This window comes from Lathamus discolor, chromosome 23 (genome assembly GCF_037157495.1).
Source record: "Lathamus discolor isolate bLatDis1 chromosome 23, bLatDis1.hap1, whole genome shotgun sequence".
Lineage (NCBI taxonomy): Eukaryota > Metazoa > Chordata > Aves > Psittaciformes > Psittacidae > Lathamus > Lathamus discolor.
In genome coordinates, this window is record NC_088906.1 from 1,694,320 (window position 1) to 1,763,216 (window position 68,897).

At 51.0% G+C, this 68,897-nt stretch overlaps 4 protein-coding genes across 9 annotated transcripts in view; 2 read left to right on the forward strand and 2 right to left on the reverse strand.

Moving 5' to 3' along the window:
* Positions 1–5,443: 5,443 nt before the first annotated feature.
* Positions 5,444–9,828, forward strand: TMT1A (thiol methyltransferase 1A). Its single transcript, XM_065659658.1, has 2 exons — positions 5,444–6,148; positions 9,426–9,828. Exons 1-2 carry the CDS (start codon positions 5,537–5,539, stop codon positions 9,660–9,662), a joined length of 849 nt encoding a protein of 282 aa, XP_065515730.1. The 5' UTR covers positions 5,444–5,536; the 3' UTR covers positions 9,663–9,828.
* A 353-nt stretch (positions 9,829–10,181) lies between these two features.
* TMPRSS12 (transmembrane serine protease 12) lies at positions 10,182–16,666 on the forward strand. Its single transcript, XM_065659455.1, has 5 exons — positions 10,182–10,368; positions 11,588–11,807; positions 14,212–14,483; positions 15,710–15,852; positions 16,421–16,666. The coding sequence occupies exons 1-5, from the start codon at positions 10,182–10,184 to the stop codon at positions 16,664–16,666; spliced, it is 1,068 nt and encodes a 355-aa protein (XP_065515527.1).
* A 614-nt stretch (positions 16,667–17,280) lies between these two features.
* ATF1 (activating transcription factor 1) lies at positions 17,281–32,993 on the reverse strand. Of its 4 annotated transcripts, none has more exons than XM_065659597.1 (8): positions 32,780–32,993; positions 27,325–27,441; positions 25,463–25,591; positions 23,550–23,650; positions 22,470–22,600; positions 21,456–21,635; positions 21,205–21,364; positions 17,281–20,207 (listed from the first exon to the last, which is right to left on the reverse strand). In XM_065659597.1, exons 2-8 carry the CDS (start codon positions 27,433–27,435, stop codon positions 20,063–20,065), a joined length of 957 nt encoding a protein of 318 aa, XP_065515669.1. In that variant the 5' UTR covers positions 27,436–27,441; positions 32,780–32,993; the 3' UTR covers positions 17,281–20,062. The 4 variants fall into 4 exon arrangements, with proteins under 4 accessions (XP_065515669.1, XP_065515666.1, XP_065515668.1 ...); XM_065659594.1 differs by lacking the exon at positions 32,780–32,993 and having other exon boundaries at positions 17,281–19,949; positions 20,054–20,207; XM_065659596.1 differs by lacking the exon at positions 27,325–27,441 and having other exon boundaries at positions 32,780–32,826.
* Positions 32,994–35,046: 2,053 nt separating this feature from the next.
* Positions 35,047–68,897, reverse strand: part of DIP2B (disco interacting protein 2 homolog B) — a 66,884-nt gene continuing 33,033 nt past the window's right edge. Inside the window, exons 3-38 of one of the 3 annotated variants that reach the window (XM_065659592.1) lie at positions 68,215–68,358; positions 66,318–66,443; positions 64,533–64,745; positions 62,208–62,351; positions 60,489–60,608; positions 59,759–59,956; positions 59,430–59,521; positions 58,841–58,933; positions 56,883–57,006; positions 56,265–56,374; positions 55,734–55,836; positions 54,743–54,807; positions 54,390–54,483; positions 53,749–53,868; positions 53,197–53,311; positions 52,495–52,634; positions 52,202–52,338; positions 51,385–51,465; positions 50,980–51,107; positions 50,098–50,212; positions 48,999–49,200; positions 48,505–48,614; positions 48,317–48,397; positions 47,700–47,823; positions 46,682–46,803; positions 46,004–46,115; positions 45,452–45,561; positions 44,695–44,825; positions 44,429–44,597; positions 42,097–42,267; positions 41,539–41,600; positions 41,365–41,422; positions 40,332–40,406; positions 39,579–39,756; positions 39,184–39,307; positions 35,047–38,709 (exon numbers count right to left, since the gene is read on the reverse strand). In XM_065659592.1, coding sequence (XP_065515664.1) covers positions 38,457–38,709; positions 39,184–39,307; positions 39,579–39,756; positions 40,332–40,406; positions 41,365–41,422; positions 41,539–41,600; positions 42,097–42,267; positions 44,429–44,597; positions 44,695–44,825; positions 45,452–45,561; positions 46,004–46,115; positions 46,682–46,803; positions 47,700–47,823; positions 48,317–48,397; positions 48,505–48,614; positions 48,999–49,200; positions 50,098–50,212; positions 50,980–51,107; positions 51,385–51,465; positions 52,202–52,338; positions 52,495–52,634; positions 53,197–53,311; positions 53,749–53,868; positions 54,390–54,483; positions 54,743–54,807; positions 55,734–55,836; positions 56,265–56,374; positions 56,883–57,006; positions 58,841–58,933; positions 59,430–59,521; positions 59,759–59,956; positions 60,489–60,608; positions 62,208–62,351; positions 64,533–64,745; positions 66,318–66,443; positions 68,215–68,358 — 4,544 coding nt within the window. In that variant the 3' untranslated portion in view covers positions 35,047–38,456. Of the gene's footprint in view, positions 38,710–39,183; positions 39,308–39,578; positions 39,757–40,331; positions 40,407–41,364; positions 41,423–41,538; positions 41,601–42,096; positions 42,268–44,428; positions 44,598–44,694; positions 44,826–45,451; positions 45,562–46,003; positions 46,116–46,681; positions 46,804–47,699; positions 47,824–48,316; positions 48,398–48,504; positions 48,615–48,998; positions 49,201–50,097; positions 50,213–50,979; positions 51,108–51,384; positions 51,466–52,201; positions 52,339–52,494; positions 52,635–53,196; positions 53,312–53,748; positions 53,869–54,389; positions 54,484–54,742; positions 54,808–55,733; positions 55,837–56,264; positions 56,375–56,882; positions 57,007–58,822; positions 58,934–59,429; positions 59,522–59,758; positions 59,957–60,488; positions 60,609–62,207; positions 62,352–64,532; positions 64,746–66,317; positions 66,444–68,214; positions 68,359–68,897 lie in introns of all 3 variants that reach the window. The other 2 variants (XM_065659591.1, XM_065659593.1) reach the window with 2 other exon arrangements.

Consider the following 68,897-nt stretch of genomic DNA (forward strand, 5'->3'; position numbering starts at 1 on the left):
AGACCCCAGTGGGCACCAATAGACCCCATGGGCACCAACAGACCCCAATGGGCACCAACAGACCCAATGGGCACCAACAGACCCCATGGGCACCAACAGACCCCAATGGGCACCAACAGACCCCAGTGGGCACCAACAGACCCCAATGGGCACCAATAGACCCCAATGGGCACCAACAGACCCCAGGGGCACCAACAGAACCAATAGACCCCAATGGGCACCAATAGACCCCAATGGGCACCAACAGACCCCAGGGGCACCAACAGACCCCAGGGGCACCAACAGAACCAATAGACCCCAATGGGCACCAATAGACCCCAATGGGCACCAATAGACCCCAGGGGCACCAACAGAACCAATAGACCCCATGGGCACCAACAGACCCCAATGGGCACCAATAGACCCCAATGGGCACCAATAGACCCCATGGGCACCAACAGACCCCAATGGGCACCAATAGACCCCAATGGGCACCAACAGACCCCATGGGCACCAATAGACCCCATGGACACACACAGGGACCCCCAATGGGCACCAATAGACCCCAATGGGTACAGAGACCCCATGGGCACACACAGACCCCCATGGGCACCAATAAATCCCAATGGGTACCAATTGACCCCACGGGCACCAATAGACCCCAATGGGCACAGACCCCCCCTTGGCACAGGGATCCCCCCCCCATGGGCACCCGCACCCCCCACAGCACCCATTCCACCAGTGCTGAACCCGCCCCCCCACAACCGCCATCAGGGACCCCCATAACCCCCCCTCCCCCCAACCCCCCCGCCCCACAACCGCCCCCCCCCCCCCGTGCCCCCCGGTCCCAGCCCCTCACCGGCCCCGCTGTCGCCATGGGGCTCCCCGCTCCGCCCTGCCCTGCTCACATCCGGGTCCCCTCGCTTCCGCCTCCGCTTCCTCCCGCCCCTCTTTTGCGCCTCTCGACCAATCGCCGCCAGGCAAGCTCTGACTGACGGCTCGCTGAGCCAATCGAAAGCCGAAAGGGGAGGGGAGCAGAGGAGAGCGCCGGAGCGTGCGCTCGCCCCCTAGGGCACGGGCGGGGAACAGCGCCAGCCACGCCCTTCCCCAGCCACGCCCCCCCCCGTCGCTGAAGCCACGCCCCCTCCGCCCGGCCACGCCGCTCAGTGGCGGGAGAGCGCGCGCAGCGCGGGAACAGGAAGCGGTACCGGGGGGGGATGGGTCTGATGGGGGCACGGGGGGGGGGGGGGGCAATGGGGGAGGGGGGGGGGACCGGGGGGGGAGGGTCCGGGAAGGGGGAGCAGCGTGGGGGGGGGGGGGATCCGGGCTGAGGGACAATGGGGGCAGCACCAGGCACGACGGTGGCCGGGGGGTGACCGGGACATCATGGGGGGGGGACACCACAGCGAGACCCCTATGGTGGGGGGTGATGCCCCCCCCAGCCCCAGGTCTCCATTGGGTGCTGATGCCCCCCCCCTCCAGGTCCCCATTGGGTGCTGATGCCCCCCCCCATCCCCAGATCTCCATTGGGTGCTGATGCCCCCGCCTTTCAGGTCCCCATTGGGTGCTGATGACCCCCCCCATCCCCAGGTCTCCATTGGGTGCTGATGCCCCCCCCCCCATTCCCAGGTCCCCATTGGTTGCTGATGACCCCCCCATTCCCAGGTCACCCTTAGGTGCCGATGCCCCCCCCTCCCCAGATCTCCATTGGGTGCCGATGCCCCCCCCCTCCAGGTCCCCATTGGGTGCTGATGACCCCCCCCATCCCCAGGTCACCCTTAGGTGCCGATGCCCCCCCCGATCCCCAGATCTCCATTGGGTACCGATGCCCCCCCCCTCCAGGTCCCCATTGGTTGCCGATGACCCCCCCCATTCCTAGGTCACCCTTAGGTGCTGATGCCCCCCCCACCCCCAGGTCCCCATTGGGTGCCGATGACCCCCCCCATCCCCAGGTCACCCTTAGGTGCTGATGCCCCCCCCCAAATCCCCAGATCTCCATTGGGTGCTGATGACCCCCCCCATTCCCAGGTCACCCTTAGGTGCTGGTGCCCCCCCCATCCCCAGGTCACCCTTAGGTGCCGATGCCCCCCCCATCCCCAGGTCCCCATTGGGTGCCGATGCCCCCCCCCCCCATTCCCAGGTCCCCATTGGTTGCTGATGACCCCCCCCCCATCCCCAGGTCACCCTTAGGTGCCGATGACCCCCCCCCCATCCCCAGGTCACCCTTAGGTGCCGATGCCCCCCCCCAAATCCCCAGATCTCCATTGGGTGCCGATGACACCCCCCATCCCCAGGTCACCCTTAGGTGCTGATGCCCCCCCCACCCCAGGTCCCCATTGGGTGCCGATGACCCCCCCCCATCCCCAGGTCACCCTTAGGTGCCGATGACCCCCCCGATCCCCAGATCTCCATTGGGTACCGATGCCCCCCCCTCCAGGTCCCCATTGGTTGCCGATGACCCCCCCCCCCATCCCCAGGTCACTCTTAGGTGCCGATGCCCCCCCCCCATCCCCAGATCTCTATTGGGTGCCGATGCCCCCCCCCCCAGGTCCCCATTGGGTGCTGATGACCCCCCCCATCCCCAGGTCCCCATTGGGTGCCGATGACCCCCCCCATCCCCAGGTCACCCTTAGGTGCCGATGCCCCCCCCCCCCCAGGTCCCCATTGGGTGCCGATGCCCCCCCCCCCCAGGTCCCCATTGGGTGCCGATGCCCCCCCCCCCCCGCAATGTCCGGATGCGAGCGCTCGGTGCTGCTGGCGCTGCAGGAGGAGCTGAGCGAGGAGGAGCTGCAGAGCTTCAAGTTCCTGCTGGGGGGGCACATTCCCAGCGGGGCGCTGGCGGCCCGCCTCCCGCCCCGAGCTCTGCTCCATCCTGCTCCAACGCTTCCCATCCCGAGCCTTGGGCATCTCCGCCGCGCTCCTGCGCCGCATGGGCCGCCACGACCTGCTCCTGCGCTTCCGGCTCCCTCCGGACGACGACGGCGACGACGGCTCCGTTGGGATGGAGCCCGAGGATGCTGGGGTCCCATCCCGGGGCCCTCCTCGGCGCCTGTCCGAGCGGGATCTGATGCGGGTAGCGCAGCGCCTGGGCCGGGAATGGCAGGAGGTGGGCATCGCCTGCCTGGGGCTGGAGAAAAGCCGCCTGGAGCAGATCCGTGAGGATCATCCCCACAGCCTCGTGCTCCAGAGCTTCGAGATGCTCCGCGAATGGAGCCGGCGCCACAAAAGCCGAGGCCACGGCGCCGCGGCTCCGCGCCAGCCTGCGCTGCGCCAGCGTGGATCCCGACGTGTTCGACCTGCTCCAGGACTGAGGAATGACCCCCCCCCATCACCACCCCCCCATTGCTTTGGTGGGGAGGGGGGGGGCACCTCCGAAAGGGAGCAGTAAATGGGTTTTATTCCACCCTTCCCAGTGTCCTTCACGTGGATCGCAGCGGGGATGAAGGGGAAAGGGGGGGATGCGGAGCGCCCGGCGCCGCAGGGATGCGGGGATCACAGATCCCATCCCAGGAATGGGGCCCTGCAGGCGGGGGGGGGGGGGGGGGGCACGAAGCAGAAGCAGAGATTGAAGAACCCCACTTGGGGGGGGGGGGAGAGGAAGAGGAGAAGGGAAGAGATCACACAGCGGGGGGGGACGGACATTTCCCAGCCCCATTTGGGGACCCCCATGCTTGCCCCCTTCACACTGGAAGCTGCTCTGAGCCATGGCAGTGACTTTGCTGCCCCTTCCCGTGCCCAGGGGACTGCTCCGGCCCCTGCCCTGCCTCGTGGAGAGAGCCGGGGCGGGCAATGTGCTGCAGGCAGGGCTCCGGACGGGGCCGTTCCACAGGGAGGGACAAAGGGATGCGGCTGGGAATGAAAGCCGAGGCCTCGGCCTGGCTTGGTCGGGGGCTGGAGCAGCTCCTGTATGGAGCCAGGCTGAGGAAGCAGGGGCTGTTCAGCCTGGAGCAGAGAAGCTGCGTGGAGACCTCAGAGCAGCTTCCAGTGTCTGAAGGGGCCTATAGGGATGCTGGGGAGGGGCTCTGCATCAGGGACTGCAGTGACAGGACAAGGGGTAACGGGTTCAAACTGAAACAGGGGAAGTTCAGATTGGATCTAAGGAGGAAATTCTTTCCTGTTAGGGTGGTGAGGCACTGGAATGGGTTGCCCAGGGAGGTTGTGAGTGCTCCATCCCTGGCAGTGTTCAAGGCCAGGTTGGATGAAGCCTTGGGTGCCCTGGTTTAGTGTGAGGTGTCCCTGCCCATGGCAGGGGTTGGCACTGGGTGAGCCTCAGGCCCCTTCCAACCCAACCCATTCCCTGGGTCTATCGGGGAGCGCTGCCCCCTCCCCGGCTGCCCTGGCTCATCCCTCCTTGTGTCCATCACCGCTGCCCCAGCCCCACAGGGCCCCTCACTCACCCGCTCGCTCCAGCAGGGCCGTGGGCCCCCCATGGGCTCGGTGCTGGGGCCCCCATCCTCCTGCCAGGGCTGCTGGGGGGGGGTCTCTGCCATCCTATGGCCAGGGCACAAGGGGGGAGAGCGGCGAAGGGCGAAGGCACCGCGGGTCCCTGCTCCTGCCCCGTCCCAGCGCTGCTGTGCCGGGCATTGAGCATTGAGGAGGGGGGGGGGGTCACAAAGGGCTGGAAAAGCCCCCCCCGTGGCCGAGCGCCTTCCCCTGGTTGAGCAGGAGCCGCTTCCATAAGGAAATTCGGGGCTTTCCAAGAGGAAAACGGTGCGGCTGCCTCGGGATCCGCTTCCTTGCCACCAGAGGGGGAGGCAGCGCGTCGGGCAGCAGCGCATCCTCCCCGTGCCCGGACAACGGGCGCAGCGGAGCAGCCTTTAGGGGGGACTTCAAGGCCTCCTTTCCCTATATGAGGGTGGGACAGAGCAATTCACCGCTATTAAACGCAATCCACCGCTATTAAACGCTATTAAACGCAATTAAACGCTGTTATTGAGCGCTAGTGGCCGATCTCCGCTGCAGCCGAGCCCCCTGACGAAGCTGCCCGAGCTTCCTGCAGTGCCTTTAGCACCGTTGGCGGCTCCATCCCATGGAGCTGGTCCCTGCATCCTCGGTTCCCGAGTTACCAACCGCTCTCTCCCTGTTCCATGACGCCCATCGAGGGTCTGGGAGAGAACTGAGGGAAGCGACTTCCTGCCCCGCAAAGGAGCCCATAGGAAAGCGAGGCTGAAAACTGCCTTTGGGAGAGCAAGGAGCTCACGGGGCCCACGCGGCTGCTTGCAAGGGGGCCGTAAATTCACTCTCCCCCCCCGTTTAAGAGATTGAACCATTTAAAGGGCTCAGTCACCCGCAGCGGGACACGCAAAGGCGCAGGTTTCCGCTCCCCCTGCACCTCCTGCAGCAAACCCGGTTTCCATGCGGTTGCTTTAAGAGCGAGGACTTGAAACCTGAAACAGCTCCGCACCCAGCCGGGGCTCCTGAACCCGGTCCGGCCCCGGCTGTGGGCAAACATCCCCGGCCTTGCGCAAGAGCCTGGCCGCTCCTCCTCCGGCCGTGGGCTCGGGACGCAATCCCTGCCTTTCCCTTCCGCCCGGGCCTTCAGACCGGCAGCGCATGGATGCACGGAGCTGAAGGCGCCCCGAGAGGAGCCCATCGGGTGCAGGAGCGCGGCTTTGGTGGTTCTAAACCCCGCAAGAGTGAGGGTTGCTCCGTGCGGATGCTGGTGATGAGGAAGGCCTCCATCCTCTTCCTCCGCGCCTGCCTCTCGCTGCTGGTCTTGCCCATCCACATCCTGGCCTTGGTGGGCCTATGGCAGCCGTTCTGCAGGGGGGTTTTCTTCCCCTTCTTCTTCACCAGGTTCAGCGCAACGTACGAGAGGAAGGCAAAGGGGCAGAAGCAGGAGCTGTTCCGCAGCCTCCCCGACTTCAGGAGCCCCTCCGGAGACCTGAGGCTGCTGGAGCTCGGCACCGGCCCCGGCGTCAACTTCCAGTTCTATCCCCCGGGATGCAAGGTCACCTGCAGCGATGCCAGCCCCAGCTTCCAGCAGAGCCTCCGGAGGAGCATGGGCAGGAACCAGCACGTCTGCTTCGAGCGCTTCCTCGTGGCTGCCGGGGAGGACCTGCGCCAGGTACCCAGCGGCTCCCTGGACGCCGTCGTCTGCACCCTGGTCCTGTGCTCCGTGCGCGATGAGAGCCGCATCCTGAAGGAAGCGCTGCGGGTGCTGCGGCCGGTGCGTAGCTGCGTGCGGAGCGGGGCTGTTGCCTTCAGCATCCACCTCGCAGAGGCACCGAGCTGGGAAACGGGGGAATCGGGGGGAAAAAGGGGGGAAATCAGGGGGAAAAGGGGGGGAATGAGGGGAAAAGGGGGGAAATCAGGGGGAAAAGGGGGGGGAATCAGGGGAAAAGGGGGGAAATCGGGGGGAAAAGGGGGGGAATGAGGGGAAAAGGGGGGAAATCAGGGGGAAAAGGGGGGGAATCAGGGGAAAAGGGGGGAAATCAGGGGGAAAAGGGGGGAATCAGGGGAAAAAAATGGGGGAAATCAGGGGGAAAAGGGGGGAAATCAGGGGAAAAAAGGGGGGAAATCAGGGGAAAAAAAGGGGAAATCAGGGGGAAAAGGTGGAAAATCAGGGAAAAGGTGGAAAATCAGGGAAAAGGGGGAAAATCAGGAGAAAAGGGGGAAAATTAGGGAAGAAGGGGGAAAAGCAGGGAAAAAGGCTGGAAATCAGGGGAAAAGGGGGAAATCAGCGAAAATCAGGGAGAAAGGGGGAAAATCAGGGGAAAAGGGGGAAAATCAGGGAAGAAGGGAGAAAATCAAGGAAGAAGGGAGAAAATCAGGGAAAAGGGGGGAAAATCAGGGAAAAAGGGGGGAAATGAAGGAAAAAGGGGGAAAATCAGGGAAAAAAGGGGGGAAATGAAGGGAAAAGGTGTGAAATCAGGGAAAAAGGGGGAAAATCAGGGAAAAAGGGAAATCAGGGAAAGGGGGAAAATCAGGGAAAATGGTGGAAAATCAGGGAAAAGGGGAAAATCAGGGAAAGGGGGAAAATCAGGGGGAAAAGGGGGAAAATTAGGGAAGAAGGGGAAAATCAGGGAAAAAAGGGGGGGAATCAAGGAAAAAAGGGGGGAAATCAGGGAAAAGGAGGGAAAATCAGGGGAAAAATGGGGGAAATCAGGGAAAAAAGGGGGGAAATCAGGGAAAAAGGGGGGAATTCAGGGAAAAAGGTGGAAAATCAGGGAAAAGGGGGGAAAATCAGGGAAAATGGTGGAAAATCAGGGAAAAGGGGGAAAATCAGGGGAAAAGGGGGAAAATTAGGGAAGAAGGGGTTAAAGCAGGGAAAAAGGGGGGAATCAGGGAAAAAGGGGGAAAATCAGCAAAAATCAGGGAAAAAGGGGGAAAATCAGGCGAAAAGGGGGAAAAACAGGGAAAAAGGTGGAAAATCCAGGAAAAAAATGAGGGTTTGAGGTGGTCGGCCTGTGCTTGGAAATAGAACCCGGAAAAGCATGGGGCAGCGCAGAGAACCGCTGCCGGTTTTGCCCAGCATGACCGCGGTTGCAAGCAGAACCGGTCCCTGCGGTGCGCCCCATCCACACCACGTATGGGGTCGGGAAGCTCCCGAGCAGGACCGAGGCCTGCGTTGCGAATAAGCTGCTTCAGCCAGTGTGGAGCAGTACTTAGGGTGGGATGGTTCAGTGTGAGGTGTCCCTGCCCATGGCAGGGGTTGGAACTGGATGAGCTTCAGGTCCTTTCCAACCCGAACTGTTCTATGGCTCGATGAATAAGTGCAGTATTTATTTAGTGTATTATTCACTTATTTAGTTTATTTTATTTATTTCATTTTGTATTTATTTCATGTATTATTTCTTTATTATTCATTTATTTAGTGAATACGTGCGCTACCTGGTGAATACGTGTGCTATTTGGTGAATAAATGTGCTATTTGGTGAATAAGTGTGCTATTTGGTGAATAAATGTGCTATTTGGTGAATACGTGTGCTATTTGGTGAATACGTGTGCTATTTGGTGAATACGTGTGCTATTTGGTGAATACGTGTGCTATTTGGTGAATAAATGTGCTATTTGGTGAATATGTGTGCTATTTGGTGAATATGTGTGCTATTTGGTGAATATGTGTGCTATTTGGTGAATAAATGTGCTATTTAGTGAATACGTGTGCTATTTGGTGAATAAATGTGCTATTTGGTGAATATGTGTGCTATTTGGTGAATAAATGTGCTATTTGGTGAATACATGTGCTATTTGGTGAATAAATGTGCTATTTGGTGAATATGTGTGCTATTTGGTGAATATGTGTGCTATTTGGTGAATAAATGTGCTATTTGGTGAATATGTGTGCTATTTGGTGAATATGTGTGCTATTTGGTGAAAAAATGTGCTATTTAGTGAATACGTGTGCTATTTGGTGAATAAATGTGCTATTTGGTGAATATGTGTGCTATTTGGTGAATAAATGTGCTATTTGGTGAATATGTGTGCTATTTGGTGAATAAATGTGCTATTTGGTGAATATGTGTGCTATTTGGTGAATAAATGTGCTATTTGGTGAATATGTGTGCTATTTGGTGAATATGTGTGCTATTTGGTGAATACGTGTGCTATTTGGTGAATACGTGTGCTATTTGGTGAATAAGTGTGCTATTTGGTGAATACGTGTGCTATTTGGTGAATACGTGTGCTATTTGGTGAATATGTGTGCTATTTGGTGAATATGTGTGCTATTTGGTGAATATGTGTGCTATTTGGTGAATACGTGTGCTATTTGGTGAATACGTGTGCTATTCGGTGAATAAATGTGCTATTTGGTGAACAAGTGTGCTATTTGGTGAATAAGTGTGCTATTTGCTGAATACGTGTGCTATTTGCTGAATACGTGTGCTACCTGGTGAATAAGTGTGCTATTTGGTAAATAAATGTGCTATTTGGTGAATATGTGTGCTATTTGGTGAATACGTGTGCTATTTGGTGAATACGTGTGCTATTTGGTAAATAAATGTGCTATTTGGTGAATAAGTGTGCTATTTGGTGAATGAATGTGCTATTTGGTGAATACATGTGCTATTTGCTGAATCAGCTGCTTTAGAAGTGGGCTGAGCCACCCGCCCGTCCCCTGAACCACCTTTGTTCCCCCGCAGCATAACCCAGGTGAAGCCCCTGAACACGCTGGGGTTTGGGGTTCAGCCTTTAAAGGGGCGTTTTCAAGGCAATCTTTGCGTTATCAAACCCTGGATCTCTGAGCGGGATCCCCGCGCTTCCCGTTGGGTTTCCCTGTGAAAAGCAGACGTCCCCTCCGCCGGGACTGGAGCAGAGGGACCAGAAACCCCCGCGATGGCAGGGATCGAACGGGCGCGTTTTGAACCCCCGCGGGGTTCCTGCTTACACGAACCCCAGCGAACACGGCGCAGGCACAAAGTGGCAGGGAAGGGGTGGGAGAAGAGGGGATGCGGTGCGGAGGAGGTGACCCTTTCCTCTTAAGGTGACTTCGTTTTCCCTAGGGAGGTGCTTTCTACTTCCTGGAGCACGTGGCCGCCGACCCTTCCAGCTGGAAGCACTTCTGGCAGCAGGTCTGGTACCCCACTTGGAAACTCCTCTTCGATGGATGCTGCCTAACGAAGGAGACATGGAAGGCTCTGGAAGAGGCCAACTTCTCGGAGCTGCACCTCCAGCACACCACCATCGCGCTGCCCTGGACTCCCACTCAGCCTCACATCATCGGCTACGCGGTGAAGTAGCTCGGCGCCCTGCCAGGCCTCCTCTGCATCCCCATAATCAACACAGCACCGGCTAACGCCAGCATCCCACGTAGGTAACGCAGTGAAAGCCCTGCTTTCGATAACTGAGGAGCTCGTCAGGTTTAAAGCTTTATTCCAATAAAGGGAGATCCTCACCGTGTTCAGAGCTCGTGCTTTGCCTCGAGTATCCACCTATTTTATACTTTCCCCTTCCCAAATCCCTCCTCCTTCCTCCTTTGGCTCGGATACCCCGAGGATCCCAGCAGCAGCATAAACCGGTGTTAACTGCACGCCAGGGCTGCCCAGCTCCGGGTAACTGATTCCTTCCGTTGGGAAGCATCCAAGCACCACCGGGATCAGCCGCTTCCCGTCTCCCCCTGCTCCCAATCCAGACCCAAGCACTGGCTGAGGCGCTGGGAGGGGATGCGAGCCGCGGCAGCGCCCGCTGCCAGCCCAAGGTACCGGCACCGTTTGGGTGCGCGCCCCGGGACCGGCTGCCAGCATCAAACGCGCTCCGTGATGCGCGTTTGGATTGAGCGGCACCGTCGCCATAGCGACCGTTGTTGGTACCCGCGCCTCCAGGGGTGCACCCCCGGGGAGAGGATGCGGTGGGAGCTCCGTGCGGCCGCGCTTGTCCTGGTGCTGGTGCCGCCGGTGATGGTCGGTGCCGTGCCCGTCGTGATGGCGCCTGGGGATGCACCGGATGGTACCGTGGAACAGCGGGTGCAGGGAGCGGCATGGCAGGGGCTGAGGAGGTGGGGAGAGGGAGGGGGTGTGGTGGCTCCCTATGGACACACCGGGAAAACCTCGTTTGTGCCTAAATAGGTGAATCCATGGAGCAGCGGCGGCTGGAAGCTGCTCACCCTCAGTGCGCACAATGCGTGCACACACAGGAAATCGCAGTCATAGGAGGGGCTGGGTGGGAAGGGACCTTCAGAGCTCATCCAGTTCCAACCCCCTGCAATGGGCAGGGACATCTTCATCCAGACCAGGTTGCCATGAGCAGGGACACCTTCATCTAGACCAGGTTACCATGAGCAGGCACATCATCTGGACCAGGCTGCCATGAGCAGGCACATCTTCATCTAGACCAGGCTGCCATGAGCAGGCACATCTTCCATCTAGACCAGGTTGCCATGAGCAGGCACATCTTCATCTAGACCAGGTTACCATGAGCAGGCACATCATCTGGACCAGGCTGCCATGAGCAGGGACACCTTCATCTAGACCAGGTTGCCATGAGCAGGCGCATCATCTGGACCAGGCTGCCATGAGCAGGGACACCTTCATCTAGACCAGGTTGCCATGAGCAGGCACATCATCTAGACCAGGTTGCCATGAGCAGGGACACCTTCATCTAGACCAGGTTGCCATGAGCAGGGACACCTTCATCTAGACCAGGTTGCCATGAGCAGGGACACCTTCATCTAGACCAGGTTGCCATGAGCAGGCGCATCATCTGGACCAGGCTGCCATGAGCAGGGGCACCTTCATCTAGACCAGGCTGCCATGAGCAGGCGCATCTTCATCTAGACCAGGTTGCCATGAGCAGGCGCATCTTCATCTAGAGCAGGTTGCCATGAGCAGGGACACCTTCATCTAGACCAGGTTGCCATGAACAGGGACACCTTCATCTAGACCAGGTTGCCATGAGCAGGAGCATCTTCATCTAGGCCAGGCTGCCCGTACATGAATAACCATGGAAATACAAGCGTTAAATACAACCTAAGGAAACAGCCCCAGCATCTCCAGCAGCTGGGCTCCAGCTGCAAGCACCTGCACTCCTGCAGCAGTAACTGGAGATTAAACACCAGCCACAACCAACCACATAACCCCACAGACACCAGCCCAAAGCAGCACCGAACCCAAGCCCTGAGGACGCTGGCAGTGCGCTGAAGGCTGCTTTTCAGCCTGAACCATGTAACTGCCTCCATTCTGCTTTGCAGCGTGCGGACACCGGCCGCTCCTGGAAGGCAGCTCGGGATCCCGCATCGTAGGTGGACACGATGCTCCGGTCGGAGCGTGGCCGTGGCTCGTGAGCCTCCAGCTTTACCGCGGTGGCGGCCGATACTCGCACGTCTGTGGAGGAGTTTTAGTCAATAGGAACTCGGTGCTTACCGCCGGCCACTGCGTTACAGGGAGGAGGTAGGAGAGCCGTGGGCACCTCTTCTTAGTGACTGGGAGGAGGGCACAGTAGGAGAGCAGCAAAGCATCACCTGGACAAAAGGCAAACTGAAGGTGTTCTGAGGTCTCATAGTGCAGAGCCAATGCGAAAAGCCCAGTCTGAAGGGGGCTTATAGGGATGCTGGGGATGGACCCTTCATTGGGGACTGCAGTGACAGGACAAGGGGTAACGGGTTCAAACTGGGGAAGTTTAGACTGGATCTAAGGAGGAAATTCTTTCCTGTGAGGGTGCTGAGGCACTGGAATGGGTTGCCCAGGGAGGCTGTGAGTGCTCCATCCCTGGCAGTGTTCAAGGCCAGGATGGATGAAGCCTTGGGTGCCCTGGTTTAGTGTGAGGTGTCCCTGCCCATGGCAGGGGGGCTGGCACTGGATGAGCCTCAGGTCCTTTCCAACCCAACCCATTCCATGAGTCTATGAGTCCAAGAAGTCTCGGATACGCACCTCTGGCTGGGTCCCAGCCAACCTTTGGTGTCCCAGTGAAGGGCTCTTTGCTTTTGATGTGACGCTTTCGTTAGGCTGGGGGGTGGTTTTGTCACGGAGCTCTCATTTTTCTGCTTGGTAGATTTTGATAAACTAGCAAAACAAACAGAAAATTATTAAAGAGCCATTTAATTCCTTAATTATTTAATTAAATAGTCACTCATTTAATTAGTTAATCATTAAATTAATAGTTAAATTAGTTAATTATTTAACGAAATAGTCAATAATTAGTTATTTAATTAAATAGTTAATTATGTAATGAAATAGTCACTAATTTAATTACTATGATTAAAATGCACATGAAAACTTAGAGAAAAGGACGCAATATTTCGATTGGAAACGCCACAATTCCTTGGGTTTTGAGCTCTTTCCCCATTCCCTGCTTAACCAACAGCTTGGCACCCTCAGAACAGGCCTTTCAACTGTACCTGGAGCAGCTCTGCTGCACTTCAGCCCTCACCCCGTGGTTGCCGTAGCCCTTAACACAGTTGCACAACCCCACTCGTTCAGGCAGGTCCGTCCCGTGTTGACTTAACCATGACCTGAAGGAAGCTGAACTGCACCGGAATGCCTGAACTTTGGAAACGGCGCCATTCCTCGGGACCTGGCCGGATCGGGTCCTTGGTTCTTCTGTTAAGGCGCTTCCACAGGCATTAATCTAGAGAGGGGCTGTAACTCCATCCACTCTCTTGCACCCTGGAGCCTGCTGGAGGTGAAGCTGAGTTTCGGAGCCTGCACTGTGCTCGTCCCAGATTCAATTCCCACTTGATAGCAGTAGCTTCTTTCCAACGTACGTCAATAGGAACCGGGCGTGAATGACTCTGGCCCTGTGCCTAAGTTTAATAGTCATGTGTTCATATGAATAATATATTCATATATTGTATATTCATGTATTCATATATTTAGTATATTAATGTATTAATATATTTAATCTATATTAAAGATTCATGCGTTCATATAGATTCGTGTTATATATTTATATATTTATATATATATTACATATATATTTATATATAAAAATATATCTATTTCTGTTATATATATAACATATATAACATATATATTATATATGTGTTATATGTTTATATATATTATATATGTGTTATATGTTTATATATAACATATATAACATATATATACTATATATGTTATCTATATTTATGTTATATATTTCATATATGCGTTCATATATATGTTCATATATATTTAATACAAATATTATTTGTAACTTCTAGTGAATGTTTCATCCACTAGAATGAAACTTCATTCGATTTCTAGTCATTCACATTCTATTCATACGAATAATATATTAATATATTTAACATATGAATATATTAATCTATTTAATCTATACTATTCATATGTTCTTATATATTTATGCTTATATATATTTATGCTCCTATGTCCATATATATTTATGTTCACATATACATTTATGTTCATATAGATATATTTAATACAAATATTCAGTATTTGTAACTTCGAGTGGATGAGTTTCGCCAGTGCAGGTACGAGCAGGGTCTTTGTCAGCATCGTGGCTACAAACCTGCTCCCTTTCTGCCACGTAAAGCCCTGGTTTTACCTTTCCCAAAGGCAAATCTCAAAGGTGGCCCCTGCTGAGCGGGGGTGGGAAGCAAAATCTGAGCATCTGCTGAAACCACTGAGCTGAATCCGCATTAAGAGCCGTGACCGGCAATAGGAAAGTGAGTGCTCGAACCACATAGAAGGGTGCTCAGCCAAATTCATTCCAGGTCATCGTTACTGCAGGGTTTTCAGTGTGCGCTCCTAAAGGTGCATGAACCAACAGGAAATTAACCAGTTAAAGGACACCAAGGAACGCATTTCCTCGACCTTAACTGCCAAACCTACATTAACTCCCCATTAGGGCCCCATACACCTGGCGGGCTGCTTTGGGGGTGCACAACCTTGGGCAGCCCGGTGCCCACACCACCAGGAGACACATCAGGAGCATCGTGGTGCACCCAGGCTTCAAGAGAGACACGTTCGAGAACGACATCGCCGTGCTGGAGCTCAGCTCCGCGGCGCGCTACGGCAGCGCCGTTCAGCCCATCTGCCTGCCGCCCGCCCACCTGTACCCACTCACCCACGGCGGGACGCAGTGCTTCATCAGCGGCTGGGGACGCAAGACAGAGCAAGGTAACGACGGGCTTCGCGGGGCTGAGAGGGTTCTGAGCTCAGAGCAGAGGCTGGGCCATCGAGCGTGACCTCAGGTTTGGTCCGGTTCTGGGCTTATCGCGCATCACCAAGCGTTGGTTTCTGTTTCGGGCAGATCACATCTAGCAAAGGCACAAATTCCTTCACCTTTCTTCCAAGTGTAACAGAGACTCATGGAACGGGTTGGGTTGGAAAGGACCTCAAGATCATCCAGTTCCAACCCCCTGCCATTGGCAGGGACACCCCACACTAAACCAGGGCACCCAAGGCTCTGTCCAACCTGGCCTTGAACACTGCCAGGGATGGAGCACTCACAGCCTCCCTGGGCAACCCATTCCAGTGCCTCAGCACCCTCACAGGAAAGAATTTCCTCCTTAGATCCAATCTAAACTTCCCCTGTTTCAGTTTGAACCCGTTACCCCTTGTCCTGTCACTGCAGTCCCTGATGAAGAGTCCCTCCCCAGCATCCCTATAGCCCCCTTCAGACACTGGAAGATGCTCTGAGGTCTCCACGCAGCTTCTCTGCTCCAGGCTGAACAGCCCCAACTTCCTCAGCCTGGCTCCATACAGGAGGTGCTCCAGTCCCTGCCCATCCTCGTGGCCTCCTCTGGACTTGTTCCAACAGTTCCATGTCCTTTTTATGCTGAGGACACCAGAGCTGCACACAATGCTCCAGGTGAGGTCTCACAGGAGCAGAGCAGAGGGGCAGGATCACCTCCTTGGGCCTGCTGAAACACACCTGAACACAGGAAAGGGAACTCGCCTGACTTCAGATTCAGATCCAGATTCTCAGTGCTGTCTGCAGGAAGAGCTTTCTTATTAGAACCACAGACCCATGGAATAGTTTGGGTCAGAAAGGACCTGAAGCTCATCCAGTTCCAGCCCCCTGCCACAGGCAGGGACACCTCCCACTAAACCAAGCCACCCAAGGCTTCGCCCATGGTTTAGTGTTACTGCAAACCAGCAACCCTGAAGCCTCTGAGCAAGGCGAGGGAGCAGAGGGGTCAGCACAAACAGTGCATCACCTCTGCAGCCTGCACATCTTTAACCCACTGAAGTCTGTCTCTGTTAGAAGCAGGCACAATCTCTGTGTTGCCCGTCTAAGCACATGCAGAAATGAGCTAAAGCCTGAACGGGGCAGGGGAAGCACAGTAGGAATCGCTACAGCACGAATATTTCACCTTTTTCTATGCTGTCTTCCACTGCAGGTAAAATTTCAGCTGTGTTACAAGAAGCACAAGTGGAAATCATTCCTTCCAGTGTCTGTAACAGTTCTGATGCCTACGGAGGGCTGGTTAACGACAACATGATCTGCGCTGGCTCTCCATGGGGAGGCACCGATAGCTGTCAGGTAAGAAGGCACATTACACCCAACCTGCTACTATGGAAACCCCCAAGCCAGAGCGTCAGGGGCACGGTGATGACCAGCATTTGTAGCATGATTCCTTAAATGGCACAAATACGAGGCAGAAAACATGTCACAGTGCAAAAGAAGCATCAGGAATAAAAGTGTGAGACGGTGATTCCCAAGCTGACGCACGTCTCAGACCTACATTCAGTGATGGATAACGAAGTAAAAAGATAAAGAACACCAGCAGATTTATACAACGTGTTCAGGGAGAAAAGCCTTAGAAGGAAAAGGTGCAGCAAGAAAACCAACCTAACTTTAGTTAAGGACACTGAAACTAATGCAGGTGTGGTGTTCCGGTCACGGTGGTGTCACCCAGCGTCACCAAATCTGGTCTGCATTGTGCTGTCCATGTATTACTTCCATGTAATGTAATGTAATAACGATGTAATAACGGTGTTGTCCATCGTTATTACTCTCCAGGTAACTTGGCTGATGCATTACTGACCTTATTCTGCATCGTTTCCTGGAAGGGAGTATCTTTACTAGTGGGGTTTCCATTTATCCATAGGGAGACAGTGGAGGACCTTTGGCGTGCTATCACCCCCCTACCGACAGATACTACCTCATGGGGATCGCCAGCTTTGGAGTTGGCTGTGGCCGACCACGATTCCCTGGGATCTACGTCCGTTTGTCTCAATACAGGAGATGGATACAAGCTGAACTGGAGCTGAATAACAAGGCTGTGCGCCCCACGAGCGTTCCACTCGCCGTCCTTCTCAGCCTGACACCCGCAGTACTCGTGTGGAGTCTCTGAAGGGACAAAGCACCGGGTCAGCGCTGTAGAGGTTCGGTCTGCCTGGGAAACCCTTGGCAAGAGACCTAGCCCCTGCTTCAGAATAAACCTGAGAGCCAAGGGACATTGAGCTTTTCAAGCCATGTTGGCACTTGCAGTAGTGCTTTCCTTTCTGCTTTTGACGTCTACATTACCAGTAGAGGGATCAGTAACAGCCTTAACCCTGATAACGAAACTGAATACAGAAACGTTACCAACTCATACTTTTTGCTTACCCTTTTTCTATGCTTTTCCAGCCATCAAAACTGAAGTGTTAGTGATGACTACCACGCTTTTTGTAGATGGCAGCTGCCCCCTCTGCTGGGTGAACGCTGGCAGAGCAGAACCGTGCCTAACAGTGGCTCAGCTGAAACGCAAAGAGGGGAAAAAGAACCTGCAGGAAGAGAAAACGTTTCTCCCCTCATTATTTTTACTGATCACTACCATTTGCGCACGAGTAACTTCGTTCTCCGAGCGCCGAGTGCCGCAGCTCTGGGAGCTGGTGCTGCTTGGGCACTGCAGGACCCGATGGCACCCAACGCCCGCGGGCTCGCTCAGTGCTACGCTCATGAAGAATCAATCGGGACCATCAGGGATTAGGTTTTGGCGACTTTATTTACCAAGGTCAAAATCTGCAACCATCTAATTGCTTCAACAAATATGTACAATTCATAGAAAGCATGTAATGGACTTCTGCTTGGAAACAGCCAGCACGGTAGTAGGTACTGTAGCTCTTCCTCTCAGGATACAGATTTGACTCTCTTACAATCTAGACTGTGAAGCAAATCCAAAGTAAGTACTTCGTAAGCGATGACTCGAAGAGCAAACTCACGTCACTGTTTAATACTTCCATGATGAAAAACAAGGTGCTCTTTCCAAAACCCACTTACTTTAAGAGGATATAAAGGTACTAACGCGATGTCTGGCAGCACAATAGGTTTTACTCGCTGGATACAGAAAGAACGGGCCACCATTTTGTTACAGTCTTAACACTTGATAGCTTTAATTATTCTTGTTATCCTGTATTACAAAAGGTCAAGGAACAACAGCACACGGTGAGGATCACAAACCATACACAGGAGTTCCCAAATTGGTTGCAGTACTGTAGGTCAAACCCTCTTCACCATACACACAGACCTGATGGGGGACAGAGCAAGAGGGTCCCAGAGGTGCCAAGCATGTCCCATGGCTTCCTTCTTCCTGAAATCCCACTAACAGAAGCAGGAGGCACCCAACACCTCCTTTTGGAGCAGTTCCCTACAAACACCTCCACCCTGCTCACTCTTTCTGATGTGCAATGAAAGCACCCCCTTTTTTGACATGATCGTGAACAGAAATGGGTTCTCCAGTCTGGACTAAAGGCGACGTCCGTAACAATCCCCCGGTGACAAACTGTAGAGGAAAAGGCGGGTCTATAGCTCACTAACACCATGATTGTGGAATGCTGTCTTCCTCATCCCGCTTGCAAAGAGCTCTGCTTGCCAAGAAGTCCATGAATTCCAAGACGAGGCAAAGAAAACATACTGACTGACCGTATGAGAAGCAGTACACGGCTGGGGAGCGAGCAGGCCTCTGGACCGCGTTCAGCTCGGAGCTAGCACAACACACACACACGGAGCTCTAACACCTTTTGAATAGCATAGTCCATAGTGCAATTCCCGCTGACATAACTGGAAGCAGGATTCGATCCTAACTATGGAAAACAGTGTAGTTATTATTCATGCAATAAGCACTGCATACACATCTCACAGGATCACAGGAGAGGGGAGGTGGGACGGCACCTCGGGAGGTCACTGCCTCCCACCCCCTGCTCGAGCCGGCGGCCCAGGGCCTCGGCCAGGCAGCTTTTGGGTATCTCCACGAATGGAGATTCCACCCCCAAAAGAGTCCCGATCATGTCAAGCATTTCATTGCCACCTGGAACCGATGAAAATCCAACTGGAATCTCTGACAGCGACCAGATCGAATGTGCAGATATCAGCAACTGTGGGGAATCAAAAGCCCTGATCTCTTGGGTTTTTTTTTTTTTGTCCTCTTTTTGTTTCCCAATATTCCCTAGGATCCCTTTTTTTAGGTTTTTTTTGCGAGTTGCCTACAGACATACAAAATTAATTCAAATATCTCCTACACCAAAGAGGATCTCCTTTGACTTTGTACTATCCATAAAAATATATGCTCGAAAATCTGCTTCTTCACAAAATATTTCATTTGCTTACTAAAATGAAATATAGAAACTGTCAAAATACGTATATAAACTCAATTTCAGCATCTGGAAAGATCACAATTTAGCTACAAAATATACCACCCATCTACCTGTTTGCAATAGAGTATTTGCTTACAAAGATACCATTACTCTGCAAAATATCACCTACCTTACAAAATCAGCCCGGCAATGTTGCACTGCTTTCAGCATAGAAACCCTATATTAGAACCTCAGTAACCCTTTGGTATATATCTTCCACTCGTGTGTTTTAGCATTTGGTTTCAATGTTCCGAAGCACAGTAGAGCCTCCAGACAACGCGTGTTTCATTGTGTTCATCGGCAGCACACGGTTGTTTCTCAATTCTAGGTGTTTCCCATGCCCAGCAACTAAGAACAACCTACTGTGAAATCATTCTTCAGCAGCTCTTCTTCACCAGTACTTGCTCTCCCACGCTGCGCTAGGGAATAACTGGACGTGTTGAGGTCTCTTAGGGAAAGCCAACACCATTCACGTGCCTCGGACATCATCAGGACTCGGCCTCCGGCTGCTTTCTGCAGCTCCTTCCCAAATTCGAACACAGCAAACGTTGAAAAGAAAAAACGCCAACTTTTGTAACTCAGCTGAGGAAGAGGAAACGTGATTTATACCTCGAGCAAAGGAGGAGCTCCTGGTTAGCACCTGCGCCTGTAACGAACAACTGCCAGGTTAAACCAAACCTATTTACATACAAAGAACCGAAAGCAAAAGAACTGGGAAAGAATAAAAGAGTAAGAACTCAAAACATAAACTGGTTATAAATGTTCCTACTAATGTCCACTACGGCAAGGATTCCACGCCATCCACGTTTTAACTGTAACCAACTCTTGCCTCCGTTACAAGAGGTATGGGAAGAAACTCTAACCACCTGCCCTGTAAAACGGGACCGTCCTTTACTGTCGGTGCAATCGTGACTTTAGAACGTTTCCAGTTGTGCCAGCAGGAATTCTGGGTGAGGTTTTCCTGTTTCCTTTCTTGTACTTTTGTCACCAAATAAAATCTCGAGAGTCTTTAAGTTGTGAAATCTAGGTAGAAAAGTTTCAATTTTTGACCTTTTGTCTAGAGGTTAAAAAATCCCGTATAAAAAAAAGAATTTCTCCTCTGAAATGTAAAGAGTCCAAAGTTTTACCTCCTTTTCTTACACGCTTTTATGACAGTAAAGATCTTTCAAAGTTTTTAACTCTTCAATGAGAGTTTTGTTCTGGTTTTCCAGGACCGCGACTCGATTTTCCAGGCATTTCACATACTCCTTCTTCTTTCTGCGGCATTCTCGAGCAGCTTCTCTGGAACACAAAAGCAGAAGCAATTGCTGAGTTTAGAGCTGAGCTGTTTCTGCTTCCTGCATGTGATGATTCTGACCACTATGAGAGGAGGGAGCTGGCAGTGCCATCGTGAACAGCATGGGCTGGAAAGTCCATGATGTATCCTGGGCTGTGTCCAAAGGAGCGTGACCAGGTCGAAGGAGGTGATCCTGCCCCTCTGCTCTGCTCTTGTGAGACCTCACCTGGAGCATTGGGTGCAGTTCTGGTGTCCTCAACATAAAAAGGACATGGAACTGTTGGAACAAGTCCAGAGGAGGCCACGAGGATGAGCAGGGACTGGAGCACCTCCTGTATAGAGCCAGACTGAGGAAGTTGGGGCTGTTCAGCCTGGAGCAGAGAAGCTGCGTGGAGACCTCAGAGCAGCTTCCAGTGTCTGAAGGGGGCTATAGGGATGCTGGGGAGGGACTCTTCATCAGGGACTGCAGTGACAGGACAAGGGGTAACGGGTTCAAACTGAAACAGGGGAAGTTTAGATTGGATCTAAGGAGGAAATTCTTTCCTGTGAGGGTGCTGAGGCACTGGAATGGGTTGCCCAGGGAGGTTGGGAGTGCTCCATCCCTGGCAGTGTTCAAGGCCAGGTTGGACAGAGCCTTGGGTGCCCTGGTTTAGTGTGAGGAGTCCCTGCCCATGGCAGGGGGGTTGGAACTGGATGATCTTACGGTCCTTTCCAACCCTAACTATTCCATGATTCTATGATTCTATTCTATAGGTAGACAGTATGAATTCAGTACCATGTGTGGCAGCCAATCTGCAGGGAAATCCAATTTGTTTTCTCCAAGCTGTGTGGGACAGAACATGGGGCATGTTTTGGTCTGAATTCCCTACTTTTCAGTGGGCAATTCACTCTTCAGCGATGGCACAATCAGTAACTTCAGTTCGCAAGGCGCAGTTTGTCCTTTGAGGATGCACTTCAGCACACGAAACACCAAACCACAGCAGCCCACGTGCAGTTCCCTACCTGTTCTTCATCAGCCGTATCTCTCGTTTCAACTGTGGATCATCCGTCTTACTCGTCTGCGACGTCAGGGTGACAGGAGATGTCATCACCACGGTCTGGGGCAGGGAGGTGGTGGTCGGGGTGGTGCGGATCTGGTAGGTCTGCATGTCCCCCGAGGCAGCTGTTGGGAGAACAGCACAAGACATGAGAACGTGGCAGGGTCAGACTCGCGTTAGGGCTAACGTCCCGCTGCTTCCAGAAGCTGTACTCACTCTGCACTACCACCTGGTTGCTGGGGACAAGGATCTGTTGACCATCCGATGTCTGTGCGTACTGCAGTATCGTCGTCCCAGGCTGAGCACCACCAGCATTGGCCATGGTCAGTGTCTGCAGACCCTGCACGCCATCAGCGCCCGGGCTGGCCAGCTGCAAGCCATTGGCAGCAATGGCAACTTAAAGGAAAAGGAACACGCTCAACAATCTTTGTACGGTGTGAAATACAACGGCAGGTCAGCCTGGAGAAGAGAAGGCTCCTGAAGGGGAGACCTCAGAGCAGCTCCAGTGCCTAAAGCGGCTCCAGGAAACCTGGAGAGGGGCTTGGGACAAGGGCCTGCAGGGACAGGCCAAGGGGAATGGCTTGAACCTGCCCGAGGGGAGGCTGAGCTGATCTCTTAGGCAGAAGCTCTTCCCTGTGAGGGTGCTGAGGCGCTGGCACAGGGTGCCCAGAGAAGCTGTGGCTGCCCCATCCCTGGCAGTGCTCAAGGCCAGGTTGGACACAGGGGCTTGGAGCAAGCTGCTCCAGTGGAAGGGGTCCATGCCCGTGGCAGGGGTTGGAGCTGGAGGAGCTTTAAGCTCAGAGAAGAGGGATGGACAGGACGTGCTCCAGTTGCCAGAGCAGGCTGCTGCTTGGGGATTAAATCAAAGGAACAAATTGCTACCTTACGGATAGCACAGGAGCAGCGTTTGCTGTGGCCTTGTGATATATATAACGGTATCTTCACTTATCTTAGGTTTGGGACTAGCTCTAACTCTAGAACACTGCCATGTCTTTCATAACAACATCCTCTGAACGTCTTAATGTGCAAACACGAAGATAAAGCCCCGAGTTTATCTGGAGCCTTGAGATACCAGTCCGTTTCCATTCACAGGGCTGTTACCAACTGTTAAACACATAACCAAACCTTTTGAGTTTCATCGTGCTCGAATACATACCAAAAAGAGAATCTGTATTTTGAAGCAAGCTGAATAAAATGTGTCCAGTTAGGCACGTATTTCGTGTAACTTACTGTACTGTCCAGTGCTTGTCTGGTAGATGGGTGTGGGAACGGACATAGATGTAACAGTAGAGACACCAGGACTCTCCTCATCTCCTTTTCTGTCACGTGTATCTTCAGAAGAAAGATCCTTCAGGATTTTCCTATGAAAGAGAAGTTTCTCAGTTCTAAACCTAAGGAAAAAAAAATCACTGCACGCTTACAAATCTGCCCCGTTCACAGCACATTTCAGCCACCTCCCGAAAGCTGGGGGCTGCAAACCATCATGGCACTGGAGGGAAAGCGGCATCAGAGTTTCCACCATAAACCTTTTCCAGGGATATATAAATGGGCTGTTGAGAGGTATCTTCTGATTTACAACTTGGGCTTTATTTCTCTCAAGAATAGGCTTTCTGTATCCAGTTAAACCCAGTTTGCTCTCTCTGGTGTCAGAATAAGCTAAAAAGGGTAGATTACTATAGAGAAGTTTGATCTTCTGCTCTTTCAGTACACAGTAACTTTACTTTTCCCTGCATTTAATGCAGCTCTTGCACAGCTCCTCACACAACCCGTGTCCTGTGTAACAAGACCCTATGAAAACAGACGCATCTCTCTTTAGAGCCACCAAGGGAAGTGTGAATTTTATGTGTTTTACCCCAGGCCAAATCATGATTTAGTGGCAGTTCCATGAAGAGAAAAGCAGAACTGAGAACTCCTGATCCCAAACCTGCAGGGCTAAACAGCTCTCCTTCAGAAGCTCTGCTTACAGCTCCCGTTTTCCTATCCTGAGGAGTCAGAATTGCTCTTTTCCTCTTTGACTGCAGGCAAAACAATCAAATCCCTCTGAAATCATTTGTCTCGATGCAGAGCTCAGCAGGAGACCAAACCATCACAAAGTACTAAGAAGAGCAAATAAAACATTCAAGAACTGAAAAGCAGGGGCAGAAACAGGATTGGGAATCACAGACAGGAGCATCCCCCAAACGTTTACTGCATGCAACGGGTCCAGGGCATGTCTTAAGAGAAAGAAAACGGAATATAGGAAGCTATTGAAAGAAGTTGCTATTTGGGTCTCAAATAAAAGGTACAAAAGCTACTCCCTGTTGTACTTACCGGTACGAAGGACGACGAGCTAAGATGCCTCGAGCTTTCTGTGAGGAGCCTATGCTATCTGATGAATCCTGAGAATCTTCACTCTCAGACAAAGAAGAGACCTTAAAAATACATGCAATGGGGTTATCTGGCACGCTGCAACTGAAACCCCCGCATGAGGTTACACACTGTACTTGTGTACGAGCTAAAGCTGCTTGAAAACTACACAACTGCGGCTGATTACAAAAAGAGAAACCAAAAAAGGGGATTTCTAGTTTCAGTGTTTTTGACTATTTCTAGCAATTATCACAGACTGTTAGTGCGGTCCTAATGAAACAAATCCCCTCTCCTCCCCCCAGAGAGAAAGCTCCCAAACTCTTGTATCCCATTAAAAGCTGGTAAACGCCCACTATTTGAAGGCAGCTGTTTTAGCTGGATCAAACTGTGGGATTAATGAAGCCACAGCGTTGCAAACAGCAGAGTGAAGAAACAGGAATGGTTTCTTTCCATACACATCATACGAGCCAAACTATCTTATCAGCTGATGAATAGGTGAGCCGCTCCCACACATCAATTTGTCTGAGGCGCTGGTGGGAAAGGAAAGAAGAGCGTTTATGTACAGAGACAAACACATAAAGTACCTGGAACCTTTGTGCAGACGGAAGAGCAGTGTATTTTGCTGCTCGGAATGGAAGAGCCAACTGAAAAGACTATTTAAGGCAGCAGGGAGTAAAAGTGCAAAGTGTTATCTAGGGTTTTCTCTTTACTCCACCATGTCCCCAGCCAGCTGGCAAGAGCTCTCTTTTCTCTGATGCTCCTTATTAAATACAAGCCAACAAAACATTTACTTGTACTTATGTGTGTGTCAGCAACAACAAGTCGGGAAGAATGCAAACAGCTCTGGGGAAAGCAACCCTCAGCTGCTGCCACAGAGACAAGAGCAAGCTCCCATCGGCGACTCAAGAAAGCTCCTCCTGTGCTATTTTTCCTCCCCACCTTTGAGCAACAAGGTCAAAGGGTTCATAAATGACAGGGAAAGAAAGGAAAGAGCTCGGTCAGTGGGGACCCTGCCACTGGAACACGATGACAGGAGAGGGGTGAATGGAGACTCAAGGAACCACAACCTACTACAGTGGACATTTGGCTGTTCTCAGCAACGTGGAAGGTGTTTTCCATGCTCTGATGTTACGGGAACAATGAGGGCTGGAAATGCATTACAGGTTTCCTTTCCATGGGTTATCACTTTAATGTTGTATGAAGAGATAAGCACAGTACAAAAGGCTCAGGGACGAACTAATGCCTTTTAGCCCAGTTCTTGCAGGCATTTGGCTGAGCAGTGCAGTTACTGCACAGTTTAACTCCAATGCTGGGCTGTCCTGAGGGCTCTCTGCAGCCAAGAACTGAATGAAGCAGTAACAGACTCGACTCTGAACTCCCCAAGGCACACAAGCAAGAGAAACAAGCAGAATCTTCAGTACCACAGAAAGGGAGTTCAAGTGCACAGGAGGTGAGCAAGCACCAGCTCAGGCACCACCATTCAGGTCCCCCTTTCCCTACCACACAGTTTAATTCACTTGGTCATTCCACACTCTCCTCGCTTGGGTATTACAACACACTGGTTGCATGTCTGTGAAGAGCACCAAGTACAGCATTGTGGGTTTGTTTGGGGTTTTTTTTATGAAGGGAGGCAATGTCAAATAGTTTCATTTCCACTCCAAAGGCAATTTTAGCATCACGAATCATTGCAGGCCTAAAGAAATCATTGAGAACAACATATCCCCTAAATTCTGTCACTTGCCTACTCACTGTCTCTTACAAGTAAAGCCAGCCAGGCTGCACCGTGGCAGAGCCAGCCAAGGCAGACATGCCTTTACAAGTCCTCTCACCTACAGAAAACAGGATTCTTGGTTATTTAACAGACATTCTGTACCTACCTGCACTGTTTGCACCTGAGGTGAGTGGATTACAGAAGAGGACTGAGCTGTCTGAATGACTCCCTGGACCTGGACTTGTTCTCCAGGAAGCTGAACGACTGTCAGGGGTGCAGGACCTCTTAGAGACATCTACAACAAAGGAAAGAATCATTAACACGAGGATTAACCCAAGGATTCACAAAGTGCATCTACACGTAGGAAAACCAGGGGAGAACATGCATTAGCAGAAGCTTCTTTCAAGCCTAATTAAGTCATAAAGATATCCTTTAAAGATGCACATTTCTGAGATAGGTATCTGCATACAAAAAAGGCTGTTTCATCAGTTACACGTTTGCCTTAGGGGGGAAATCAAACAGGCAGCATTATGTGCAGATGATTCAAATGCTGCAGCTTTTAATACGTGCAGTTGTAAATGACCCACAACTCAGACAAGCAGGAACAAAAGTGCCTAATAAGTAGCCTTCATTCTCACGAAAGTTAATGGGAATTCAGGGCACTAAAACCTAAATGGAGGTGAAATGACCCACAAGACTGAGGGCTTAGGACAGGTCAGACTTACACCACTCCAGTGATGCAGAAGGCAGCCTGAATCATGCACAGATTTGGTGTTCTTGGAGTTACTGCTTTTAAAGCAAGCAGTACGAGGCCACGGTTCAAGGATTTCACACCGAAGGAATCACAAGAGTGAGGCATAGCAAAAGCTGACCCAGCTACTTAGAAAGTTCAAGGCACAAGGGCTGTAACTAAAGGAAGATAAAAGGCAACTGGAGGAGATAAGGTGTGCAGGCTCTGGACGAGGAAGAACAAAGAGCAGGGGGTTGCAAATCACACCAACAGCATCTGCTCTTTCATGGTTTAAAACTATCCATTTCAATAAATGCTGCGGCTGAGATCGAGGTTTAACTGGCAAAAAAGCTGAACGTTACTGCTACCCCTATAGAAAAATGCTTCTTCCATTCCAGATTTGCATTTCTGATGTTGAACTTTGCACTTAAAAACTGATTCAAGTTCATACACGTAGATGCATGAATGAACAACCCTTTTCCTCACCAACTGTCTTCACTACTGTTATTAATCTGAAATAGAGGACAAGATGAAGGGATCGTTACAACTCACACTGCTAACTAACTGTCCATTTAATATTACTTTTTGTACCATACATTAAGTTACATATTGGCACCTTTATATAAAAGCAGAGCAGAAAACCAGCCTTGGAGCAAACAACAGGATGCTTGCTGGTATTCCACCCTGTCTTTGCCTCAGGAAGTACCTAAATTCTGCATCAAAAACCAAGCTGCCTCCGCGGGGTGACCAGGGGATGAGCTGAAAAGTGTTCTTCAGGGCTGGGAGCAGAGCGCCTGGACAGAGATGCTCTTTCCAGTGCAGAAAGTGGAATCAGGAGGAATTCAGGTTAAAGCTTTGAAAGTGAAGTTACTTTTATGTCACATTTCCGACTTCGTAAGATTTATTGCATGAAATGTATTCATGTTAGGCTAAAATCCAAGTGTTTCCATGGTGCTGAGCACCCTGGATTGCCATTACTACAAAAGGAGCTATAAATACTTTTTCAGAAAGAAATGAAACCCAGATCCTCGATTCGTCACTGAGCAGCTCCCTTATGTTGGGTCAACAGCGCTTTCAAAGGATGCACAATTCATTTTGTGCAAGCACGCTTCACTGTGGCCTTTTGAGTACAAGCCATTTTGGGTCATCCATCAACAACCAGATCCATTTCTCTCAACTTTCTTTCGTTCTTTCTTCTCTGTGTGTTTCTAGAAGTCAAGAACCACTACAGTTTGTAGCACATAAAAAATGGCGCTTAGCTACCTCAAATGTGTGCTGAGATTTGGCCCAGGCTTTACCTGTTGAGCAATATGAGAGAGCTGAGCTGCCTGTAGTGTTGTACCTTGTACAGCTGACGTTTGTGAAGGCGACACTGAACTGTTACTGCTGCTCTTGTGCACCTCTTCCATAATCAACTGCAAGAAAAGCAAGGGGTTAAATTCAGCTCACGAGAGATGTGAACAGCAGATCAGCGCCTGGCTTCCAGGGTTACTTTATAGGCTCTCCGTGCATAAAGCTTTGAGTCAGATTGGGGCATCTTTGTCACTTCCCCCGTGACACCGACAGCATTTCGTGCTCTCCTGGGAGCACGAGGGGAAGGCCACGGTGGGTCCTTTCCATGGACTTGCCCTGAGGCCTCAGAACAGCACAAATCCCTGCCTGGAACAGGGAACTGTGTGCCCCTGACCACCACCTGCATCCAAGCCTCTGTCAGCACCGGGGCGGCCATCTGCTGTCACATGTATTGACTGAATTTCCTGTTTTCTTCCTAAAAATAAAGTCAAGTCATGAGGTTTAGGAAGACAACTGCGATAAAGCATTGCTACTAAAGACTCCCTTGCTCTAAGAAAAAGAGTTCTCCAAAATACGTTATCCAAGCTACCAGCCAAACCTATCTGAAACCATCTGAAGGTGTGCAAAGCCAGACCGGGGATTCCAATCAAAGCAGAGAGCACACAGGTTTCAGTTTAAAACCCTGCAGAAGTCACTGGGTCTCCGTGCAATCCAGTCACACTTCTGTCATTTCAATGACTTTATATTCACCTGTTCAACATCTTGGCATCATCCCCCTCTGATACTGGGGGATTCGGGGATGCCGAACGCATGCTTTGGGCTGGCGGAGGGGGTGGACCAGCCTAGAGCATTACGAGATGATGGGTGAGTGTTCAACGTTCTGTCACAGGAGGTTTGAAGCTGTTGAAGGGACAGTTGCTATGAGACTGGAAATTACAGCTCTTTCTGGGGAAACGTGAGTCATTGCTTTTTCCCTGCTGAGATCAACCACAGCTCTCGCAGCCTGACGTCGACTCGGGGGGTAAAAAGTCAACGGACGCCAAGACCAGAACCGTGTTCTTGCAATCCTCACTCATCTCCCACTCTAGGAAGTTACTAATCCAGAACTCTGTGGAGGGAAAACTGATGGCTGAGTGACACAGGAAGCCATAACCCTTATAGCATGGAACAAATGTCCTCCAGCACGATCCAGCTTCCCAACATACTTATGTCCACGCACATAAACCAGTTTGTCCACAGCAAAAATGAAGGCTTCACTCTGCAATAAGAGCTCACAGGAGCCAGGCGGTGCTTCAGCTGTTCCCAGCTTCTGGAATCCCTCAGCTTAATCAAAACTATCCCGACTGCCTTGGCTAAGATTATCACGTTGCTGCTGGTGCTAATGCAACAGCGCGTTCCCCTCTGCACGGTCAGGAGAGTGAATCAGAGCCGAGGACCCCGCCTGACCCCCAGCTCCATGGGGAGTGGAGCGATGTGATTCCAACAGTTGCTTTTTCCAGCTGCTGCTGCTGCAGAGCTCACCTGAACATCAGGAAATCTGACTGGGGCTTTTTATTCCTTCATTCATCTGTTAAGGAAAGGGAATGGAGATCTAAAGTAATTCCACACAATCCCAGGCTGGTTTGGGTTGAAGGGAGCATAAAGCCCCTCCAGCTCCAACCCCTGCCACGGGCAGGGACCCCTTCCACGGGAGCAGCTTGCTCCAAGCCCCTGTGTCCAACCTGGCCTTGAGCACTGCCAGGGATGGGGCAGCCACAGCTTCTCTGGGCACCCTGTGCCAGCGCCTCAGCACCCTCACAGGGCAGAGCTTCTGCCTAAGAGCTCAGCTCAGCCTCCCCTCGGGCAGGTTCAAGCCATTCCCCTTGGCCTGTCCCTGCATCCCTTGTCCCAAGCCCCTCTCCAGGTTTCCTGCAGCCGCTTTAGGCACTGGAGCTGCTCTGAGGTCTCCCCTTAAGGAGCCTTCTCTTCCCCAGGCCGCCCCAGCCCAGCTCTCTCAGCCTGTCATGTAAATATACTGAAGCTATAAAGGATAAAGAGCAGACTCAACAACAAGCACGAAGAAGGGACACGACTCTGCATCCCCTCTAAGCTGCTTTAGCTACTTATGAAGGACAATCTACCTTTCGTACCTCTGCAAAGGGAGACCTGGCAAGTGTCACAAGTAAACAGGGCACCGTCAAACCGAAATCCAGTCAACAGCAGAAACGAACATACGTTTCCAGTGCGACAGAAACACCCCATTCATTTCTGTAGTGCTAAACCACACGCTGCCTTCCCCTCTCTTACTGGTTTGCTCTGCTTTCTTGTCCCAGGAACGACTCAAACCAGCAGCAAAATCGACTGCAAGAAACAATGAAACCAACAGATATGAAACCACCCAAAGGAAACAAAGCAAGGGCAAAGCACAAAGGGTTTTGCTGCTCTTTCTCTCTGAGGCGTGAAGTCCTGCTTATAGGAAGCAAAGGGAAAGCATCTCCCATGGTAAACTTGATGCTCAAGTTTCCTTCATCTTTGCTTCCTCTGTAATACTTGGCTAAACATTAACCCAACACCCACTGATTCAGTGAGAGGGTATTAATAAGGTATTAAGGGTTAGCAAATGATTATAACAAGGTGTCAATGACGACTGCATCTCATCCTCCAGCGAGTAAAGGAGGTGCAATGCACGCTCTGGCCTCGTGTGACTGTCACACAAGACTCAACACGCTTCTACCCTGTCAAAATAACCCTTTTACCTGGAAAACCACGGCTTTCCCATTGGAATGGCTGCCTGTGAACACCCTCCACCAGACAGCGCCAATGGAGAACTCCAACCCGCAAGTTCTCAGCACCAAAGATGGAAACTGCAGCGGCGTTTCATCATTTTACACAGTTACAAGCACTTTCAACACCAGCACAGGTTTAGCTGAAACCAGCTGCATAGTTTTGGGGTGAAGGAAGAGTTTTCCATGTCACAGAGCGCAGGCAAGGGGGAATTCATAAAAGCAGCACCCGATGATTTATTAGCCAGGGAATAACCACGGTTCCAACCTGCAGGAAAACCATTTAGTGAGCAGATAGGTAGGGATGGTGCTTTTCAGGATAAAATCAGTGCTCAAAAGTAACTCAACTGAAATGAAAGGGGCTATAGGGATGCTGGGGAGGGACTCTTCATCAGGGACTGCAGTGACAGGACAAGGGGTAACGGGTTCAAACTGAAACAGGGGAAGTTCAGATTGGATCTAAGGAGGAAATTCTTTCCTGTGAGGGTGCTGAGGCACTGGAATGGGTTGCCCAGGGAGGTTGGGAGTGCTCCATCCCTGGCAGTGTTCAAGGCCAGGTTGGACAGAGCCTTGGGTGCCCTGGTTTAGTGTGAGGTGTCCCTGCCCATGGCAGAGGGGTTGGAACTGGATGAGCTTCAGGCCCTTTCCAACCCAACCCATTCCACGCTGATACAAAAGGATTCTGCAAGAGCAGCATCAGGAAGTGTGGTCTGGACTCTGCATCACCTCTCTCCAGCCAAAGAAACGCTGGAGCTTCAAGCACATCTTCCCTTTAAGCAGGAAGAGGAACCTTGCCTTTCACTGCGGGCAAGGTGAAGGTCACAGGCACCCTCCTAATGCGATGCTCCTCGGGTTGAACCACCCCTCAAGGACCACAGAGGAAGGCACCAAGTCCTCTTCTGCCCTTTCAACCTAGCAGTGGAAAGGCCTCAGTGGTGTTTGAGTGCTGAAACACAGCAAGAGGCAACCGAGGTTTGGGGTTTCTTTTTAGGACTTTATAAAGTTGTAAAGTATTATAAATAGTGTATTTATTATTTTTTATATAATTTCTATATTTTGTAATTTTTGCTGTTTCTATATTATTAAATAGTATAGAATGTATATTTATAAAGTCTTAAAGTATTATATATTTTTTATACAATTTCTACATTTTATAATGGATGTTATTCACCTACTAGATATTAAATATTATAAACTATATATTTAGTCTTAAAATATTATAAACATATCTACTATTTTTCATAGTTTCTATATTTTATGTTATTTATACATTAGATATTGTTAAATATTATAAAATACGTATTTGTAAAGTCTTCAAGTGTTATAAATATATTTTATTTAATTTCTATTTTTATCCTATATTATTAGATAAAATATATCTTTATAAAGCCTTAAAGTCTGATAAGTGTATTTTATATCATGTCTATGTTATAGAATCCATACGCTTTCTTCTATATCACATATAATTAGCTATTATAAAATATAGATACTTATACAGCCTTAAAGTATTCCGACGGCCTACCGGGCACAGGCTCTCGCCCTAAAACACGAACAGTCCAATTCCGCCGCGCGCAAACTGGGCGCGATGGGGGACATTCGGCGGACACCCGGGCGCCCCGGAGCCCCTTCGCTTCACCTCGCAGCCAAGGCCCTGGGGGGAAGCTTCCCCACGGGGGAGCCTGCCGGAATTCCCGTTTTCTCCCAGGAATCGGGGCCAGAGCGAGGGCAGGAGGCAGCGCATCCTCGCCGCGCCGGAGCCAACGCACCTGGTTACCCCCTTACTTATGGAGCACCCATTACCCCCTTATGGAGCACCCGTTACCCCCTTATGGGGCACCCGTTACCCCATTACAGAGCACCCGTTACCCCCTTACTTATGGAGCACCCGTTACCTCCTTATGGAGCACCCATTACCCCCTTACGGAGCACCCATTACCCCCTTCTGGAGCACCTGTTACCCCCCTGTTACCCCCTCATGGAGCACCCGTTACCCCCTTACGGAGCACCCGTTACCCCTTTACGGAGCATCCGTTACCCCCTTATGGAGCACCCGTTACCCCCTTATAGAGCACCCGTTACCTCCTTATGGAGCACCCGTTACCCCCTTACTTATGGAGCACCCGTTACCCCCTTACTTATGGAGCACCCATTACCCCCTTATGGGGCACCCGTTACCCGCCCGTTACCCCCTCATAGAGCACCCGTTACCCCCTCATAGAGCACCCGTTACCCCCCCGTTACCCCCTTATGGAGCACCTGTTACCCCCTTACGGGGCACCCATTTCCCCCCCGTTACCCCCTTATGGAGCACCCATTACCCCCCCGTTACCCCGTTACGGGGCACCCATTACCCCTTTACAGAGCACCCGTTACCCCCTTACTTATGGGGCACCCGTTACCCCCTTACGGGGCACCCATTACCTCTTTACAGAGCACCCGTTACCCCCTTACTTATGGGGCACCCGTTACCCCCCCATTACCCCTTTACGGAGCACCCGTTACCCCCTTACGGGGCACCGGTTACCCCCTTATGCAGCACCCGTTACCCCCCCCGTTACCCCCCGTTTACCCCCGCTGCCCCCCCTGACAGCTCCGCGCCGGGCCCTGCCCGCTGACCCCCCCCCGGCCCCGGGCACGGAGGCCGCGGAAGAGCCTCGGCTCCGGGCCTGCGGCGGGGCCCGGCGCGGCCTCCTCTTACCTCGGAGCCCCGCCGGGCCCCGCCGGCGGCCGCGCGTCGGGAGGGGAGGACCCGGAGGAACCGGAAGCGGAACCGGAGCCGCCGCCGCGCGCGTCCCCGCCTCAGGAAAGCGGCGCCGGCGGCACCGTAAACACGGCGGGGCCGCGCGGCGCGCTCGCGGTGGGCGGGCTGCGACCATAGAGTCCCCGCGGAGGCCTCGCCTAGAACCCCCCACCATAGAGTTCCCTCAGCACACAGCCCCGCAGGCGGGGGCTAGAGCGTCTACCCGCGGCGCCGCCTCCGCACGGCGCTTGGCAGACACGGGTACCATAGAGAGGCGGCGATAGAGCGTAGCGACCGGCCCCCGGAGCGGGAAGGACGCCTCTAGCGGGCCGCCCGGGGATGGGCTCAGCCCGGGAAAGGGGAGCGTTCCTGGGCTCCGCGGCCGGGAAAACCGGATCCGTCCCCCTCCATCCGGACCCTTCCCCCTCAATCCGGATCCTTCCCCCTCAACCCGGACCCTTCCCCCTCAACCCGGATCCTTCCCCCTCAACCCGGATCCTTCCCCCTCTATCCCGACCATTCCCCCTCTATCCCGACCATTCCCCCTCTATCCCGACCATTCCCCCTCTATCCGGATCCATCCCCCTCAATCCGGACCCTTCCCCTCAATCCGGACCCTTCCCCCTCAGTCCGGACCCTTCCCCCTCTATCCCGACCATTCCCCCTCTATCCGGTCGCTCGGTCCCCTCCAGGAGCTGTTTCCCCAGGAAGGAATTTCCAGCCTCGCGCAGCGGCTGCTGCGGCCCCCACGGGGCACGGGCACCGAGGCCGGCCTCAGTGCGGCCGGGACCCCTCCGGTAGAGCCGCAGGGGCCGGTTCGGGTCGGGAGGGGGCTCAGGATCACCCAGCCCCAGCATGGGGGGGGGGAACCGGCCCCGGGCTTTAAAGCATCTCCTGTGCGCACCCGGGGCCGCGTTCGAAAGCGTTTGGTTGAGGCTTGACCGCGTTCCTCCGGGTCCTTCGCAGGTGTCAGCGTTTGTGTCCTTGCTCTGCTGAGGCCGGGGTTTAGCAAGCACCTGAACGTGAGCAGAGGGAGGATGGATCCTGACCCAGCCCACGGAGGGTTCCTGCTCGCACGGGCTCTCGTGCGCAGCTTCCCCCACCCCACGCGCGTTCAACTCGCTCCATCCGACACCGCGGTGCCGGAGCCGTGACGACGGGAGCAAGACTCCGCTGCCGTTCGGGGTACCTGATCGCTCCTGAGCGCATTCATGTGAGGATTTATTGGCTGGTTTAAGGGACTCGGTTGGTCAGAGACTCGTGGAATGGGTTGGGTTAGAAAGGGCCTGAGGCTCATCCAATGCCAACCCCTGCCATGGGCAGGGACACCTCACACTAAACCATCCCACTCAAGGCTTCATCCAACCTGGCCTTGAACACTGCCAGGGATGGAGCACTCACAGCCTCCCTGGGCAACCCATTCCAGTGCCTCAGCACCCTCACAGGAAAGAATTTCCTCCTTAGATCCAATCTGAACTTCCCCTGTTTCAGTTTGAACCCGTTACCCCTTGTCCTGTCACTGCAGTCCCCGATGAAGAGTCCCTCCCCAGCATCCCTATAGCCCCCTTCAGACACTGGAAGCTGCTCTGAGGTCTCCACGCAGCTTCTCTGCTCCAGGCTGAACAGCCCCAACTTTCTCAGCCTGGCTCCATACAGGAGGTGCTCCAGTCCCTGCTCATCCTCGTGGCCTCCTCTGGGCTTGTTCCAAAGCCTTGTATAATCTCTTGGGTTTGTACCTCTGCTGTCAGTGTTGCTCTTTAGCAAGATACCCTGCAAATCTCCTCACAGTTCGGTACCTTCAGTGCTTCCCTTTCAGAAAGGTCTCCAGCAGTGCTAAACCAGTGCCTGTACCAGGGGTTCCCTCATCACTCTCATACAGTGCAGTTCTTGATGGGCAAAATGCTCTCCTAGCCTTTATCTCCAGTGTCCTCCCTTCCGTTGCAGCACCCTCACAGGAAAGAATTTCCTCCTTAGATCCAATCTAAACTTCCCCTGTTTCAGTTTGAACCCGTTACCCCTTGTCCTGTCACTGCAGTCCCCAATGAAGAGTCCCTCCCCAGCACCCCTATGGCCCCCTTCAGATACATCTCACACTATCTCTTCATGCAAGTGCCATAAAGCATTCCCCACAATACTTCGAGCTTGTCGCCTTCCTTAACCCGTGGTTGCTTCCTTACAATAACGATCCAGGAGAGAAAGAGCAGATGAAGCACTCGGCAAGCCGATCAGGCATCAATATTTATTAACACAAGACAAAGGAAACACAATCAATGCGTTAATGGAACACTGTCCAGCCAGGTGTTAAAAACATGGAGCTAATCTAATCGGAAATAAATAAAACCTTTATACATAATTACATAACGCTGCAGCCTGAACCTGACAATGGCAGAGAGCTTGACAGAAATGAAAGCAAAACTCCATCTAGGGCTAAAATGCATCTTGTTTTTACAACCTTATCGGTAGGACAGTTAGCGTGACGCATCGGAATCACATTGATTTAGAGCAGAAATGCAGTGCAAATTCTAACAAGACAGGGCTTGGAGTTACCTGTACCCACATCTTTTGCTGCGGGGGTATTCGTGAACAGCAAGACATACAAAATCCTTTAGTTCAAAGCGTTAGGAATTCCTAGGTTTATAAGTTTCACTGCAGCTGTTAGCATGGGATCGGATGGGCCATGGCAGGGAATGCTTTTGCCTTCTGCACAAGCTGCAAAGTCAAACTGGTGTGGAGAGCCTGCTGCTTGGGATCCCAGGCTTGAGTCAGCACTTAGGGGAAAGCATCCAGCTCTGAACCCGGTGGCCCTGCCAAGTGACTGAGTTTGTTCTCGAAAGCACCACGGCTGCATCTTGTGACAGCTTTGCCCTGACAACCAAATGATCACTTAACCAGTTTGGAAGAACAAACTGAGCCCAGCCTCAAAGAGGCTTGCAATGAGAAATAGTTAGCACTTAGTGCTGTACAGTTAGTTACCTCACAGGGATGTTGTAAGGATTAGATAAGATCCTCCTTTACAGAGGAAGAAACGGAAGGAGTGAGTGAAATGACCCGTGGAAGGCCTTGTGGTCAGTCATTAGCAGAGCTGGAGCTGGGATGCGTGGTTTCCAGAGCCACAGCTCCGTACTTCCTCCTCTCCAGGACATTGCTCTTCACTGGGCCAAACATGGACAGAAGCAAAGTCCAAGCTGGCCAGCTGCTGTGTGTCACTTACTGGAGATCAGCGATGGAATGTGCTCTCCTTCAAGGGGCAGGACTGTAAACTTGCAGTTCTCCAAGGCAGAGAAATGGAACGTGCCAGAAGAGAGGTTAAGAGCACCCAGTAAACTTGCAAGAGAAATCCCCAAACCAAGAGAAGCCAGTAATACCTATGCCAATAAAAACAAGGAAAAACAACCCCAAAATAATCCAGTACGTCTTTAAAAAGCCATTTTGGAAAGTCAATCATCTGCCCCATACCGGGGACCTTTGATTGAATGAATACATGCATTTTTCTTATGGCTGAAATATCACGAGGACAAATAAAAAGACGATCCTAAAACTGCACTTAAAATCCACTTCAATGGACAACGGCTTCGTGGAAACAAGTCACCGAACGCTTCAGTTTGAGGAAGAAAAAGGTGAAGACCACCAGAAACAGGCAACGAGGAAGTGAAGCTGCACTGCGAAACACATACAAAGAGTGACGCTCATGGACCAACAAGACGACTTTGCTGGCTAAAGAGGGAGAACCACTTTTGTGCACTTCACACCCTAAGCCGCAGCACCAACAGGTCACAGGGCCACCTCCCTCCCCATGAAAACAGCATCTCCCACGTTGCCGGACCGCTGTGGTGGATACAGACGTGGTTCAAGGAGGTAAAGTGAAGTGGTCGCAAGCAGCTCTAACTTCCAGTGCCTGAATCTATTCTGCCACCAAAGAGGTTTCAGGAATAGCATTTGGAACGCTCCTGCCTTCAGCAAAGAACTAAGAGCGCATCAGGAGGTCCGTTTTGCTTACAGATACACTGAGTGGTGCTCCAGCTGCCACAGGGTCTTCAAAGGGCAGCCTATAAAGCGATGACAAACTGCCTCCAAACTCCGACTGAGGTCATTTGGAGCATCGTGAACAAGTTCATTCACACTGGAGACCACTTCTGACTCAACCCCCCCCTGTTGCAGTGTCTGGTATCAGCTCCCACTGCTTCCGGAATCTGATTTCCTTAACATACATGGGCATTTAATCGTTCTTAGAAGATGATGAAGTATTAAATGCAAGAAAGGTGATTTTTGAGTCAAAGCTTAAACACCTCAGCCCGCTGTGCAATTGCTTCCTCACTGTAAGAGCTCACACGCACTACTCTAAGGCTTCTGTTTCTTGACATTTAGGAATGTGGAAGGTGTTTGAAGGCTGGGATATTACCTTGCACTACAGTTATTTAACAGTGTCTTTACCAGAATTGCTCTGTCTCATTTTTGGGCCTCCTCCTGTAAGAGATAAAAATGAATTCAACTTAAACCCCAGCATCATCTCGTTCTTTCTGGTGACTGCTTTGAGGAAACCCAGGTTGTTGCCTCCCACATTAAAGCCTATTTACAGTATTTCTTGCTCTTCCCAGAGGGAACTACATGGAGTAGTGGCTGAACTGCACAAACACCGAGTTTAACTGCGTCAGTCTAATGGACTTGCTTCCCTTCAAACACAAGGTGATGCAGGATGAGGCAGAGGTGGTCCCTCGGGTGCATCCTTTCTGCTAAGGATTTAAGACTCGCACTGCGATTTCGACCCAGTTCCACGTTACTGTTTCAATTCAGCCTCTTTTAGGAAGATGGACCTTGGAATCAAAGGTTTCTGCATGCTATGACACGCGTCTGGCCAGCAATAAAAGACTACACACTGAAATAAGGAAGCTTGTGAAAGGGGTGTTTAGCTCACATTAGTTGTCTAACCAAATGGAATTCTAAGGACCACAAAAGTTACTCGTCCTTAAAAATTGTCTACCTTCAGCCGTCATCATTATCCAAGTTAATTTTCTAAGTGAATTATGTATAATAATATTTACATATTTAAAATATAGGCAAAATTCTTCTTTAAATTCAAGAAATATCTATAGGAATAAGTAACTCTTCGATTCTGGACGTTATTGGTTTGGTCATGGCACAATTTTAACCAGGTTGTGTGATCCCAGGGGATGAACAGCTCCAGCCCAGATGCAAAGGACATTATAGAGCAGGGAACTGCAGAACTCTGATGACCCTTTTCTTAATAGTTTATTATCTTAACTAAATAAACCCTCCCCTTATAGAATCCTAACCCAGTATTAGATAAAAATACAAATATGTACAACAGATGAAAAAAGTAACACTACTGTAAAGGCCTTAAGGGATTTTGTAGCTCACACACTTTGCATTTGCTATAAAGCTAATATTGCAGTAAACTGTTACAGAAGTTCTCCATTGTCTACCACATCTCCTTCTGCCCCTTGGTACTTAAATGGGGTCTCGACAGCAGAGGACGAGGTGAAGGGAATGTGGCAGCAATCTCAAACTTGATATCAAGTATTAGTAATTTTCACCAGCTTCAGTTCTCAAGCCACCTCCTGTCATTTAGTGGTCCCCACAAAGTCGCTGAACATCACTTCCCCCCCCCCCATACACATCACATGTTATATGCTACATATATGGGGTCTAACTGATCAGCTAGGAAGCTGTCACGGAGATGCATTCGTTGTTTCTCTCCTCTGGAATTGATAGGGATAACTCCAGGATCCACCACCACCACCACTCCCACAATCAGGTAATGTTCTTCCAGGACCACGTTTGTGACCAGAGGGACTAAATCCAGGGCTTCCTGTTCACAGCCACACAGCTCCACGACGACCACGAGCAAGTTGGTCCATGTGAAGACAGCACTGGAAGTCAGAAAGAAGAAGAAACAGACAGAAAACCCAGTTATGTTCACAAAGATCCACCATTCTTTATCCTCAGATGGAGTTTATCACCTGCTTTGGGCTGCATTTCCAAGCCACCCGACTCCAAGACGATCTAGCCCTGATGTGTCAAAGCTCAGTCAAATCTATCTCAGTACTGCTTAGTGTGAGGTAAGAACTAAATGCTGCTTTCCCCGACTCAAATATAAATGGGTTTTTACAGCACAAAGCAGGAAATGATCATTTCTATTTTGAATTAAAGCCTGTGAGAAAACACTGAGTCAGTCAGCCCCAGTATTAGTCTGGCCTGCAGAGAGGAAGCGAGGTTCATGACTTGCTGATGACAAAAAAGACCTCACTTTGCCCATTGTTTTTCTCTTAAACCCTGTGTCTTTGCTTGACCATTGCTACATTTCAGCTAGCTCAGGGTGAATCCGGTTTTCATGGCTGTTTTACCATTCAGCAATGCTTCTGTGTGTCCGAGATACCGAAGTCTCAATGTCAATCGGATGGTAGCGCAGCCCCCTCAGCTCCAAAGTCTCATCCAGTGCTCCAACAACATACAGTGCATCGTGGCGCTCTGGAGAGGAGAGGTGGGACATGGAGTGTACTGTACTATGGAAACAGGGAATGGCAGATAATACATGGCATCATCAAAGAGAAATCAAGTGTCTCTTGGATCCAGATCATGCGGATCAAGGCTTGGCTGGATGGGGCTTGAAGCAACCTGGTCTAGTGGAAAGTGGAACTAGATCTCTAAGGTCCCCTCCAAGCCAAACCATTCCATCGACACAGTGTGAATGGAAACCCATCATCTTCATTTCAAAGCTGCAGTTTAATCTGGGCCATACCTCCACTGGCAGCTGTGAGCTCTGTGCGACGAACAAAGCCAAGGTAACCGGTGCGAGCCCAGAGCGTCTGAGCAGCATCACCAAAACTCAGCCGAGTGTTGAAATGATCAGCTTGAAGGGTTTCGTTGTCGTAGATAGTGTAGTAGCCACTGGCTGTGTGTGGACTGTTGACCCAGATCTGTGCAGGAAGTGGCAAACCAGTCAGACCTTACCCACTACAAAGCCAGAGCATCAATTACAATGAGGCAGGTACCAAACTGTAACAAGATCCTCTTTTTATCTATGGTTTTCCAGATCCAGAACGGTTTGCATTTAGCTCAAGCCTCCAAATACCCTGGAGAATCTTAAAAATGCATCTTGCAGACTGAGGCTCTTAATAACTGTAAGCTGAGGATTGAGCAAATAAACTGTGGATTTTTGTAACACATCAAGGCCAAAAATGGATTATAACCCACTAAGATCAAACGCACCGGTGTGTAACCAAGGTAAAGAAAGCAAAATGTAAATGAGATTATTTGGAAGCCAGTTATTCGAGGTTTAGCGTGGAATCAGCCTTCCTTGCTAGCAGGCTTTCTTGCCTTGACACCCGACAGTAAAATCCCCCCCCCCAAACTCTGCACAGCACTAATTCAGCTCACAAAGACCTGCAGGAAGGACCACTCACGGCCTGTCAGCAGCAGCTTGCGTAACTGCAAAGGGAGAATGCAGCTCAGAGACGGCAGAAGCTGCCCGAAGGGTGAAACCTGCACTTACCTCCCCGAGGTGAGAATCTCCAAGGGGCCCTTTCGTCTCGGGGTTGACAATGACCACTTTGACTCCAGGTAAGATCTGAAGAGCACAAGAAGGAATACGTGATCCGTGTGGGGACCACCTTCATGCACCACTGAAACACAAAGGCTGTCCCTTTACCTCCGGAAAGGTGTGATCTCACCCACAGCACTGACAACCAGGTATCAGACGTGTGAGGACACGCACGCTGAGGATGGGGTGGAAGCTAATGGCATGAATGGATTTCATGACTCAGAAGGCACACAGGTAAGGCATTCTGGGCCTGCAAATGTTGCTAGACCTTGATTTTGTAGAATTCAATGTCAAAACTTACTGGAAATATCTTTTAATTAATCCATTTAAAGAAGGGCGTTAAGAGCTACATTAAATAATACAGGAAGTCTATAGGGATGCTGGGGATGGACTCTTCATCAGGGACTGCAGTGACAGGACAAGGGGTAACGGGTTCAAACTGAAACAGGGGAAGTTCAGATTGGATCTAAGGAGGAAATTCTTTCCTGTGAGGGTGCTGAGGCACTGGAATGGGTTGCCCAGGGAGGTTGGGAGTGCTCCATCCCTGGCAGTGTTCAAGGCCAGGTTGGATGAAGCCTTGGGTGGGATGGTTCAGGATGAGGTGTCCCTGCCCATGGCAGGGGTTGGAACTGGATGATCTTCAGGTCCTTTCCAACCCTGACTGTTCTATGATTCTATATGTCTCTGAAATGCTCATTTCAAGGACAGGACAGCAGTCACTTTGGTGGGGTTCCTTTTACCAACTCTTTGATTTGTTTCACCAAAGCATGCTCCTGAATCAAGGGATGCTTCATCATAAAGCAAACTAACTTCCCCAAGGAACGCTCTAACCAGTTATCACCTCTTCTCATGCCATGCCACCTTTCCTAGCTACACAGCCACAGCAGAGTGGGGATACAAGAAACGTGTGGTCAGCAGATGCTGCGTGCCAGGCCTGCTATCATACCTAGGTAGTATATTCTATAGTCTGTGATCATGGAATTACCTTCCCAGATTCTGAAAGCAGCAGGCTTTGAGGAGCTCCCCTTTCCACCAGACGTACTCTGAAGGTAAAGAAGACATTGTGAGGGGGGGAAGAAAAGAGCTGCGATGTCCTGAGAGGTGATGGCTCGGGACCATCACGTCGCTTTCCATAGCGTTACGAAGTAAATCACTGTACCTGTCGTGTCTCAAGGATTTCAGATCTACGTAAACCGTGGTGGGATCAGGTCCGGATGTTCCCTGAAGAGTGAACATTGAAGAATTAACGCACCTACGGAGCCAGGGGAACTCCTGCCTGGGCTCATGAACGTTTCCAGGGGGTCCTTACAGGCAGCAAGCTCCAGATTCCCATTTCCCCCCCTCTGCAGCTGCACTGAAGGAAACACTCCACCAAACAGGCTGTTTGCTCTCCGAGTGGAACGCCAGCGTGAGACGCACCTTTGGGGAGGGGGAAGCTGCTACGGATACAGCCCAAGTGCTCTCAGCTCTCAGCCCTGGGGCTGAGTCATTATTTCAGTGGAAATACACAGTTCTCCAATGTCACCTTTCAGCTGCTTTGAGCATCTCTGATACAACCTGGCAGCTGAAAAGAAGCTGTTTAAACCTGGGGCCAGCTGCTCTCTACAAAGCAGATGCTGGGCTCCATAAGGCACGTGCAGCTCGGGAAGCTGGCTGACGTGGGATACAACCGGATCTGGGAATACATCAGCAGGCACAACACGTGCACTCGTGTTACCTGTAAGCAGATGGCAACGTTGACTCTAGACCCGAAGGTGGTGCTTACAGCACGCGAGGACAGGCCAATGTCTTTGAAGAGCTTGGAGAAGGATTGAGTGAGGGAAACGCGCGGCCGTTCCTCTGCAACCACCACGCAGGTCCGGACGCAGGACAGGTTAATGCCGCGTGCCTGGAATAGACACGAAGGAGTGCACAGGTCTGTGCGTGCCACACTGCACCAGGCCTGTCCCCTCACATAGAATCATGGAACAGTCAGGGTTGGAAAGGACCTGAAGCTCATCCAGTTCCAACTCCCTGCCATGGGCAGGGAAACCTCATCCTGAACCAGGGCACCCAAAGCTTCATCCAACCTGGCCTTGAACACTGCCAGGGATGGAGCACTCCCAACCTCCCTGGGCAACCGATTCCAGTGCCTCAGCACCCTCACAGGAAAGAATTTCCTCCTTAGATCCAATCTGAACTTCCCCTGTTTCAGTTTGAACCCGTTACCCCTTGTTCTGTCACTGCAGTCCCTGATGTCCATCCCCAGCATCCCTATAGGCCCCCTTCAGACACTGGAAGCTGCTCTGAGGTCTCCACGCAGCTTCTCTGCTCCAGGCTGAACAGCCCCAACTTCCTCAGCGTGGCTCCATACAGGAGGTGCTCCAGTCCCTGCTCTTCCTCATGGCCTCCTCTGGACTTGCTCCAACAGCTCCATGCCCTTTTTATGTTGAGGACACCAGAACTGCACACAATGCTCCAGGTGAGGTCTCACAGGAGCAGAGCAGAGGGGCAGGATCACCTCCTTCACCCTGCTGGTCACGCTCCTTTGGATGCAGCCCAGGATACGGTTGGTTTCTGGGCTGCGAGTGCACACTGAAGCTGGCTCATGTTCATTTTCTCATCCACCAACACCCCCAAGTCCTTATCCACAAGGCTGCTCTGAATCTCTTCTCTAAATGATTCACATTTGCTTCTGTTCCTGCAGATGACTTGAGGAAATACAGGAAAACACTGTCCTTGTGTCCGAGTTCTTTCCTCTTTTCAGCTTCTACTTGTAACTGTGAGATGTGTTTGAACAGAGCCTAGAAATACTGCTACAACAAAAGATGCATTAACAGTGCTTCTTCCTCTGCTACAGAACGTAGCATCACATGCTGCTGCAGTGCTTGTCAGCTAAGATTACATCTGCTCTTCACTATTTATATAGATGGAAACCAAACCAAGTGAGAATAAAGTCATTTACTGGGATTATAGACTCATGGAATGGGTTGGGTTGGAAAGGATCTGAAGCTCATCCAGTTCCAACCCCCTGCCATGGGCAGGGACACCTCACACTAAACCAGGGCACCCAAGGCTCTGTCCAACCTGGCCTTGAACACCGCCAGGGATGGAGCACTCCCAACCTCCCTGGGCAACCCATTCCAGTGCCTCAGCACCCTCACAGGAAAGAATTTCCTCCTTAGATCCAATCTGAACTTCCCCTGTTTCAGTTTGAACCCGTTACCCCTTGTCCTGTCACTACAGTCCCTGATGAAGAGTCCCTCCCCAGCATCCCTATAGCCCCCTTCAGACACTGGAAGCTGCTCTGAGGTCTCCACGCAGCTTCTCTGCTCCAGGCTGAACAGCCCCAACTTCCTCAGCCTGGCTCCATACGGGAGGTGCTCCAGTCCCTGCTCATCCTCGTGGCTCTCCTCTAAACACATTGAACCTTCAATAAAACCGGGGCCAGAATCCATTCTTATTTCTGAACATGATCACAAATGCACTGAACAGCGTTCACCAGTGGATCACATGTGTGCCTTGTGCTGCTGAACTGGTGACACACCCCAGAGCAGACGCCTTCCTGCCCCCAACAGAACAAGGCTGATCCTCAGCCTCATAGATGCAGTGCGCTATTTCAGTAAACCTCATGCAAAAAAGGCACCTCGAGTGTTTTACGGAGCTATTTTGTTTTCCCTTCCTCTCATCTCCAAGGAGCAAACACCTCTATTTAGCAAATCCCCTGACATGTGTGCTTTGCATCATGTGCTGCTCTGAGCCTTCACTGCAGACTCTTACATAAGCAGTTCTTCCGCATAGCATCCTGCTGCTGGCATCCTCTCTTAAGGTTTGCCCGGCAGTCTCTGACACTCATTGGCGATGTGCTACCTGCATTGCAATAGATACACCCGATCCATCCCAATCCTTTTCCTTTCCCGGGGCTGCAAAAGCAAAATGGTTTTGCTTTTTGAGCAAGCTGTGGACCAGAGACTCAAATACAACAGTTTTCCTCTTGCACAACAATCACATCGCTTTGCTTTACTACCATGGCTTAATTGCTGGAACAGCACTGAAGGAACAGTTCTTACCTTTAACATTTCAACTTGGTTTCCAAGTCCCTTTGTGCACAGTTCCATGACTGAATAGGAACAGAAAGTGTCCCTTATTTTGTACTGGCTGACAGTAGATAACCAGAGGAAAAGATTGGATTCCAGCTCCATAGGAGGAATTAAGATTGACTGGTGTCCAGAGTACACACTGCGAGGAACATTGAGGAAGAAAACACTTTTGATGCCGTTTCCCATTTATAACCAGCCAGGAGTCAATCCTCCCCTTTTCCCCTCCAAAGTCGTACCTGCAAAGGCACCAGAGCACAAACCCCAGTCCACAATAGGGGTCGAGACAAATTGCGATCTGCCGGGAGGAGTAGAGCTCACACTGCAGCTTGATGGCCCTGCAGAGGCCACTCACCGCTGCGTGGGACATCTGCAACCCAGAGACAGAGAAACCGTGCTCAAATTGAAGGGCATCAACCCAGGACTTCATCAAGACAGGCAGGCAAGAACAGAGATGGGTCTGACTTCCTAACAGTGCTCCATGGACGATGGGTTTCATTCCCTCATCTTCCACAGCAGGTGCAGAAACCGCTGAGCCCCAGTAAACCAGGACCAGCGAAAACAACAGCTACTGCTTAAAAAGCTTTGAGCATCGCAAACTCCAATCACAGCCGGTCGCTAATGACAGCCTAAGGCTTTAATGTTTCAGGTTCTCTTCCTCCTTTCTATCAACTGCGTTCCTGTTCTGCTCCTGGCAGGGAAAAGCAGAAGCTCTGCTCCTCACACCTTGCTCACTGCTCTCCTAGAGGGAAGCAGCAGCAGAACTCCTGATGCCCACTACAGAGACCTCCCTGCCTATGCTGCCGAAGTGGGTTTTGAGCACAAAGTCCCACTGCGTTGCCTGCAGTGCATCCGTAGCTTTACTGCAAGAAAAGCTTCACTGGGCTCCAAGCTCCAAGAGCTAGCTTTGGTGAAGGTCAAGGGGGGAGGTGGTTCAGAATATCAGCCAAAGGCAAGACACCAAACCCCCCATCACCTAAACCCCTTTTACTGTACCTTTACTCCTGTAAGCATCCCTGTTGTGGAGACACTAAAATCGAGGTATGCCAACATTTCAGGCGTAGGTGGCTTATAGAGCTGAGAGAGCCGCTTCCTGGGCAAGTCATCTGTAAAGGCAAGGCACAAACGTGGTTCGTTTCGGTTACTGAGCTGGTATTTGAAAGGAGAACACAGCTTTCCAACAGCCAGGGATGGATGAGAAAGCTTTCTATTAATTCCCTTTAGACTGAACGCATGATGAGACTCGTGCCAAGGCTCCCATGTAGGAAATGGTTGTCAGGAAAAGGGAGGAAAGACTCACTCCCGTCTCCAGGACATCAACAGCTGCCTGCAAGGTGACTTTTCAGGACAGTTATTTTCCATGCATAGCTCAACAAACGCAGCAGAGATGTCAGTAAACAAGGGCAGAGCTAGCTTAGACCCTGGGGAGGTTCCCTAAGCAGCCAAATCCTTAAGAGCCATCCAGTTTGTACCTGAAATAGGGGAGAGTCCCCATGGCAGCCAAACCCCTACACAACGTTAAAGGAGCCTTTTAGCCCACGAGCCCACCTGTGTCAATGATGGTTGGCCAGGTTTTCACGTCCACAGCAGCTGCTGCCTCCCTGGATTTCAGGAGCCTCATTAAGGTCTGGGTTGTGAGGATACAGGCGGCTTTGCTGACCTAAAACCAGAAACACCCATTAGGAAACGAAGGAAGGAGGAACCGTGCATCCCAGCGGCACTGCCCGTGGGGGGTTTTCTGTTCAGAGACCCTTTTGCCACCCGCAGCCAGCTTCCCTCTGCAAACCTGCACCGATTCCCTTCACTAAACCCCCAAATGCAGCCTAAAACGCAAACAGCCACGGCAGGAGCTGTAGAGCAGGGGCGAACGTTCCACCGGCTACGTCTGCCTTCCTCTCCCATGGTCCTTTCCTGGTTACTGGGCTCGGGAAGTAACTAACAGCAGGATTCGCACTTGCCCAGCAGTAAGGAGCGTCAACGGGACGTTTTCAGTGGCAGCATCACGCTAGGATCCCTCAGAACGCCCTCGTTTGACAGCAATTCAACTCGCCACAAAGGGAGAGGCGGGTCTCTTGCGTTTTACCAAGGCAAACACTGGCCTTCAGCTGTAAGATGCGCTTCAATCCCTGCTGTCGTGTCAAGAGCACGGGCGCCTGGGGGTAACCACCGGAGGCCGAGGCAGCGGTGCTGCAGCCCCGCTCTCAGCTCCCCCCCCCCGTTACTCACTTCCACGATCATTCGCACAGTGGGCAGAGTAGCAGTGAGGCTCTGAGCATGAGGTGGTCTCACGGTCACGGGGATGCAGCCAGCGTACAAGCAGCCATAGAACGCGGTGATTAGCTCAATGCCTGCAAGGACACAATAGGCTGTAGTGGGGGCCACTGAGGGGTGCACGCCCTGGGGGGCACCAGGGGAGTACTTCTCCTCCAAGCATCCGCTGCTATCTCTCATTAGAAGGTGGCACAAGCACCGGTCACTGCCACAGCACGGATGTGCAACGTAAGCGGTCCAAACACTGAGGGCAGCATGACAGGGAAGCTAAGAAAGCTTGGGAGAGGGGACTGGGACAGGAGAGACCACAGAGAAAACCACATCTGTCTTACAGGAGAGCAACATCCCAAGCGTCAAATGACTCCAGAGTCAGTCAGGACAAAAAGAACCGTGTGGCAGGGCAAGGAGTACGCACACCAGAGAGCACCTCTCACCAGCAGTGAGCATCTTGCACACCCCAAGTGCTAAAGCTGCGTGCCGCTGGCCACACTGCACTTCCCATCGTTCCCAACCTGCTGCTGTAGAAAGGCCCAGAGGAAGCACCCAGCTCCTGCACAGCTGGAGGCGATGGCACCGGTCTCTACCAGATGCCACCCGGCCATTCTTCATAGCAAACTGCATATTCTCTGGATGAAAAGCTGCTAAAACAGGCAATGTGCCTTCAAGATCTGAGCAGACCAGGAGCTGAGGAGTCTCTGGTAGCACAGCTTTCCAGCCCATGCAGCAAGGTCACAAGTGTCTATGAATGTGCTGAACGTATCATACCAGAGGGTCTTTGATAACCCCAGAAGTCTTTGATGACACAGCAAGTTCTAGCCAGGCACAAACTGGCTCTTCCAAAGCCAGCCCAAAACTAGCCCAGGGAGTTCAGTCCCTAAGGCATTGCCGTTCCAGTGACCTCTCCTGTAATTCCAGCTCTCAGTGGGATTTCAGGTAAAGCCCACGCTGCAGCCATCAGTAAAACCTCGCTTACCAGGAGGATACAGAAGCACCACGTTGTCTCCTGCATTGAGGTGTCCTTTGTCGCACAGAACCGATGCGATTCTCTCCGCCTTTTTGTGCAGCTGGAGGCAGGTGGCTGTGCACACCGTGGTTCCCTTGAAAGGAGACAAAAGTGCTCTAAAGAGGGCCTGGCGCAATGCAAGTGTCAGTGCAGGAAAACCCCTCCAAACCTGCTTGCTAAGTGTCAGTCTATAGCTCTATATCCATTCCTACAGGCTGCTGGCATCCAAGGAGCCGTTTATTCACTACCATAGCAAAAAGAGATGGAATTAGATCTGCTCTAGAAAATTCCACCTCCCAGGGAGTCAGTTCGGGTCTTCCTGCACCAGAACCTTGTCAGAATGTACTCAAGAGGGATACATCATTAAAGGATACAGGAACCAGTGGGACCTACAGACAGGCTCAGCTTTAAAAGCAAGCACTGAACCAGGACACAGTCACTGAGCTGACGCGACCGAGAGGTTCAAAGGCTATAAATCCATGGGCAAAATCTGATCCAGAGACTAAGCAGAAGACACTGGATGGGCAAAAGGATTTGAAGCAGTCTGGAGCTTGTGCTGAACCCCAACGGCTCCGCACCGACTGTACCTTGGCGTTTAACAAAAGGAAGAGCGGGTGGTCAGGAGTTGCTTGAGCTCTCCACTGCAACACCTCTGTCAGGAACTGGTGCTGAAACAAAGAGGCAGCAATTTAACATCAGTGCTTCTGTTTCAGAGGTGGTGTTTAAGTGCTTCCCATTCCTTCCCGTTCTCTAGCTGTAAGAAAGCCTGATTTACCTTTTTAACTAAGTCGTTGTCTTCTAGTTGACCAAGATCTCTTCCAGAGGCTTGAGCAATGCGCTTCCCAGCAACCAGGTTCCCCACCATCACAGAGGCAGGGCCAACGCCTGTTGGTAAAGAACAGCCACCTGAAATGGGGACTTTCCACGCAAATGGGAAGGAGCTGGCCTAGAACTGCAATCTGCAGGGACAAAGGTACCGAGATTCCCTCTAGGATCCCACTGCTCCTGGCCACGGGTGCCAGCGGCATCCATGAGGTAGTGCAACCTCACTGATAGAGTTCAGAAGGCTCCCGTTCACCAGCAGGGAGAATCCCAAGGAGTTCAGAGGTAGGAACCAGAAATCGTGGACTGACACATGCAGAGAGGCCTCAAACAGACCCCAACCACCGGCCCCAAGCTCTGGTCCCCAGCACGCAGGATGCTCAGAGGCATCACCCAGCTCTGCTGCGGGAGCGAACTTCAGTTTCCAGCCTCAACCACCACCGTTACCTGGTTGTTTCTGCCTGGGTTTGGGCAAGTTGGTCACACACGTGTGCGGGCACATGAGGATGTTGCAGGGATGCAGGGAGCCCTCCAGAAAGTGCTGTTTAGTTTGTGAGATGTGGATCCCTCCCAAGGGAGTTTTTGGCAACGTGTTGGCTGGCACAAGAGCAAGGCAATACACCCCCACTTGGTGAATGCTGTCGATTGCCTAGAGGAAGGAAAGGTGGTCACTGGGATTCCTGGTACTACACTGGCTGCACTGACATCTGCAAGACAAACCCCTGCATTTAGAAGGTGCTGGAGGAGCGAGTCAGTCACTAGCACTTCAGTTCCCCTCTGTAACATCAGCGAGCCCTATGGTTAGGGTTAAGCGCTTGCAGCATCCCTGCCTTTCGTCATTTCATAGACAAGAAATCCAGTTTTCAACTTCTCATGCCCCAAATCCCCACATACACACAGCTGCTTGATGAATCCCATGATTTGGAGCTCAGGGCTTCACCCATCTGTCTCCTCTGAGCCATCACACTGCTGCTTTCGGGCTGCTTCAGCATTCAGGCGTCTAATGCATTATTCAGCCCACCAGGTACTCCCCTGGTTTCTCTCTCAGTCTGCATACTTCACAACCTGAACCATCATTCTCAACACTGACACACACGCAATGCAGGCAGCTCTCACTGCGTGTATTTGCTACTCATTCTCCTTATGATTCCCCTTGTTCAGCTGCTTGAACCTTCCTCTGCTTCCTGTCTCCCTGCTGAAAATGCATCTCCAAAGATAAGGGTGGCTTTAAAGCCTATCTTTGCGCATCACCATGACCAAAGCTAAAGCAGAGCTCCTAAGCCCAAGCACTGGCTCTCCTTTGCAGTGCTGAGAGGCAACTGTGCTGCTCTACAGTCATTGTGCCAGCCTAATGCTGACCACTTTGTGGTCAGACCTTCAGGACTGACCACAACAGCTTGTGTGGAGCAGGTGTACCCAAGCCTGTGCCAAGAGGGAGCAATGAGCCTGTGCTCCTTCCATCTGGGGCCTGCTGATGGCCCCGGATCTGCTCACACACTGCAAGGCTGCACAAACCCTCCCCATGCACCCGTGTGCGTGGACCCACCTGCAGCACTCGACTCATCCACTGGAAACTGTCCTCTTCAGATGCATCCGGCCTCTGCTCTGCAACCACCACGATCCTCTCGTCGTAGAAGACGGATACGGAGAAGACAGCAATCCTAGGGGAAAAGGGAGAGCCGCATTGGCACAAGTTCCAGTTGTGCTCCTCAGGAATATGAAGCCAAATACAAAACTCATTCAGAAAAGCCCTGATGGGGCAAATACAGAGGAAAAAAACCCCAAACAACTTTAGTTAAACAACTAAAACTGAGTAAAAAAGGGAAGACTTTGTGAACTGAGGGATTCATCCCACCTTCTGCTGATATTTCTGCATAGCACAGTCCCCTGTCCTCCCAAGCTGCTCTCACATCGCTGTTCCAACATGGGATGAATCCCCAGTGCCATAAAAGCTTTAAAAGCATCTACATGATGCAGGGGGCTTAAAACCCCCCGTTAACATCTCAGGGACACAAGCCCCAACCCTGCCTGAGGACCTGGGGAATTATACCCTAAACTGCTCCACAAAATGAGGTGTCTTTGGATGCTGATGAAACCCCTCCTTCCTGCAGAGCACCAGCCGGCAGCTGATGACTACAGAGGCTTAGGAGAAAGTTCTATAGAGCACTGAATTCCCTATGGGCCTGACTCGATCTTGTTACCTGATTCCTTCCCTTTAAGTCCAAAGACTTGATGAAAAGCCAGGCAAGAGCGGGGAAACCAGACCCATGTTGGGCAGGACCAGGCCAAATAAAGCAAATCTTCCTTGGCTTAGACAGTAACTGAGCGACCCAAAGCCTCCGCTTACTTGAAGAGACATCACAGATCACCCTAAAGACCCTGTTTCATGCAGAAGCTTATGGAGAGGGGCAAGGTTTACTGTGCTGACCTTCCTCTGTAAACTGTCTTTATTGACTCCACTGCCAATCCCGTTGCGACGATGTCGTCGGCGTTGTGCCTGCGGCCGCTGACTGTCAGCAATCCATCCATCTTCCCAACCACAAAGACCAAACTGCCCTGCAGGACCAAACATCTGTGAGTGACTCCAACAAGAGGATATTCTCAGGTCTTTGCTGACTTCCATGTTTCCTAACTACGGCTGGATGCGATTTGGATGAAACACGTTTTCTTTCTCTTTAAATGACATCGTTTAGGACCAAACCAGAAGCATTCCAGCCATAGACCTCCGTACACAAATGCTTTTCCTTCTAACAAATGCTTTTCCTTCTAACACCGAAGGCTACCAACGTGAACAAGAATACAGCAATGCGAGCTCACAAAGTGTATTACATACAGGTCCGACAAATCCCAGCAAGCCGGAGCGGACAAATGGCACATCACCCACTGGAGAGCCAGCTGAGTTCACAGGGATAACCTGCAACGGAAGGGAGGACACTGGAGATAAAGGCTAGGAGAGCATTTTGCACATCAAGAACTGCACTGTATGAGAGTGATGAGGGAATCCCTGCTACAGGCACTGGTTTAGCACTGCTGGAGACCTTTCTGAAAGGGAAGCACTGAAGGTACCGAACTGTGAGGAGATTTGCAGGGTATCTTGTTAAAGAGCAACATTAACAGCAGAGGTACAAACCCAAGCGATTATACAAGGCTTTGGAACAAGCCCAGAGGAGGCCACGAGGATGAGCAGGGGCTGGAGCAGCTCCTGTATGGAGCCAGGCTGAGGAAGTTGGGGCTGTTCAGCCTGGAGCAGAGAAGCTGCGTGGAGACCTCAGAGCAGCTTCCAGTGTCTGAAGGGGGCTATAGGGATGCTGGGGAGGGACTCTTCATTGGGGACTGCAGTGACAGGACAAGGGGTAACGGGTTCAAACTGGGGAAGTTCAGATTGGATCTAAGGAGGAAATTCTTTCCTGTGAAGGTGCTGAGGCACTGGAATGGGTTGCCCAGGGAAGCTGTGAGTGCTCCATCCCTGGCGGTGTTCAAGGCCAGGTTGGATGAAGCCTTGGGTGCCCTGGTTTAGTGTGAGGTGTCCCTGCCCATGGCAGGGGTTGGAACTGGATGAGCTTCAGGTCCTTTCCAACCCAACCCATTCTATGATTCTATGAATTCTACACAAAAAACAGGGAAAGAAAGATGCACTCTCCTATACGCACCTCAAATGTATTCTTTGTCACCCCTGCCAGCCCGTAATACATCATTCCTCCTGCTCTGGAGCTAACACAGATTTCGCCAATCTCATCTGTTTTGCAGAGCTGAGGTGGTCCATCAGGTTTCACTATACACATCATTCCTAGGACGAACCACACAAGGTTACGTTAGGCCCCCAGGTCTGACGCGTTTGACTGCGACAGACACCACAGCCCAACCTCCCCGAACGTGGGACTTCAAAACCACTGCAGCCCATGCACACTAAAAGGTCTTAGAGGAGATTCCTGCCCGTTTTTACCTCCCGGCATCACGTGGCCAACGTCCTGGACAGTGAGAGCAGAGTTTTTGTCTTCGGTGTTGACCCGAATCACACCAAAGCTCAGCCCGTTCATGGACAGGATGGCCCTGCCAGGCAGAGGTGCCCCGGGGACGCCAGGCCTTTGTAGGACACAAAATCAATGCACTCAGTCAGGCACAGAGGCTGTGATTGGGCTCACATGAAGCTATCACAGCAACGCAAACACACAGATTTCAGTGTCTCTCCTCTGCATAATGAATTTAAACCTGTGAGATGGCAGCAGAGGAAGAGCCACATTCACCAACACGTACGGAACCCCGTTCTTGGGCAAGTGCAATTCTTCTTCCAGCTCTTTAGCTGACCCCATGTTAAACACCAGTGCCCAGGCCAGATGACTGCAGGGCTCTTTAACAGAAGGCAGCAATGGACAGAAACAGGCTATGAAAATGAGTGTCCAAAGTGGCATCAAATTGAATCTCAGATCCAACAATACCACCCCAGCTTCGTAAATGGAGAGTAGGAAAATGCATGCACGCTCCTTGCAGGCACTGCTGAGCTGTCACACATCTCAGAGGGGAAAAAAAGCACTTGTATCTTAGAAGATCATGTCTAACAGCTACAGGAACATGTGGCAGGGGATCTTGGTACATGCTTAAGTCAACTGTGACTGAACTCCAGCCTGCAATGCTGTGCGCCCATTACCTCCGTATTGCAATGGTCATCGCTTCTGGAGATGTGGCACACGGGCAAATGGCCTCTGGTTTAAGCCCATGGCTCTGAAACAAGCTCAGGAAGGCATCGCATGAGGAAACAGACCCTGGGAAGACAGAAAACATGCTGCTATGACTTCGCATGGTTTGAGTTGATGCCCATCTACAAGGAGGAGGATGTGGGGAACTACAGGCCTGTCAGCCTGAGCTCGGTGCTGGGGAAGGTCATGGAGCAGATCATGATGGGTGCCATCACTGGGCACATACAGGACAACCACAGGATCAGGCCCAGGCAGAAGGGGTTTATGAAAGGCAGGTCCTGCTTGACTGATCTGATCTCCTTCTAGGACAAGGTGACCCACTCAATGGATGAGGGGAAGGCTGTGGATGTTGGCAGTAAAGCCTTTAACACCATCATCCATGGCATTCTGCTGCGACAACTGGCTTGGATGGGGACACCCTTTGCTCACAGGAGTTAAGCTTGAGCCTGGGAGACAATGAGCTGGGAAAGCCCTCCTGGAAAGAGCAGGATGTGGATACTCACAAGGATTTGCACCATCGGTTACAATCAGCATGCGCAGAGAACTCAAAGTGACGTCTCTTTGGTCTCGATGGGCCATCATGGCCCAGTGCAAGTCTCGACACTTGACTAAAGCAACTTTTGCTGCGAATCAAGACGAAAACCCCCATGTAAGGACAAAGAAAAGCTTTCCATGAGTCACTGTCATATGAATACGCACTCCAACACTCCCAAATGAGCCTGCAGTAACAGCAAGTCCCAGCCTACAACAGCATCTGCTGTGGCACACAGGCCATTTGCCCACCACCTGAGCCAGGGTCTGTCACTATCAGAGCCCCTCCTCCAGCGTGCAGAAATCACTGTCACCATCTGAATGTCCTCGGTGAGGCCTGGGCACCAACAGATCTCGCTGCGCTCAACTATTTTCTTGGTGTTATAACAGGCACTGCCTTCAAGGACACAGGTTACGAGGTCCCCATCAAGTTTGCTGACGTTCACATGGCATGAGGACTTTGTGCATGTTTCGAAAGGAATTAAGAGGTTTGGTCCTTGAGATTTGCCATGGAAGAACAAGACAACAGCATCTAAAGCATGCGAGGTGTTAAATGTTCCTGGCCCATTTATCCCGAGAGCTTCAAGCCGGAGCTGTGCTAACACCCAGTTACCTTTGTGAGCATGAACTCTCTGCACCCACGAGAGCGGGCAGGTTTTCATCACGGAATAGGGCACACTGATCGTGTGCAGCTTGTTCATTACATTCTGCAAAGCAGAGAGAAAGACTTTTAGGAAGGGGCTCGTAAACCCTGTTCTCAAGCAGAAACAGGGGTCACCTTCAGTCCGCATCAACCCCTACCCCACCATGAGCTGATATAACTGAGGATGCTCCTACTCTGCATCCAGAGAATTGCAGGTCTAAATGGTTGACTCAATAGGTAAAGGGTCCTCAACCATCTCCTCAGATGTTGCCATCACAAAGAGCTATGAAATGCTTCAGAAAGTGCTTCCAGGCTCAACTCACCGTAAGAATGCCGTGCCACAAGCCTGCATCCTTCTTAAAATCCAGAACATTCACTATGGTTTCACCTGAAAAGGGGAAGTTGAGGCTTTGAAGTGAAATCTGAATCTGGCATTTGAACCTGTCAAGAGCCTTGTTTGTCTGATTATGCATTTTCCAAGCCCTTCTTATGCAAAGGAACACAAGCGAGCATCAAGTCAAGAGGACGCATCCCAGAACGTTGCAAGAAAATCAAACCCCAGCGTGTACTGTACGTTAGTAGAACAGATTGGATCTTAACCTCATTATGCATGAGCAACAGCAGGGGAAGGGAGTGGAGAGCATCATTCAAGCACTGACTCCCAGAAGCAATGGAAACTGAAGGGATGGCTTCCGAAAGGCAAACTCTGCTTTTCATACAGTGACATTCAGATGTCATTTAATACATGACATCTAAGAATAAAGTTTCACTCATGGATCTATAAATTAACTTGATTTACAAGGCAGACCCATGTCCTGCCGCAGAACTCTCTGTAATCCCACCAGCTACTTCCAATCCCCGTTTCGGGTTTAGCCCAAAAGCCTCACACAACCGGTACAGAATGCACAAGAGATGCTTTGGTATCTACACACAGCACCAAGAACAAAAGGTTGGAAAGAGCCTTTAATGGGTGCGCAGTGCAGTGAGAGGGGAACTCAAGGAAGAATGCTCCATTTTTGAGTCATTTGCTCCCCTTTTGATGCATCAAAAGGGACTTGTTCACTTCCGAGATGGGATGCAAATCCCACTTTTTATTCCTTTTCACTACGGCACTTTGGATAAAAAGGGAAAAAGCTTATAAATGGCTTCTCTTTTGAGGGAGAAATAACCTGCACTTGTGTCTTTTACGACCTCCTTTTATTAAAGCAGATGCTGTTGTGCATTGGTTATTCATAGTCAGGCATTAAAATACAGAGGCAAACACTTAATGCTGCTGAACCTTCATTCCTTTGACGTTCCTGTGGCATCACCCACCTTCAGAGTAGTTGCAGGCCTGAGACAGGGCTTGACAGTGAGACAGCATGGCAATGCGGGACACTGTGACACCCATAACACTGCCCTCTTTGCTGGTCTTGTACTGCAGAGAAGACACAACAGCCACGTTTGTCATTGCAGAATAGGCAGGTTTCTGTTCACTCCTCAAAGCACTGCAATTCCTCAAAGGTGCTTTACTGAGGTGTGCGAAGGAAAACGAGCTTTGATAGGAAGAACAGCAAACTCAGGATGCTGCAGAAATCTCTGGTAGGAAGTGCTCAGAGAGCTCAGTTGTCTCCATTAGAGCTTTGTGGAGCAAGACCAGCGCTCTCCAACTCATTCTGAGCAGCGCTCAAGGCCCCAGAGGTATTCAAACCTCAAATAAGCTTCACAGTGCCCAGTGAAAGACTCGATTCAGTGGTTTGAAACTGAGGAGTTCAAGGCAGTGCGGTGAGAGGATTCTCTCCCCGGTGATCAGAGCATTAAATCCAGCTCACGGGAACTACTTTCCGTTCCCCATTCAACACTCACCTCAATATATGCTGGCTCAGTTCCTGCAGCCGAGATGTTGGGCTGCCAATCCTTAGGAGATTTGGAGAGATACTTAGAATCTGTCACAACCCATTTGAGTCTGGGCCAACCTAGGAGCCAAAATCAAGGGGTACATCAATATCAGTGTACTTATTGCGGGCTTTCTACGCCGCAAAACACGCCGAGCCCCCATCATTTGTGCAAGTTCAGTTACACAAGCAAAATACCAAGCCAGAAGGTTCATTTCGTCTCTCATCAGGGAGTCCAGTGGGCAGCAAGGTACTTCCTCAGCTGAGGGAAGATCCCTGCTGTATTGCTAAATACAGCTTGTTGTATTGCTAATAAAACTGCTTCTGCACCTGCCAAATGCCACTGAAGGGATCTGAGGACAACCCTGCCCTGTAAAGGTGGATTCATTGTGATCTCCGGAGCAACGAAGCAATTCTGTCAGACACACGGATCAATCTGGGTTGATCCATACGCATAACCCCACAATAGTTAAGTGATGCTGTCAGGAATGCTGCTCCCTTTGCCCCCCAGAATGCATTCAGGACTTCTGACGGCTGCCTTCAGACAGCTCAGAAGTACAATCCGAAGCAAGGACACAACGGATCTCACCTTTAAACTGCACAATTTCTCCATTCTGGGTTTTTGGAAGCCCTTTCAGACAAACTTCGGTGGTGAGGGCCAAGGCAATACCGCAGCTTCCCAGCAGGAAACCGATCTGCTGACCCCCAGCATCCTGAGGGAAGAAAGGGAAGAAGTCATTCCTGTTTCCGGATGACCAAAGTCAGCTTTCCCCTCACCAAACCCCAAGATTTGGTAATGCCCTGCTCCCTGGATGGACCATTATGGATCCCATGAGGAGCTGAAAGAAGAACCAACCCACGTCCACAAAACCTCTTTCCTTTGGTTTGCTCTTCTCTGCCTACATCCAACGTCTGGCAATGGTTTGAAACTGAAATGATGACCACTGCGTGGCAGGGATGAGTACAACTGCTTCTGAGCTTAGGTAAGAACCCACTGGAACACAATAAACACCCAGCACAAAGGCCTGCGGGGTGAAAACAGAGACATACCCAGCAGGCAAGAAAAGCCCATGGGGAAATGCTAACCCATCACTAACATGCAGAAGGGCTCCTGCATCTTCCGCACACCGAATGTGCTCTCCTGAACTCACTTTCTTCAGCCCTGAAATGATTATGTAACTGGGGACAGACTGCAGAGAGATTTGGTGTTTGTCACACGGAGCTCTTTACACATCAAATATTGCATTGGCAACACTAAAATGCACTGGATGTGAAAACCACCAAACCCAGCATCCGGGCATTGAGCACACCCCACTTCCTTTCACTAATGGAAGCCCAGATGCTCCAAAGAGGAATCATGAGACAAAAAACACCAAACCCTATCATTACACTGAAATAAAGAGACCCCTCTTTACCCAGGAACTCATTTCTAATGCACAGGGATAACACCACTGATGAGGCTGCTCACGAAGATGCTAATACTGGGAGAAGCTTTAACTTTGTGTTGGTTGCTATAGCAGTTGTCACAGTGCAAACAAATGAAAGCCAAGCTCTGAGACTGCCATGGTATCACCCGACTAGGGACCATTTCGTTACCACCTCTTTTGCCACGGGTTTTCCATTATCCTGCATCCTTTGTGTTCTCTTATGAAGTTCTATAGTTTAAGGCAGTAATACGGCAATATCGAAAGAATTCTGGTTAAGGGTAAAGAAAACATTTTGTTGAGCAAAGAATTTGCCTTATGTCTTCAGAAACAGCACCTTCAGTCTCCAGCAGAGTCAAAAGACTGGCAGATGCCAAGTATGGGTGGAAATGAGACCCCTTTCACATTGAGCAGAGGGTATATTCACGGTATTATCTGTACATCATATACATCTGATAATATACATCTGTGCGACATGTACATCATGATAATGTACATCTGTGCATCATGTACATCATAATATACATCTCTGCATCATGTACATCATGATAATATACATCTGTGCATCGTGTACATCGTGATAATGTACACCTGTGCATCATGTACATCATGATAACATACATCTGAGCATCATGTACACCATAATATACATTTGCACATTATGTACATCATGATAATGTACATCTGTGCATCATGTACATCATGATAATATACATCTGTGCATCATGTACATCATGATAACATACATCTGTGCATCATGTACATCATGATAATGTACATCTGTGCATCATGTACATCATGATAATATACATCTGTATATTATCACAGTATTATCTGTACCATATAAATTATGTGCAATAACAGAATGGAGACAACAGCATTGAGCTGGATCGACCCTTTCCAGCTGCTCAGCACAGCTCTCTGGTCAATATGGTTTTCCATTTCTGAACAGCTATTCCAGGTGCCCAATGGTCTTGCTCATTGTGTTGGTACTGAGCTGCTAAGGCAGCAGCCTGGGGCTGTGAAACACTTCCAGAGGCTGACGGTGTGACTTGGCTTTCACCCCACATCAGCCCATCACTGCTCTAAGGTCCATCAACGTTACCTTTCTGGTAAGAGGTACCTCTATAGGCACGGGTATGACTTCTGCTAGGAGACAGCCGTAAAACGCCACCATGAACATGACGGGGTCATTGTTGGGATAAACAAGAGCCACCTACAATGCACAAAACCACGGCGTCAGCTGAAACACAAGGGAAAACTGCTCACATCTACAGCGACCGAAGTCACAGAACCTTGTTGTTCCTTCACATCCTAGCCCAGCGTTCCTCACAGGGCACCTTCAACCACTCCTTGCTCCACAGAACGCATGGTGCGTGCACAACCTCCTCCCCCAGGGATGTCTGCACGCCCCGTGGGCCCACGCACCCGGGGATGCACACACAGCAGACCCACAGGGATCTGCACTTCGGTGTTTCTCTCAGAGGGGCAATGCTCTTCCTTAGGTCCATTTCAAGGTCCAGAGCCAAGAAGTTGCTTACAGAGGAGCCAGCAGGGCTGAAACCTCACAACCATTTCCTTCCCAAACAGCCTGGCCCTGGGGTAAGTCTTGGTATGAAAAGAACACGATTACAGTGCCCGGGGTAAGTTACAGCAACCCCAACCCCTCTTTTTGCTCCAGAGGGAGAACCAGACAGCCCCACACCCATTACCCTGTCTCCAGGTTTCAACACGGGCTCATTCTTGGTCCCCAGTTTATTAAGCAGGGTGTAGGCCAGCTTGAGACTCCTGCTCCACAGTTTGCCTGGAACACAAAGAGGAGAGACTTGCACAACTCTGAACGAACCCAGCACGCAAGAGCACGCACTTCGATGCTTGACTGCTGTTACCACCTCCAGCCACATCCCCGAAGTTAAAACTGCTTCGTCTCCAAAGCTCTCAACAACCAGCAAAGGATTTGCAACCCCCCTTAGCCCATCAGCCCTGGGTTCTAGCCCCTCTTTCGGAGCAGGTCAGCAATGGAAGGCAGGGCTCAACTCACCGTACGTGAGGGTATAAACGGGTTTCCCTGTAACATCCAGGGCTGTCAGACAGGGACATTTAGCTTGGGTGGTCCCCCAGCGCTGCAGGGCTGCTTCCAAGGCAGGAGGCCAGTTACAAACGACTCCCAGGGGCTCTCCCTTCACCGGGGTCATCTGCCGGCCCTCCGGCTTGGGCTGGTTTGGGTCAGGCTGTGGAACTGCAGGAGATGCAAGAAAGGTCCCAGTTTAGTTCCGTCCCTTTGGTAGCAGGCAGGGAAGCTGGAAAGATGCACTGAAAACAGGCGCTTTCCTTCCTGATCTTTAGGTTTAACCACCCCATCTCGTTTCATTTCCCTGCACAAAACACCACGAACGTGGACTTCTGATGTGCTACTACAGGCATTCAATACAAACAGTGAGGAATGTGACCCAAAAGAACGCTACAACCTTCAGGCTGCAATGAAGCCAGCAATAAAGACCATGGGGAATTTATTGCTGAAGCAAACGAACCAGTTTTAAAAGCAGATTTAAGTGGTTTTCTATGAAGTTTTATTGTCTGCAGTTGAGCATTGAGGAGCCCCCCAGATGTAATGCTCAGCAGTGCATTACATGGCTTCAGGCATGGCTCTGGTCTCAGACCTCATGAAGGCTGCAGACGCAGAACCAGAGGCGACCTCAGAACCAGTGGCATAAATAACTCCAGCACAGGGATAACGAACGCTGAATAAAGCCATTGCTGGGGGCTGTTACCTTCCACAATTTCTTCAAAATCATCCACAAAGAATTCCTTCAGGGGGGGTCTTTTGGGTCTTTTCAAGGTGTTGAGCAACTGCTGGATTTTCGTGGAGACCCTGCTGCTCACAGGAACACCTGGAGGGAAAGAGCCTGACTGCTGAAGGTGTTCATCACCTCTAGCAACATCGACATAGACTCATGGAATGGGTTGGGTTGGAAAGGACCTGAAGCTCATCCAGTTCCAACCCCCCTGCCATGGGCAGGGACACCTCACACTAAACCATCCCACACAAGGCTTCATCCAACCTGGCCTTGAACACTGCCAGGGATGGAGCACTCACAGCCTCCCTGGGCAACCCATTCCAGTGCCTCAGCACCCTCACAGGAAAGAATTTCCTCCTTAGATCCAATCTAAACTTCCCCTGTTTCAGTTTGAACCCGTTACCCCTTGTCCTGTCACTGCAGTCCCTAATGAAGAATCCCTCCCCAGCATCCCTATAGGCCCCTTCAGACACTGGAAGCTGCTCTGAGGTCTCCACGCAGCTTCTCTGCTCCAGGCTGAACAGCCCCAACTTCCTCAGCCTGGCTCCATACAGGAGGTGCTCCAGTCCCTGCTCATCCTCGTGGCCTCCTCTGGGCTTGTTCCAACAGTTCCATGTCCTTTTTATGCTTATCCTCCTTCCTTCCACCACAGGATCCATCTCTTGGTGCACCCGCTCATTCAACCACTGGCTTCCATTAGTAAAGGCTGTACCAGTGCAGGATGACATCAGGAAGTGTTACATCGGTTCTGTATGAACTCGGTGCTCATAAATGCCAGTAACAGAAACGCATTTTAAAGCATTTTCTCTCTTGCAAAGCCTGATTTCCATCTGTGCCTGACCCAGCACCCTTGCTGTAAGCCCTGCCTGTGGTGTGGAGCAGCTGCAGTGCAAGGCTGCCAGCAGAGGGGGGACACAGCAAGAGCAGCATTAATGCCACCCCTCACAGCACAAAGGTGTATGGCAACCAGCTCACAGTGAGTACAATCAGCTTCGTGGGAGCTAAGAATTGCATTATTTCATTCATCTTACCTTCATTTCGGGGGCTGCAGGGATAAAAGCTTTCGAACCCAAGGAGCCTACCTATGGATTTGTCATTTTTACCTTTAAATGGGGTAGACTGTCCCCTCTCCTATGGTTTTCCCCACTTCAATACAGCAGGTGATGGGTGAGTACTGCATCACAGGAAGGGGTTAATGCCAGTGTCATAACTGCAGCACAGGAATGCGTTCGTGCAAGGCCACAACCACTTCAGGTTTGTGAAGTGCTTCAATGAGAGAAACTTGAGTGGGGAGAATAAATCCTGTGACTTAGGATAACAGAACGGGCTGGGCTGGAAAGGGCCTTGCGGTCATCCAGTTCCAACCCCCTGCCATGGGCAGGGATGCCTCACACTAAACCAGGGCACCCAGCCTGGCCTTGAGCACTGCCAGGGATGGGGCAGCCACAGCTTCTCTGGGCACCCTGTGCCAGCGCCTCAGCACCCTCACAGGGAAGAGCTTCTGCCTTAGATCTAACCTGAACTCCCCCTGTTCCAGCCTGAACCCATCACCCCTTGTCCCATTCACTCCAGTCCCTGATGCAGGTCCCTCTGCAGCATCCCTGTAGCCCCTTTCAGCCACTGGAAGCTGCTCTGACTCGAGTCCTTCCTTAAGAGCGTTCTCACTCCTGGATGCTCTGCAAGCCTCCGTACCGTCAGCAGTATCCATGAGACTAGAGCGGTTAGATCCCTTGTGCATGCCTTTCACGATTCCTGCAGGAGGAAGGTCGATGGCTGCTGGGCGTGCTGAGGAAGAGGAGGTAGTTGCTGTGACGTCTGGGGGGACTGAGAGGTTTTCTATAGGAAGGGAGGAAATTGAGACGCCAGTTAACAAACACCGTCATTCCCAGATGGAACAGGCAAAGCGCTAGTTACCTGTTACCGACAATCTGAACAGGTTGAATGGGAGCTCTGATTAAAACTAAACACACTGCTCCCTATGTCAAATAGCTCTTGGAGGTGCACGTTATCTGTTCCGGCCAACAAAGGCACAAGGTGAGTGACTTTGTGTCAGGAACACGGTTCAGCAAAGGCGAATTCCCATTCTTGCTGTCTACCCTTCGAACCAAGCTCCATCTCTTGCCATTCAGTACCACGAAACCAAGCTGGGGCTCTGAAACACCCAAAGCCCCAGAACAAAAACCCTGCATCGCCTTATGCAGGCATCCCTCTTGCTAGAATGAGGCTATTGAACTCCACTGGTCAGGCAGGGCTTTGTAAAGCAGAGCACGCGGCGCGCTACTGACCAAAGCACATCAGCAAAACATCATGTGGGGTTCAAACCTCTTCCAGTTCGGTGCCTAAAGAGCATGAGCCAGCAGTTACATCAAGGCTGGTGAACACAGTGAGCTGGGCCTTACTTCTGCTTTAAGCTGCGAGACGCTGCTCTGCTTTTCAGATGAGTTTGTAGCTTTGGAACTGCACCTGCACCCTTCAGGAACCCCGCAGGGATTTGCTCTTAAATAAGTGATTTTTGCTTACATGGGATTGCTTTCTACAGCACAGGAGGTTCAGTCATCTGACAGGGCAAGAATGGTCTGTTCTAGCTTAGCAGAACCAGCAACGCTTGCTTATGAAGGATAAAACCCAACAACTATGCTCAGACCCAGGGAGTCTGAAGCAGCCAGATCCCGAGTCATTCCCACTTAAAGGTTTGGGATGTTGATTCTCTGTGGGTCTTTCTAAGGAGAACAAAAAGCCCTGTTTGGAGATGCTCAGGGATGCGTCTCCTGCATTGAGCTGCTCACATCACTACGAACGACCTGGATTTTGCACGAGCTCAAACATCTGCAGGACTTTTTAGAGATGCATAAACCTCCATAGGAGAGTTCCTATTCATTTAAATCAGGTGTTAACCCAGGATGAATGTGGCATCCACATGGCAAATGTACCTCCAATATGGGTTTAAAACTCCTCTTTTGCATCAAGTATTCATTGGAGGAGTTATTCTGGAGGGAAAGAGCTGCATTACCTCAACTCATTACAAAAGGGAACGTGGCTTTCTGGATGCTCCAATTAAAAGCAGCCTCTCTGCTTCAAAGACACATTCATGACATTGACTGCGTTTTATGGGCAATCTCCCCCGTTTCAGAAGACAAATTGCACCCCAGCAAACAAAGAAACAAGAACAGCAATAACATAACTGAAGTGAGTTATAAACCACCAGCACTTCTATGCACTGCTTGCCCCAACCCAGTCAAGCGAAAGCAGAGAGCACACGACATAGAGACACGTCCTAAGATGCGGTAATACCCTCGTCAGCAGGTAAAAAATGAGAGGAGACAAACGGACACAGAACAAAACCAAACTTTGCCATTTCATACAGAAGCATCAGCAGCAAGGAGCACCTCAGAGCCTCAAAAGACTGAGCCTGGGGTATCCAGATCTGTCGCTTTTGCTCCGTCCTCTCAATACCTGGATGCTCTGATTCTTTCTTGGACCTACTCATGAGGGATCCGAGCTACGCCTTGACTCTGCTAAAACCATTTCTCATTGCATGGCTGGCTTTGGTTCTTTTGTCTTCCCTACCACAGACAATAAACCTGACAGCAACATGAGAACGTTAAAGCACAGCGTTTCCCCCACTCGGTGTGGCATTCATCAGGACACAGCTGCCGAACGCTACTTGCATACAGCAGCTCTGTACACACAGTAGCTTCCAGCAGCTGTAGACATAAGCAACACAGTATACAGAGATCAAGTTGTGCCTCCTGATCCTCCCGGGGCTGTCAGCACAGCCTGGAGTCTTTTCTACTTCCACAAGCTCCTGCTCCCAACTTCCCCCTTTGCAACCAACTCCGCATCCTGCGATTCCTAAGGACAAAAACCACGGTGAAGGTACAACTCCAACAATCCTAACAAGTGCCATCAAATCTGACTGAGCTCTGGATCCGAATTCCCCTTTTGCAATGGACAACTCCAGCTTTACGAATACAATCTGAACTCGAAGCAGGTTTTCTGTTCGTACCCATCTCCTACCTATTCGAGTATTGGCAAATACATCAGCTAGTGACCCACTGGTCCCTTTGCCTTCTCCATGGGAAAGTGTAGAAGATGCTGATGAAGATGTGGATGACCCCTGAATAGATCGGTTGATCCAAGACTCAGCATTCTGTAAGCTCTGATGCAATGCAGCAGAAAGAGCAGCTTGGCGCCTTAGCGAGCCCTCATCCTCGGATGCGGAAGACGTGTCTGTGTGGAAGCAGAAAAGAAAATCTAGCTGCTTAGGGAAAAGCACATCACATGGAACATGCTCTCTTTGCAACCCACAGAGCAACGGCTTCTTGGAACACGAAGATCCTCTTTCCACAGGCTGTGTCAAACAAGGTTACAGTGGCCAAAGGAGAGGTTAAAGCAGCAGACATCTCCCGTGTGAACACATTTACCCCTAGTGTTTGCCCCCTGTTTCAAGCACACAACAGATTCACCTCCTCAAAGCATCCTTCCCCTGGGTTCCCTCTGTCTTTCATTGGGTTTCCATTATTCTGGAACATCAGACGCTGCCTTGCCTGACTTTGGCGATTCCGAAATGGAATCGGTGTCCAAATGGAAGCTCACAGGAACAAAGCAGAACGCAGGCACTGGGAACCCAGTGCACTAGGGCCACGTGCAGCAAACGCCTTTGTCTGATGTTCTAAATGGGTCCCTTTCAATAGCAGAAAACAAGCCCCCAAAACCCAATCCCAAACTACGCTGAGGAATTGCATCCTGTGCTTCCCAGAGAACAGACGCCTCCTCTGTCCTAAAGCTGTGAGCTCCTTATTCATTTATCAGGAGGAAAGCACTCACTGCTTGGGGTCTGAAGCTGTCACATGCAAACATTCAGCTGGGCTTTGGCCTGACTCCTGTGTGCGCTTCAAAGGCACTGCCTGTCTATACTCTTGTATTATTAAACCATGTTCCACCTACTTGCAGAAGTAGAATGCAGACAGGAGCTGAAGGAAAGGCTGGGTCCAGACACACTCTAAATGCTAACCTTTACAGGTGCAGGGACCAGAGCTCAATGTGCTGTTGTCCTGGGCAAACGAGTACAAAGCACACCAGGAACATGCATCAGCCCCCAGGAGAAAGGAAAACCAAAGGATGAGGAGAAGGAGGAGGTACAGGAATGAGTGAAGGGGCCTAGCAGAGCAGTTTCAGCGAGGTATGAATTCACAATGGGATATGAATTCATAGCGTTAGATGTCTTTGTCAATCCAAATGACTGCGATGCTTCTGCACAATGAGACACAACATAGAAGTCACTGCTGAGGATTACACATACTCATGTTTAAGCCAGTGCATACAGCTGCTTGAAAACAGAGAGTTATTAATATCACATGCACCATTCAGACACCACGTTATCCGAGGAATTCTGCTGCAGCCGTTACATGGGAAGGGTTAGGAAGGAAAAGTCCTGCCAGGTGTGGAATCCCACAGGACCCCCTCCAAGGTCCTTGCCCCGAAACGCACATCGCTGCCCATCCTTTACCTGTAGGTTAAATATCCAACCTCAACAGCATCAAAACGTGAATTAAGCAACGGCAATAGGTGTGAGGGAAGCAAAAGGAGCAGCCTCAGTCCAGGAATCCTGCTTCAGCTCCTGCCAATTGATTCTCTGCAAGAGGAGGCATTTCACAGCCCCAACAGCAAAGCAGCTGCTCAGATGGAGGAAGAGAACTACCGGAGGAATACGCTACCACGGATGGGCTGAAGGGGTTGGGGGATTTGCTTTGGAATGTGCTCCTGGTGCATATCTCGCCCTCCACACTGCAAGAGCCTAACCTGGAGGGGTGCAGGCATCAGCTGGAGACTGCACGAAGGTGGAGCGCCTCTTTGTCGGCATGGGCAGGGCCATCTTCTGCTCTTTGTGCTTTGCCAGCGCTGCCTGGACCGCTTCCGTGTGGATATCTGCAGAAGAGGAGGTCACAAGCTCAGCTTTGCGAGAGCAGAGGAGGCAGAAAACCACGGCAGGCTCACACACGCGCCCCCACCGCTGCCTGCTTGGGCAATGCCCCCTTTCACCGTACCCGAGCACACAGCTGCATTTTGCCATCTCATGAGTAACATTTCCCCTTTCAAAAGAGGGAAACTGAGGTTTCTAAGGTTAGTGAGGCTGGGGTTTTTAGTCTGGAATCCTCTGGATGAGGCAATATGTTCTTGCGTCTCTAGCATCTTTTATAGAAACCTCAACCCAACCAACTGGTACCCTAAAATACGCTTTAAATAGGTACATAAGCTACCAGTGTGCACAGCCCCAGGTGCAACCCTGCTCTATGAACAGACAGATTCTGAGCCAGTTGTGTGAGCCAGGAAACCCCTATGTTCAAAACCATGGATGGATGCAGATTTCGTAGACCCATGGAATGGGTTGGGCTGGAAAGGACCTTAAGATCATCCAGTTCCAACCCCCTGCCATGGGCAGGGACACCTCACACTAAACCAGGGCACCCAAGGCTTCATCCAAGCTGGCCTTGAACACTGCCAGGGATGGAGCACTCACAGCCTCCCTGGGCAACCCATTCCAGTGCCTCAGCACCCTCACAGGAAAGAATTTCCTCCTTAGATCCAATCTAAACTTCCCCTGTTTCAGTTTGAACCCGTTACCCCTTGTCCTGTCACTGCAGTCCCTGATGAAGAGTCCCTCCCCAGCATCCCTATAGCCCCCTTCAGCCACTGGAAGCTGCTCTGAGGTCTCCACGCAGCTTCTCTGCTCCAGGCTGAACACCCCCAACTTTCTCAGCCTGGCTCCATACAGGAGGTGCTCCAGTCCCTGCCCATTCTCGTGGCCTCCTCTGGGCTTGTTCCAACAGTTCCATGTCCTTTTCATGCTGAGGACATGTTGATTTCATGTAAATCTTAAAAGGTACCAACTGCAGCTGTAAATAGGAGCTGATTATTAACTGCAGCAGGCTAGGACACGAGGCTTCCATCCCTCTGTGCACATCCAGGAGGAAGACACCTCACAGGTGATGGGAAGACCACTTATTATAAGAATACTACAACAAAGGAGAGCCCATTTAGGTTAATTTCCCAGATCGATGTATTTTAATTATGCTTTTCCAAAGCCCAGGAAATTAGGCTCTTCTAACGCTTTCTGCAACGACAGCAGTGGAGAAGGCAGAGCTGAGCTACTTCACTTGCGCCCATGGAGCAGAAAACTTCCATCTCGTTAAAGCAAAGTGAAAACCAAAGCCAGATGGAACCAACAAACAGGTGCTGCCACCTTCTCCTTTCCTTAAGTGGAGAAGGGACCTGCAGGGTGCTAGACAGGCACTGCTGCTGCTCTTTGGAAGCTGAGATGTCCTCACCCATGAAGAAAGCCAGCTCCCATCCTCCGAGCTCCCAGAGCAGATACGCACAGCAATCACCAGCTCCAGGAGCAGATGATTCCCTCTCACTTCACTGCATCTGGTTACCTACAGCCATGGTTCAAACAAGCTTTCCATCCTGTCAACGGCCTGCACTGAAGAGCTGCGTTCAAGGCAGAAAATCACGGTGGCAAAGCGTTACCTGCTGCTTCTATTCACATTCTGCTTGATTCAGCACCTGCAGTTGCCCAGGTCTGATGGTTCTTCACACAGAGCCCCCATCAGTGGACAAATAACAGGCTTGATGCCTTGGGAGGATGCAGCACGTTCATCCCCATGAACAGGGATCCCAGGGGATCCTTTGCCCTTACCCGATCGATAACGTTCATCTCTGGCTCCCCCTGAGCGAGCTCGGTGGAACTTGGATGCTGAGGACGAGGCTGGTGCTGAGGCTGGCGTGGCAGACGGAGCGGGCATCTGAGGTTTGGATTCCTTCTGTACCGCTGGCTCAGGCCCTGCAAAACAGTCACAGCTCCCTGAGAGCAGGGAACAGAAGCAGCTTTCGGTGACCAAACTGTCCTCTGACCATAGAATTGCAGGATTTCCCCCCTCTTGTTTGGTACTAAAGTGGATCTACTTAGTACATTGATGCATCTGCCCCATTATACCCTCATCAGTTGATAGACCTGCCCCTTCTTTGACCTTAGTCTTACGCGTTTTCCTAAGGGGTGATAAGGCACTTGAAGGAAGAGACATCCTACAGCAAACCTGAAGCAGGTGACATAACCCAGCCATCAAGGAGAAAGGAGCTGAAGTCACCCCTAAAGAATCCATCACCAAATACAAAAGCAAAGGTGATGTGATTCACATCAATCCCAATAAATTAGACAGGAGGTAAAGGCAGGCGAGTCCTACACTTCCACACACCTCCCAGAGCCGTTTGCAATGGTTTGTGATTTGGGATCTGTATGGTTTCCTCTCTGTTTTGCCATGTTTCCAATGGGAACAGGTCTGCACTACACCCTCATCACTGCATGAAGATGGAAGAGAATGA

Coding starts and splice junctions, on each gene's coding strand:
- TMT1A (XM_065659658.1), top strand. CDS start 5,537: ATGCACGGAGCTGAAGGCGCCCCGAGAGGAGCCCATCGGGTGCAGGAG. Junction 6,149..9,425: donor CGCTGCGGGTGCTGCGGCCG/GTGCGTAGCTGC, acceptor CGTTTTCCCTAG/GGAGGTGCTTTCTACTTCCT.
- TMPRSS12 (XM_065659455.1), top strand. CDS start 10,182: ATGCGCGTTTGGATTGAGCGGCACCGTCGCCATAGCGACCGTTGTTGG. Junction 11,808..14,211: donor CACTGCGTTACAGGGAGGAG/GTAGGAGAGCCG, acceptor ACTCCCCATTAG/GGCCCCATACACCTGGCGGG. Junction 15,853..16,420: donor GAGGCACCGATAGCTGTCAG/GTAAGAAGGCAC, acceptor ATTTATCCATAG/GGAGACAGTGGAGGACCTTT.
- ATF1 (XM_065659597.1), bottom strand. CDS start 27,435: ATGGAAGAGGTGCACAAGAGCAGCAGTAACAGTTCAGTGTCGCCTTCA. Junction 25,592..27,324: donor TCTCTCATATTGCTCAACAG/GTAAAGCCTGGG, acceptor CCTTTGTTGTAG/ATGTCTCTAAGAGGTCCTGC. Junction 21,365..21,455: donor CAACCAGGTGGTAGTGCAGA/GTGAGTACAGCT, acceptor TTCTCCCAACAG/CTGCCTCGGGGGACATGCAG.